The sequence below is a fragment of the Telmatherina bonti genome, assembly GCF_933228915.1.
Source record: "Telmatherina bonti genome assembly, chromosome: 16".
Classification (NCBI taxonomy): domain Eukaryota; kingdom Metazoa; phylum Chordata; class Actinopteri; order Atheriniformes; family Telmatherinidae; genus Telmatherina; species Telmatherina bonti.
The window spans coordinates 22,668,910-22,740,998 of NC_136614.1; the positions used below are offsets into that span (position 1 = coordinate 22,668,910).

A 72,089-nucleotide genomic window follows, 5' to 3' on the forward strand; every position below is an offset into this window, starting at 1 on the left:
GTCATACCTTTTTAATGTCGATGCACTGACAGCTAACTAATGCAGGCTTCTGGGAACAATTATGACTTTAATATTCATTCAAACCTGAGGCAGTGGTATGTGTTAATGTACATCATTTGACCAAAGTGACCCACACAACAACACTACACTACGTGAGGCTAAATAACTTTACTGAGAATATATTTGAACATCAAAATGCAACTAAAGGCTATAAAGAGATGCAAAGCAACCAAAAGGAAAGTAATATGAAATGCAAATTGGCCTCACAGAGACAGAATGTCTCCAACGGGAAGGGAAAGCGAACTAAAACAGAGCCAAACTACCACAACAGAACACTGAGCACTTTAATATGAAGACCCACAGAATGGCCGTAAAGAGAGCCACAATAACCTAAATTAAACGCAAAACAAACATAGCAAAGAGACTCAGTATGATGTAATGCATTTAAAGTGTGTGGCCCTGTGCAGAGGAAGCAGAGAGCATTTTATATGTTTCTGATCATTTGAGGAGACCAATGAGATCCCCTGCGATTGCTGACTACCACACAGACTTTCTGGTTCATATGTTTTTGTAATCAGAACTGGAAATAATGCTGAGTCAGCACATTCTGAAAGAATAAAGCTAAAGAAAAAATGTTTGTAGTATAAGATGTTCAGGAAAACATTGCTATACTTTTGATGAAAATAAATGTATTTAGATTTAATTTTGACTGAGCTGGTGTTGATATCTTCATCTATCTTTTTATCCAGCTTTGTAGTTTCCTACTTAGATATAGGGAGGGTTGTCACTTGAAAATACTATTATGATCAGTTAAATGAAGATTTACTATTAATAAACTAGTTTGACCTCTTTGTTAACAGCCTGTATAAGGTCACTAATATTGCCTTTAGCTCCTGCAACTGTAGCTGCAGCTGATGACACCTGACTGATTTGACTGATTTTTAATTAAGTTTTCACATTTGCCAGGATTTGTTTCTCTGTTGGAAAAAGTTATTGAAGTGGAGCCTCATGTCTTACTGCTAACTTGTAGTACCCTCAGCTACTAACTTCAGCATCATTTTAAAGTGGTTTAAATTTAATAAATTTTCTTTCTTTCTTTCTTCTCTTCTTAAAAAGTCTTCACATTTTTTAAATTTACAAATCTGCATTTAATATGTTAAAAAGTCCTTAAATTAGACTGTTCTACAATAAATTTGTTATGTCAGAAATGATATTATATGGCATATTGTGTTAAAATGTTTCTGGAAAATATCCAAACCTCAAAGTAAAGATAATGAACTAATTTTCTCCTGTTCCAACCCAACCATTATACCTGAAAGTGACTTGAGAGTTGCGTTTGGTGAGTAAAATGGGAAAATGCTGATTTAATATTACGTGTCTGGACAAAGGATTTTTTTCAGCCTGGCTGTTACATTTAAAGCTCAGAGCACCTTGTGTAAGAAGAACATCAAACTGGGATTGATGGGGTCAATGGTTTGGAGAGAGCCATTAGTTATAACCTCCTTAAAAGCCAAAATGAAAACTTCCTGTGTGTTCATGTCTGGGCTGTCAGATACCCAGCATGCAGTGAGACAAGTTCAGCAGTAACATCAAGTGAAGTCAGCCGAAGTGTTACGGATATTAAACACAGTTAACAAATTTTGTTGACATTGTAGAGGGATCTGTTTGTTTGTTTGTGTTTTTGTGATTTTTAAGTAAAGCAAACCACTGCACTTTACATACCTACGGTCAGTGTGATAATAATTCTCTGCAGTATTTACATATATTTTCCTAAATTCTAGGAGTTGTTCATTTTTGTGAAATGGTCATTAAATTCTATTGGTCTGTAAACCTGTAGGAGCTCCATTGGCTCGGGACAGAAAAACTTGTGTTTTCATTTAAATCCTACCGCTGCTTTTTGATTAAATTGTTTCTAAAGTAAATTTAATTATGATTGTCACTTGTACTTTACTAAAATAATGGTGGAACACCAGATTAACATTGCACACATAAGGTTTTCTTTTATATGCCATGTTAGGTTTTAATTACCTTTTGTTTCATTATTTCCTCTGAATTCTGATTGCATGCAGCAACATGGAAGTCGAGGAGGCAGACGCAGGTAAATAATGATGATGTTACATAACTTGTGCTCAGTGTTGCATATTCCTTGAGGAAATGCATACAAAATACTACACATCCATGTGGCTATAGACCTTTGTTTTTCTGCTTGTTCCTTGAAGTCATCAGAAGATTTTGACATAAATTTGGCCAACTTAATGAGAAAAAATGAATTTCTGGAAAAGTACTGACCTTGATATTTTTATGTCTCAAGACATGGGAATGTCTCATGAGTCAAAATTCTGACTACATCTGAACAGTGTTTCCTACTTGCCTTTTACTCTATTTCAGAAAAGGCATAATTTACCCCAAGCACACAGAATTTCTTTATGTGTAATTTTTTAAATTTGTGATTTGCAACAACCTCTTCTGATACATTATTACCAAATGTGCAGTTGATCAATTAAACTGTAGGGGTGGAAAATGATAGACTACTGTCCATATTTCATATTTTCAAAATTCTGAAGTTGATCACTTCCATCCTGATGTAAAGAATGTGATGTACTCCAATCAAAACAAGTCAGTCTAAAGCTGATTAAAGACTAAGTTTTTTGTATTGTAAAAATGATCAGACCTTACAGTTCAACGTACCTGCAGGGAAAACATGATATGGAAACTTTTGATCAGTGGAATTAACACTACTAAAACTATTGTGAAATTAATAGAAATTCTTTTCAGGATAAGACTCCCACCCCCAACCGTCAGGGCTGCATGCTGGGGTAGTGGTCATCAATGTTGCCTGACTGGTTTGAGCTGGGCCTTTGTGTGTGGAGTATGCATGCTCAGCCTGTTCATGTGTGAATTCTCTTCAAGGTTCTCACTCAAAAGATATGAATATTAATTTATGATTTTAAATTCCCCTTTAGAAATGAGTGTAAGTTGGTTGTTTGTCTCTCAATGGGGACTGGCAACCAGTTCAGAGTCTACCCAGCCTCTTGCCTGGTAATTTCTGGGATAGGCTCCATCCCCTTGCTGCAGAAAATAACACATTTCCTTCTCCTCTCTCACTTGTTTACTGCTATTTGAATCATTCAGACCAGCAATCACTTTGTATTTTCTGCATGTTATCACTCTCTTTTTAGTTTTTTTTAAACCTTTGATTCCTTTTTTGAATTTATACTTCGTGTTTTTGACCCATCTTGCAGTGTCATCTCTCTTTTGTCTCCCTGTCTCTGTCAGACTGGCCGAGTCCCGTACCGAACACTTCTCTGACGATGCAGCTCTGAGTCCCTTGGAGGTCTCCACTGAGAATCTATTGCATCTCTGCAACAATGACTTTGAATAACCCACGCTGGTGATAACTGCCCCTCATACAGCATTACAGAAACGAGACAGGAAGCATGCTTCAGTCTCTGAGACATGCAAAACAACAAGCTTCGCTTGATCGGACAGAATATCATATCCTGCACACACTGAGTCAGGAAGGCTGTGTTTGATCTTCTGCAAAGAAGCCAAAATAAACACTCTTATATTAAAAATGCTCATCTTGTGAATGCCTGCCAGTCTGCATACACTCCACTTAGTGTAAATATAAGCCATATTTGGATTTTTCAAACCTGCCAGATGAAATATTGTTCACACGTTGTGCAAAACGGCACATCAAGGAGAAAGAGAAAACATCTTTCAACAACGATAATCACAGAGCATCACAGGATGAAAACCAAATTTAAAATAAGTTTTCTTCCTTTAATTGCAATTTGTGAAGCGTTTTCACACATGGACTTGACTTGCTATTTATGATAAACATTGTTCAAAGATTAACTTTGCATCACAGTCCAAAGATGTGAGCACTCAAATCTTTCTGATGTGAAAGCTCTGATCTTGTTTGCTTGGCTGCCAGTCTCACTGGAAGAAGTCCAAAGTTTGAATCATCATCAGGCGCTGGTGTATTTTCTAAATGAGTTATGCAGTACATGTGCCGTTCACTCTGACACGTTGATCCAAAAACTTTGATAAATGAAACATCATGGGATATAGTAAAAAGACACAGAAACAAACATGCCTGTGGGATCTTTTATGTAATTATTAAATATTACTCAGAATAAAGCAAATGGGTCTCAAGAAGGCAAATCTGGCATGACCCAATGTAATAACATATTATAGTAATGAAAAAGAAAGTACACCCTCTGACAATCAAAGTTCCATGTATCATGGCATGATGGAAAAGTGCTTCTTGCCGGTTTTATTTTTAAGTGAATACAATCTCAGTTGAGCAAAATCACATCATATATTACACTGTGATTATTCATATGACTCTTGAAGGCAAACTGAGTGTATCAAAAGTAGTTTTTATCTGTGATTGCTGCAAGTAACAGTGTTGTGTTATGACATTATTAGTCCCTCATATTACTGAGGTTCATCAGCACCAGTTTATGACTCTGACTTTAGAATTCACAGGGGAGTTGACAATCGACTGCAAAATGTCCAGGTTCTGTGGGTGCAAAACAGAATATATCATCATATATCATGCTATTCTGTAACATGATATTCTGTCACATGTTGTGTAGTTTGTATTTTCCTCATTGTAAGACTTGTTGTAGACCATTATATCATATTTTATGATGACCTGGTAAGAACAATGTGATGATGATTATGTTTTGATACATAGAACCTTGTAGTTAATAAAGGGTTTATTGCCTTTTTCCTATGACTGTATACACTATATTACACTGTAAATGAGAGGATGTAGAGGAATTTGGCATCAAAGTTTTCAGTGTTTTTTTCTATTTAATCACACTTTGCATCACATTTTAGCAAGTTAAACAAGTCAATCAGAAGTTAAATTTGCTAGATAGTTGTGTTTTAGCAGAAGAGAGCTCATAAATAATAGATTATGTAAATAACTTTCAGAAATTTAATTTAACAACTTACATGTATTTGTTTCTCTGCCTGTCAGACAGATTCAAGGGTCTTCTTTTTAACAAATGGATTAATTTGCTGATTTAGGTCTTATTATAAAAATGAAAGTTGTGCATTCGCTCAACTAAAGCTTAGGTGTGGTAGGTGACACACATGAACACTGCAACAATTTAGAGTTGTGCCCATAAGACCCTAAAGAAGTGAATCTAGACCCAAATGGGTTCTGCTCCAAAAACCCTGGATGTTTCTCCATAACTCGTCACTTCCAGTTTGCAGGTCAGGCTTTATGTCAGGGATTTGTACTCAACCAAGGCTGAGAGCCTCTATAATCCTACATAAAATGGCACTTTTGGACAGATGAATCCTAAATTGGCTTTAATTATCAACTTTATGATAGTCATGGTGAATGAATCGGTAATCAGAATTAACAACACAGCCATTTCTTCTTCCTTTGTCTTCTTTTTTATCAGAAACCTGCATTTTCAAGGGTAAATACAGCAGCAAACCCTGATAGAAACCAGGTAGCCATTTAACAGCTGTTTTCCTGGTGTATTTGTAATGACCCTCTCTCTCATCACCCTGTTGCTGTCACTGTACATATAAAGATGGTGTCACTGTTAAAGCACAGTGATGATGCCAGATTAGCAACTCTATTTTCAGATGGAATCTCTCGGAGAAAACCTGCATATTTCCTTATGCTATCATAGTTAAATAAGTTTGTATTTACCACCGGTGTGCATATTGTATCATTGTAAATAAGTAGAATCAGGGCTTTAGTGTTTTTTAAAGTATCTTTCAGTCCTCTTGAGGTGAATGTAAATGCTTGTATGTTACCATAGATTAGACATTTTATACAGATTGAAGTGTGTGTGCTTTGCAACAGCAGGAGGTGCTTTATTTCTTTCTTTTTTTTTTTTTTTAAGAAGAACTACAAGTTAAACATACAGTAAATAGCTATTAAACATCTGTTTCTGTTGCCTGTCGCCCAAAGCCAGCTGGGATAGGCTCCAGGTTCCCCGTGACCCTGAATTGGATTAAGTGGTTCAGAAAATGAATGAATGAATGACATCTGTTTCTTTTGATTTGATATGTCGAACTATTCTATACATCTGCTGTACCAAAATACACTTTGCTCTCTGAAGCATCTCTCTTATGAATGGAAATGATTTGCCCTGAATCTTATTATAGACTTAGACACTGCAGTTTATTTTTATCCACCTGACAGACAACGTTTTATTGTCAAGAGGGTATTATATCGTGCTCCAGTCTGGCTTAAGTGGTCTTTCTTTCTGTATTCATGGCATTCTGGCTGAGAATAATTGTGACGATGGGAGGCTGGAGTTAGCAGAGGCTCTGTGTTGTTGTCATGACACCCGCTACGGAATAATTGGATGGCTTATCAGGTTACACCATGAAGCTTAATTGTGTTGTTTCATTCATGACTGGCTGAAATGCTGGCTTGACCGCTTAATAAAAAGCTGGATGTTTTGATTGAAAAAATAGCTCACATGTCAGTGAACAATATAAACATCACTTTTCCCTCTGCTCATTTGTTCTGCCAGTGATATTGACAGATATTTCACCAAATACTTTTTTCAGGAAGTCAAGTGGTTGAGATCCAGCAGCCACTCATTTTTTCCAACATGAGTTACTTTTTCATCATGTGGATAGGAACCGCGCACCATTAAGCATTGTTTTCGATCATTCTTTGTCGTCCTTTAGTGGCTTTTTAAAGAAAGAAACTTCTTTTTTTTCAATATAATTCAATTTTGCAGTGAAAGCCTGGATCCTTTCTGCATTGTTATTCAGAATTAAACAAGTCTTAAATAAATTACAGTGTCACAGATCAATCCAGCAGGCTCCCAGGAGCTGTGCTTCATGTAGCCAGTGTAATTTATACAGCACATCAATGTGGGCAGACTCCCAGCAAATCTTGAATGATTGCGGATTTTTTTTTTTTTTTTTTTGGCACAGCTAAAAGTTTTCTGCATAGGATGGGGAGAAATGAGCCATCTGAGGGATATAACATGCCAAACTAAGTCCAGAGAGAGCTGAATATAAATAAGCCTGTGAGGTTTAGAGTCCAGAAGATGTTCATAGGTTGTAAAAATGAGAAGAATTTTCCACTGGAAATGCTGAGGATTCCCATCTTAAGTACTATGATCGAAATAACCGGGGAAGTTTACAGTATGAGTTGACTTTAACAAGGTGCTTTTGTTCTATCTATGCAAGTTTTTAATTTCCAATAATGATGTGATATTATTATAATAATAGTAGTTTGTGTATAAACCACAAGTAGTCGTCCTTATGTGTGTAAAAATGTGTACAGAATTTGGAAACTGTTGGGGTTTGCTACATATTTATGCATAATAAAGGACTTTGTACAAATATTCTTTGACAATCCTGGAATTTTATTACATAATAGAGAACACCAGTGGAATAGAACAATTATATGGCTGTTTGATTTTAAGGTTATTTTGGAGTTCAGTGATGAGTTTTTGCAAATCTCTGACGGTTCAAACAAGCAAGCCAAAATGAAGCAACTGTGTGTGGTTTTGTCCTGCTCACGCGCCTGTCTGTAATGTTTCAATTCAAGCATGAGATTCAATCCATACTGCTCTTCTCTGCAGTCGATCAAAAGCAAGGACGTGTTGTTGTTTGGCTTTCTGACTGACAGTCAAATCAATAAGTCTGTTTATACAGCCCTCTGCTGCATCGAGGATTAGATAAGACAGCAGGTGCATGCAAGAGCATCTGGAGCATCTGGTCACCCCCACGCCCCCCTCTCTCCAAGAATGTGTAATTTCTTTAATATGCACAACATAGTAATATAACTAACCCAATTATTGTTGCCCTGCCGGTAGGCTAAATTTAAGCCCGACTTGGTCATTCAGTTAAGGAATAATTTACAGGTCAAGTTGGATTAAACAATATCTTAGAAGATTTTTCATCTTTCGGAGTCAGGCTGACTCCCCCCCATCCCTTGCCGGTGTCTGACATGTGTAATCACCTGTCAGAACAGAGAAATGCTGTGTAATGCACATCTGTGCATGGTGTATCTATAATTACCTTGAGGTGAGAATGATCTTGGTGGACACTGTACTACACTGATTAGTTCTGTACATCCTCCATTCTCCTTGATCAAAGTTTTTTTTTCAGAAACTGTCATGTCTTGACACGAGACTGTCCCCTTTTCCTGCTTTTTAGCTAATTTCTACCACAGTACTGTTAAGCAAAGTTATGTTACAATATGTGGCCTTAGGTAAAGTGTTTATCTTCTGTTTTTAGAAACAGCTTTGCACAAGGTTTAATTGCACACAAGGATGAAGTAGAAAAAGAAATTATTATAATCATAAATCTTTTTTTTACTCTTGTTTATTGGGACAAAGCTGAGCAACAAGCTGAGGAAATCAAACTAAATGTTATCTTTTTTTTTTTATCCTGCCAGAGCATTGATCCAAGCAGATCTGTGAAATTTACAAACCCAAATGTTAGAATGAAAAAGAAAGGAATGATATCTGCATTAATGAATTGTAAATACCCACGTGGAACATTTCAGAAGAATTCTGATTAGATCTGTTCAGGACCTTTTTCTGCCTATACTTTGGTTCCTCTCATAACAAACCCAGTTGGCTTTGTTTGCACATGCTTTTGTGAGCTGAGTGTAATCTAATGATTGTATAGATATGCAAATATTTTAATTTCCAAAGAGGCATCATGGCAAGAGGCCTCCAGATCTTATTGACAGATTAAGTATAGAAGGAAGAAAAAAAAAAAATCCGCTGTGACTTGCATTCAAAATGACCATTTGCAGTTTCACCTAGCTCTGAAAAGGATTTCAGGCAGAAGCTCAGCCTGTACAATCCCACCGAGTGTATGCACATACAGTCTTTTTTCATTAAGAGTCTGATGATATATGTGACAGGTTGCCATAACAGACTGTGACAGTCAGTTAAAAGTAATTGTGATAATGCAGTCTTTTATCAAAATCCATTTGACTGTAGAAGAACAAAGACTCTGAAGTCATCGGTGCATCTTAAAACAAGGGATCATACAGACAGAGATTCAAAGAAAAGCACTTTGATAATCGCAAACCCACTTGAGACTTAAGCAGCTACTTGGTGTTATTTAAAGAACTGCAGGAACAGCCACAGCACCGCATGGGGCTTATTCTCAAGCCAGCTTCTAGGTTGTCATACTTTATTTTCACAACAATTTGTAATTTTGGATTGATCATAGGCTTTGCGTTGAGGGGTTTACCATGTCAGTGGCAAGATTAAGTCTGCTTCAGTCTTCAGGAACTTTTGATTTTTGACAGATTGGAATCACTATAAACAGACAAGCTGCATATTGTGTCAGCAGTCTGCAGCCACATGTTGGATGTGAGCAGAACTTTTTTTTCTTATATTAATGATTTTTACTGTGCTTTTGTGCAGTTTTAGCTTTCTGGGATCACCACTTAAACCAGGGGCGTCCAGCTCCGGTCTTTGAGGGCCACAATCCTTCAGATTTTCCATGCACTCAAACAGAGATACACAGAAAACCTGCAGGACTACGACCCTTAGAGACCTACTTTGGACACTCAGACCATAATCTTAAATTTAGGTCAGAAGACTCCAAGACAAACATAAAAAAAGAATATTTCTCCACATTTTTAACACACAACACACAGTTACCAGATGCCTGTGGAATTATGATTTTATTTTGTGTGAGTATGACTGCTAACAGGGTCTTTAACACATTTTCACATGTTTAATTAGCAACTGATATGGTGTCGCACACTCATGATGAACTGCTAATGAAAGTAGAATTTAATAGTGACTTGTTGTTGCTACGGACTGTCAGAGGAAAGACATCCTGCAGCTACTGTAAGTGAGACTTTTGGCAACACTTTAAAACCACAGACTTTGCACGTTCATCTGAGTACATGTAGGGATTTGACCAAAAAGTGCAGATAAGTAGCACAGGTCCACAATAGATTGTTTTTTATTTATAAAACAAGCCTTTTACAATACAGCAATAGCTTTAAATAAGCCTTTTATGTCTGAATACTTAACACCACAAGGGCCTCATTAAAAGAATCAGCTTGAATTGGATTTTTAGGTCTTCCATCGGCACATTTTTCAAAGAAGAAAACTGATGTTGAATATATGGGGCAAGTGTGGTAACAGTAAGGGCAGGCTGTTGAAAACCCTACATTTGCAGAATTAAATGTATTTATTAATAGGAACACTGCAAACTTGGATCTCTGAATCTCATCAACAAAGTTGGCTCATAAATCACTGGAGCCACTTATAGAATCTGTCTGCTGCTGCACTGAGGCTAAGTTAACAGGGACACTACCTTTTCATTTATAAGACGCTGTAATCGCTTTCTATTTTAAGCGCAGCTGTATTCTTAGAATCTTCCATGTAATTACATTTTTGATAAGGAGCATTCCAGTTTAAAGACCGGATTAAATGCTTTATTGAATTTGTCCTGCGAAGTGCTGCAGCAGGCCGTTTTGTCTCATAACTTCTGGCCCATTGAAGACAAATGTGTGAGCTGTAGGTGAGATAAATAACTGCAATCAGCTCATACTGGCAACTTTCCAGGTGCTTTATCATCATCAGAACAACAAACAAAGATTAAGTTGTGTCATGTTTGTTTATGCCCAGCTGAATGTAGTGTAAATGTGGTGTACCACTGCAGGTCTCAGGGATTTCTACTAGGATTTCTCCATGTTGGGTTTTATTGTCTGTCTAGCTTAAACAAGAGTTAGCTCTTGAGCAAAATCTTTTGCGTAGGTATCTTACCCCCCTCCCCCCCAACCCCACTCACCACTCTCTTTTTTTCTTTTTTTTCAGAGACAAAATTCAGTAACAAAGTTAACAGACCCGAAGAAAGTGACTTACACAGGTTGTCTCTGCTTTGCCTCTACAGGTCACCTCCACACTGCATCTTCAACAGGTGGAGCTTTAAATTGTACGAATGTGCAGTGCCAGCAATCTGCACAGGTGCAGACTATCATCCTTAATACACAAACATGGAATTAAAGACAAGTTTACTCCCAGCTTAAGTCATGAGCATCAAAAGAGAAGTTGTCAAGCGTGGCTGAGGATCACTGCTGCAGAGCAAGACACAGACGATGCTCTGCTCGCTGTATTTTTGATAAGCTGAAAACAAAATGTTACAAAAAGATACAGCAGAAGTGAATATTCAAGGAAGTTAATCCTTAAAAACAGGTAAGTTGAAACATGATTTTTTTTTTTTTAAACTGTCCTTTTATATGTGAACAATTATCAGTTTTCTCTGATGAACTCCCCACTTCAACACAATCAGTCCTTTTAACATCATGTTTCCGCCTCCAAAGACTGCACAAATAATGCCTTTTAATAACTAAGATATCATCTTTAATTAAACCTATCTACACTTTTTTAAGTTTTATTAGTTTCAGATTACAAAGATTCACTCTATATGTAAAAATATTTAGCTTTTATTGCTAAAAGATTCAGTTTCTTTCTGCTTGTACAGTTTTTCTGAGACTCAGGGCAATAATTTGAATCACTATCATTTATAAACTAATTTATTGCTCTTTTAAGATTTGCTTACCTTAAACACTTATTAAGATGAAGCTTACCAAGCATTTTGTGCATTTAATGCCGTTTTCTTGAAAAATACCTGACTTGCATTTTAATGCACACATTCCTTGTATGTGAAATTTGTTGAGCATTATATGTGGAGGAATGCATTCAGTGATCACTTAAAGGGGTTTATGCCATTCAGTGACAAACTTTATTAGATTAGCTCCAGTTCTGTAATAGGACATTCAAAGAAGTTTTTTTTTGTTTGTTTTTGTTTTCCTATTGTTAAGGAGATACATCTACTGTCAGGAAATGACAGTAAATACAGATTACATTAATACAAGGCAGCATCTTTGTGAATGGAGATAAAAATAAATAAATAAATAAGAAAAATAAATAAATGTATCTACCTGGTCTTACAATTAGTTTTATTTCTCTGTTTTCAAGATTGAATTTAGAATCAACATCAAACACTATTCTATACGCAAATACTCTGCATGCAACCTTATTTAGTATAGAATGAACTGTGATTGGTATTTATGAAATTATACAGCGCTATTGTGAAAATGGCATTTCAGTTTCAACAATAGGAAAAGGATGAAAAACACCTATAATAAATTGAGTGGTTTCAGTCCTTTCAAATAAATTTTGGACACACATTCTCTCCTTATTAACAATCTACTCACAGAAATCAGATAATATTATACATTTATGACCAGGCAGTATATCAAGACTATCTGCACTTTCCCATTACAGGTGAATGTTGTATCTAACTGCACATGCCAATATAAAAAATACAGCTGAAAGTCACAAAGAGGCCCTCCCAGAGATGACATTGTGTGTTTTGTATTGCAATAATATACCAAGCACCGGGCAAAGACATCAGTGCTGACTGCACTATTAGTTAATATTAATTCATGTTCTATCAACCCACAGCAACGGTAGAGTGTCAGTGTGTACAGTAGCATGTCTGTTTCATAAGAGTTGCTGGATGGAGTGTGTGTGTGTGTGCCTGTAGGTTGGTGTTCCACCTACACATAGTTGGTGCATGCATGAGTGTCTCCTGTTGACACACACAGATGATGACCAACAGAAAGTTCACATTCTTCTCAGCCTTTTTCTGTGCAGTCGCTTCATCAGTGAGAAAAGTCAAAGACACATTAATGGTTGGAGATGGACGGGCTTAAGTTTGGCCTCCTTCTTCTTAAACTTCAATGATGTTGATCGATGGCACAGATGGATGAAACTGCAAAGAAAATTCACATCACTAATGTTATTGTCCTTGCAGACAACCGCACTGTTCCTGTTACAGAGTTAGATGTTAGATGCCTAAATCGTGCAAGTATAATTACAACATATGTCATTAAAATAAACGTGATAACTTTGAAGAATTTTCAAAAAAGTTCAAATGATTACATAATTTAAGACATTTCTCAAGTAACTTTACAGCACAATGCTATATTTCTTTTTGTTAAACAAACTTTTATTGTGATCAAGAGTTCCAGATACTACATTTATTTTTTTTTTGCTATTAAAGTAAAATTCAAGAAAACATGGTCGCAGTTTTTATTTCTGCACATCACATCTTGGTGTCTTTCAATAAACACATTAAGGATTGCTGCTGGCTTGAAAGGAAACTGGACCAACAGAAATCTAACCAGCTTCACACACGTTACTCTTTTTAGAGTATTAATATAAAACTAAAACCCCCACGTTCATACGTGAAGTTCTGTAAAAATATTCTGTTTGATTGTATTTTAAGGTATAACTCCTGAGACTGCAGCGGATGAATTCTTTGAGTACATCTGCATTTGGTGCTCTACTGACTGCTTCTGGTCAAATACTCTTAGAAGTAAATGGTTGCATTTAGGGTCACCTGGAAGTTCTACGATTTAGCAGAAAATGACTTGCCATTGTGTTATGAAAAAGGTGAAGCGTAACAAATAAACTCCACTAGCAAGATGTTTTTCTAGAAACAGCTATATGTGCAAAGTGTAAATTTCGCCATCACCTTGAAGAGTAAAGGAAAATTGTAGCATGATAGAAACTTTAGAGAACAGCAACTATGGAAAATCAAGATAGTGCAGCACAGGAGCTCCCATACAGGCTGACTTATACTCAGGCTTTATTTATCGGTCCATGCAGCTGCCTGTTGTCTTGTATGGGGTACACTTGAATGAGACTGATGTGCATGTTTTCAATATTTGACTGGAAATCTTTTATGATCATTTCTAAAAATTACATCATGGAGATGTTTACCTTGCTCCTCAACAGTCCTCCGCTGTGGTGCTCCGGTGTGCTCCTTTCTGATGACGGCTTGACCTTCTCCTTATTGTTACTGGAGTCGTTGTCCTTTATGATGTCATACTGCCGGCAGAATAGGGCAATTACAGCTGCCAGGAGGAGAAATGACTACATGTGAAACCCTTGCATACACAACAGATTGGAGTTCAGTCATGAGGAAGAGACTGTCACTCACATGACACCAATTCCTGTAACTGAGCACACTGAAATGCCATGTGGATAATGGAATCTTACTCCCCAGGGAGTGTGATGTCTGTGCCTCCTTTAAAAAACTTGGAAGATGATGGGGTGTGCTTTGCTGCATTTTGTTACCTATTAGATGCAGCTCTGCCCTCAATTTGTATAATACGGTAAACTTACAATTAACTTCCTGGCATCGGTTTAACTGTGAATATATATGAGGGAGCTGTCATCAAATATTCAAAAGAGATATGCAGTTCCAGTAATGAGTTCTGCAAAACTCTGAGAAGCTTTCATTTGATTAGCATTTCATTATCCATGCTTAAGTGTTCTCCAAAAGATACAGATCCAATGACGCTGTCATCTAATTAGCAGAATAATATTAACTGTCTTTGCAATAACAAGCAGACATGCATAAAAAGCACTTTTGTAAAGATCCGTCAGTGTACATTGAACGATTTTGTGCCTTTATTTGGCTGCATTCTATGATTTTGTCACCAGCTGTCTCCAAGTATGTTATTTTTGTTTATTTGACTTTTTTCGGTATAAAAGAAATGTTGAGAATGTTTACATACGAAACACATGAAAGATGGCTTGAAAGTAAGTTTAATCCTAAGTTTAACTATCTAGCAGTGTAAACAAAACCACTTAAAATGATTAAAAACTTTAAATATCAAGATTTTCTTTAGAAGCTAAGGCAGCTTTGACTGCATTTTCATGGCAGTATTTTAATAATCAAGCTGGCTATTGATCAAAACAAACAAATAAACAAACAAAAAACATACAAGAATGGACCATATCATCTGCGTCAGCTATGCGAACTCAACCGGATGCTGATGTCACTAAAAACCAGCCTTTGCTGTTTGCGCTTGCTTCATGAGTGCCAGTATTATGTGGATGCATATCTCTCAAAGGAATTTGGTTTTAAAGATTCTCATCATTACTTATTTATATATGTGACATTTCCATCCCAGTTTTACTGAAAAAGGGACTTTCAGAAGATAGTATTGGTTTTTTTTGTTCATTTAAAAGACATGTTCCCCTCTCTATTGTGGCTATTTCGTGCATTTTAGACAGCACATGTTGACAGCTGAGAGCCATCTACCATGTTACTCATAAAGCAGATGAGATGGGGTCATGTTAAAGTAAGTACCCTATGTTATTCTATAATTTCACTTTTTTCAGACATGCACCATGCAGAAGCCAGCAACACAGACTCAGGATAAAAAAAAAAAGTAAAGAATTTCTTGTCATCGTTTTAAAATGACAAAATAAAATGGAGTGATGATGTAACTCTGAAAATGTGGCATCCATTGTGATTATGCCACATGGAGTGACTCTATTCTCTCACTCCCACGCTTCACAGCCCTTGTGTTACTTTGGTGCCTCTCATTAGTATTACTTAACATCTCACTCCGGCCCTCGTGGGTGGGAAACCCTGCTCCTGGCAGCCTGTCAGATATGCCACATCTCATTGTGCCTCAACACTTCATTAATCAGCCTACAATCACAAAGGAGTAGAAGCTCATAGCTGGATAGAGACCACATATGATAAAAAATATTACAATAGTTTAACATCATTCCCATGAAACACCCTAAAAAGGCTGATCTAAAGAATTTTGTTTTCCAGCTCAGACTTGCCCCGAACCCCCCCGACCTACTTTCAACTTCATTATAGTCATCACCTTGGTCATCTTGTTGTGAAAGGTTCTCCACCGATAAGTGGTTATTGATTAGTGATCCATCACATTACATTCATTTAGAAGATGCCGTTATCCAAAGTGACTTGCATATGAGGAACACGTTTAAATGTAATTTGGGGTACTGTCTCTTGAATGAGAGCACTGTTATCTATAGTCCTTGGAAGTTGAGGATAAAACAAGTAACTTGCAAATGAAAGAAGAGAAAAATATATTAACAAAATTCATTTATTGTCATTTGCTGGGAAATGATAGGAAAATATACAAACTCTGTCTTTGAATTCTTTTCAATAGAAATAAATCTTTTGGGTTATATTAGTGAATGACATCAACTGTAAGGTACATACGTCAATGTCATTGATAAAGCCATCAATCTATTTATGTTCATTTTCCATCAAGCTACCAAAAATCTGTAAAAAAAAAAAAAAAAAAAAAAAAAAAAGCTACTTTATACATCATGTATAACAAAATGTACAACCCTTCTTTCCTAAATGCTCCACTTTCAAACAATAAAAGAAGCCAGAAATCTCACATGAATAAATAACTGCACACATACACGGTGCAAACCTACCTGCCCACATGAGCAAGACCACCACAATTATGATCATTTCTCCAGTTTGCAGATGCCGAGACTTATCCAGGCCCTGCACAGTGGGGTCATCTAGGAAAGAGGACAGACAGCAGTTATAGAGGCAAATGCAGGACAATCCTGAACACTTAACAATGAATACAATCTGCTGAATATTTTGTCCTTGCACTTTCATTTATATAAAAAAAGTCAAAGTCTGAACTACATTGGAAATTAAAATGCAGTTCATGCAAACACTACTGAGCTGAAATCGTTTGCTTGACAGAATTTCTTAGTAATGTCATTTTAACTCACATTGTGTCTGCATTGATTGGCAAAAGTGGATTCTGTCTCCATAACTCAGAGATATTAGTCAGAAAATGTGGGGAGCATTACCCCATTAGTCTTGTAATATTAATCCTCCTTTAAGTGAACTGACTATGGGCCGATTTCCACCCTCCCAACTATCTTTTAACTTGGCTGAATGGAAGTCTTCCAGAGCACCACTCTTCCTAATCGCCTTCTTTAGCGAATCAACTTGTCAAGGAGCTACTTTCAGAGTGCCAGTCTGTCAGCTCTTCTGGCATGATGGCATTTATAGAGTGCAGTCAATACTTCTGCAGTATGATCCCGAGCCTGTGTGTGTGGAGAGAGGTAAAGGGTCACGGTATATCATGAAATGAGTACAAGCCTGTGTTAAATGATCTAAAGTAAACCAGAGAGGAATACATTTTTCCTGTACATCAGCAGGATTAGGCTAAATTTGATTAAAGTCGCCAGAGAGATGGCAAAAGGAAAAATTCATAAAATGTCAGTGACTGCAGCTGAAGTGCTTTAGTGTTACCAAGGATTTGAAGTTTAAGGAATGTTTAAATGTCTTATATTCAGATGTCACATTTTGTAGGATTCCTTTTTATCAACCATCACAGTAATATAAAAGCCTGTTTTTGGAAATTGTCCATCAATGCCAAAGAGATGTGGTCATATCTCATTTCATATACCAAACCTGCATCATTCCCTGAAGATCTTATTTGGAGGATCTGCAGGATATTTAGTTCAGTTTGATCATTAGGGAGTTACTGTAAAATGGAAAATTGTAACCCTTTGCAAACTGTCCCTCAAAGTCAATAATGCTACACCCTTGTAACGCCACGCAGTTCTGTAGGCTGGGGAAGCTGAATCAGGGGTCACAGTTGATATTCCTGAGTCAGCAACAGCGACGTCACATAGCTAAACTAATGTGTGTGTGTGTGAGCCAGCACCCTGAAGTCCAGACCTTAACATCATTGTCATTTCTTTAATTCCGATATGGTTCAGCTGCAGCTGAAACCCCACACTGATAGAGCTCTTCCTTTCCATTTGGTCAGGATAAAAGAGCCAAACAAACCATCATCTTGGTGGCAAGCTGTCTGATGAATGCTTTTAAGATGCTTGATATTAAATTGTGTCGTGATATAAAACCGTATATGACTGTTTATGTGGTGAAAGGTCCCACTGTCAACTTATCAATTCAACACAAGACTTCTAGCCTTGACGGAGGACTGTGCTTCGTATGATAAAATAATAAAGACCCTGTCAGACACACAGTCCCTCCCATAAATCTGACAGCAACAGAACATGTCAACATGATGTCCAAGTGAGCACACTTGTCACTTTTCCATGAAAAGTTTGACATGAATTTTACTATACAGGTCAGACAGAAGAGCCTGAACTGCTGTTGTCACTTTAATGGAGCAATAGTTGGGATATGTTGGAATTTTTTTACCTTATGATTGCTTTTTTTTTTTAAACAGCATTTTCGTCTTCACTGTCTGAGGTAAACAAAGAGGAAAAATCTAAATGTTTTCTCTCACTCCTACCTGACAGACACACAATGTGGCAGTGAAGAGGTGACAGTGGAGACTGTAAACTCAGGTGAGGTAAAAAAAAAAAAAAGTGTCTATATAGTGCTGACCATAAATATATTTATCATTGTAAATGGATTCATCCCTCATTTCTTTAGTTTGCTCTTTAAGTCTCGTCTACACACAACACAAAATATGACTTGTGATATCTTAGTGGTGTGATAGGTAGACCTATATTTATACTGCACTTTTCCAGTCATGTTGACCACTCCTTGTTTTACACTATGTGTCACACTCACCCATTCACACACACTAATATCCTCATAGGCACATCGGGGCAATCCAAGTGTTTTGCCTAAGGACACTTGGGCGTGTATTCAGGGGAAGCCTGAAATTGATCCACCGACCCTCTGGTTGGAAGAAGTCTTTGAAATGTCTTAGAAAGGTTGAAGTGGACAAAAGAAGGAAGTACTAAAAGGGAAGTAGCATAACTTAAAAGATAATCTGAAAGCTTTGTTCTTAGAAAAAAAGGAAATCTTCCTCTGACTCACTTGCTGTTGGCCAAAACCTCATCATAAATAGTGTGTTATTTTTTTGATCCGGTGTGACTTTGCTGTTAGCTGCTTTTTACTGGAGCTGCTGGAAAGATATTACTAAACAGTAGTCTTGGAGCACTCAAGCTACATTGAAAAATAAAGGTGGTCATACATAATATTGACTTTCAAGCTGATTAGAATTACACGCACTGTTTCGGCTCAGAATGTGTATTTCTATTCACAAATACTGCCGGTTTTAGTTAACTGCTGCCACAGATCACACTGAGGCTGCTGCAGCTCTAATACTGGTCTGCAGAAGCTCCTGCCTTATGGTGGAGGGGCATCAGATAAGGCACATGTTGAGTGCAGTGAACCACAGTACGGTCACTGGACCAGATGGAGTGATCGACAGGATCCCTATGCAGTGTGCAAACACTGGGCCCTTAACAAGGACCTTCAATTCATCACTGTCCTACCTGGACCTTCATCCCCACAGCACCTGAAGTCATCCCGTCACACTGCCCAAAAAGACCACCATCAGCAGCCTCAACAACTACAGACCAGTTGCTCTGACACCTGTCATGATAAAGTGTTGTGAGAAAATGGTCTGACAGCACATCATATGCTGCCTCCAACCCACACTCGACCTCTTCAGTTCCTAAGGTAACGGTTCCCCTGAAGACAGCATTGTCAACTCCACACCCACCAGATCTAATAGGTGCTAGAGCAGGGGTGCCCAAGTCCAGTCCTCCAGTTCTACTATCCAGCAACTTCTAGATACATCCCTTTTCCAACATACCTGAATCACATGGCTAAAGTCTCTCATCCTCCTGTCTTCCAGCTCTGCAGAGGTCTTGGAATGAGCCATTCAGTTGAAGAGGCACATAGAAGAAGATGGTACACATGTTGTAAACTGTTCAGCAGTGATTACTGCACCTGAGGCCAGTGGATCGACCAACTTCAACTTTCTCAAATGGAAGAAAACCACTGACAAACAATGAGTCATTGGATTAACTCAAGAAAAGTAAGATGAAAACTCACTCACAACTAATGACAAGATACACACCGCAAGTCTAACTCGAATGTGACCAATCCCAGTTGCATAGCTTTAATTTTATCCAGTCAAAACAGTTCAGCTCAGGTCTTCATGCCTGCCACAGTCTGCTCATCTACCTCATAGTAGTCATAAGGACTTGGACGATTAGTACATGCTACTGCGGACATATTTGCAGATATATGATACAAGACGAGTCATACCACAGCGTATGAGAGCAGAATTTCCAGATGACCTGAATAACACATCCCACTACTGTTTCATACATATTTCATGTTGCCTTCACTCCTGAATTTGCTGTGTGATCATTTGCTGAAATCTGAGTGAATTGCTGTTCGTCTGGTAAACCAAAGCGTTTGTGCAGAGATAATTACTTGACCTTCCTCCTGTTCAACCAGAATCCCATGTTGTTGACTGTGGCTGAAACGGTGTCAGTATACTGTTTAACAACACACTAGTGATTATATACTGGTGTCACAGCAAAGCTTTGTTTGATCCATTATTTCATTGTGTTTTCTTGCAGTTGTGTGTGTGTTGCTTTTACTTCTTTCCACATTTTGAAATTTGTCCCGTTCATATTGTGACAGACTGAGTAGCATAGCATGATGTAAACAACTATGTAGAAATACTTTTATTTAATAAGTATATTAAATATCGTATACAGATTGCACTGATTTAAAAAAATTTATTTGATAGAGTGCTGCATGCATTCATCTCAGTACGTTTGTTTTCAAGGGAGAATAAAGGTATAACTTCTGTCTCAGTTGAAAAAGTGTAGCATCTCTTTGAAGCATCATGCAGTAATTGCATCTATAGGGAATGCCTGTGTTGTTATAGTTGACTGCTTAATAGATCTCCTGCTTTCCTCCGTGAAACGTATTAGCAGGAGGTAGGAGTAGCTAATACTGTCAACAGTTCAGTTCCTTGATATTATCATTTTAAATCAACTTTACAAACAATATTGTTTCATATTTCTTTTTTATTTCCTGCTTATTTTAGCAAATAGTATCAGAGAATGTGATCTGGCTGATAACCAGCCTGCTTATGCACCACACTGTTAACAGATATTCAGTAGATAAGATCAAGTAGTTACACATCACTCACAGTGTAATAACACAAAAATCCAGTGACTGACCATCTTGAATCTTTGTTATAAACTCAGTGTGGTGATATGAACTCAGCATCTCTAATTGTTCCTAAATTCTTCAGGATTATGCAAATGCAAATGTAACATGTAACACATGATTTAAAACTCCACTGTGGAATATGTAGGTGTATATTGATGGAATTACACACAGTCACCCCAAGAAAAATGTGAAAGACTGACTTTACAGTCAAGCCAGGGTTCGGTTCGCCCAGTAAAACATGTTTGAAAAAAAAAAAATCATAGAAATTAAATTAGGTTTGAAAGACAAAGATTTTCCTCCAATTCTTCGAACAACTTACTGAAATTTGACTCAGTAAGTTTTAACTGCTTACAGACAGTCAAACTGTGTGAAAACTTCCTTTTATGTATAATCTATTTTTACTATATCTTATATAGTTATTCTCTACACACAGAAACACCTGAACATTCATTTAGAATGAGAAGGTTTGTCCGGGCCTTTACATGGTACTATGTAACATGTTTAATTGTACCTATGAAAGTTGGGAAAGCACAACGTTAGCAAGATAATCATAAACTGTAGTTGTATCATAATTTCCCACAGGATTCATTAAACTGAAAATGAGGAAAGGCAAGACAAGACAAAAACTAAACATAAAAATATTCAATAATGTAAATCTAATCTGCAAACATTTAGCCTGGAAATACTATATAAAAAGATGGATTTTAGTATTAGGGGACATATGCTCTATATGTAATCACATTATTACATGAAACTGTGTTAAAAAAAGAAGGAAAAATCAATGCGTGGTTATTGTGGTGTTAGTTGTAGGGAATATCTAGTACTGCACTCAAGAAATCAATTTTATTTCCATAGGAAGTATGGCTTCCTGTACATAACTCACCAATGTCAGTGTTGGCAAGATTTTATTACAAAAGCTTTTGAGGGGAAAACATGGGGGAAAAAACTAAAAATGAAACATCATGTAGAATTAATATGCAATAAAGTTAATTGGAAATGTGTGATATGTACTGTGTCAATATTAGCTCCAAATTTTGCAGCACCCTTATAGAGCAGCAAGCTTTGCTGACTTTTGTTGCTTTAAAGTTGAGAATTTCTAGGCAATTATAAACATACAAGATGTCATTCCCTGCAACTATGGGTGTTGTTGATGTTGTATTACACAGAACAGTCTGCAGGTTGAGCTCTTCAGAAATCCCTAACAGTGTGGCCAATCTCTAAAACTGGAAAGGCCAAACATGAAAAAAGTGGTAGGAACATCACTTGTGAGCAGTCAGTCCTTTGCACCATGAATACAGCTATCACCTCCCTGAACACAAGGACAGGACTGGTGTCATCAGGCTGAGATTGGGACTAAATAAAACAGCAGTACCATCATGTAGTTTTTAAAGTAGAATTGTAGATGTAATATGTAGTATTTATGCAATCATTGGGTGTGGCATACTGTTTCATGTGTGCCACACACAATGCCAGGCATGAAAAAAGGTGCTGTGCAATAAACTTCATAAGAGCTACATGGGAAAAACTTGATGTGATTGGATTTTGAAAAGTGGGGCATGAAGAGTCAGCAGCATCGGACTTAGATTTATGGAAAGCTGACACTGATTGCAACAACCCACCAAAAGAAACTCCTACAAATGAAGCTCATCCACTGAGTGGGCTGTTTTTCTGACCCAGTTGGATGTGTTGGGGTGGAGGGCTACAAATCCTGATTAATGTTGCAGAGTGAATTTTGCCAAGAGTCGGCGTTGGCTGTTAGTCTTTTCATACACAGCACTTTATAGAGATATATTGATGTTTGCTTATTTCTTTTACGTCAAGGAATACGTGACAAAGATGATTTCCTGGATATTTATTAAGAAGCTACAGACATAAGCGTGCCGTAAGTGTCTGTCTTAGCTTAATGGATCGCATGTAGGCTGTTTGTTGAGCTTGAATTTGCACTTTCACTTACTTAGGACAGTCTTGCCAGCCTAACGATATCCTACCTGAGTCAGCTAAAGAAAAACATTTATGATTCTCTTGCATCAGCACTTCCAATACTCACAACCTCAAACAGACTATAAAATCACAAAGTAAAAAATGATATGACATGTCAGGTCTGTCTCTAGATGGGTGTTAACATGCTTCGCCATTAATTTCAGATGGAATACATTTGGCTCATTACATAATTATGGCTGAGAAAATGCAAATATGATCACTGTAAGCTTTGCCTCTGTACAGCTGATGTTTCTACTTCTCATAATAGAAAAATCATGATTTTCTCCTCATTTGAGCTGAAGGAAATTGAGAGCTGCTCAATCTATTTATTCTATATCTCTTATAGTCTTCATGTTTCCATCATTTTCTGAGCCGAGTCCACACAATGAATTTAAAGTGTTTTAGAGCCTTCAGAGAGTCGCCATGGGTGACATAAAGTTGCATAAATTCAAAGAGGCTCGCCACGCTTGAAGAGCCTGTCCATAATGCATCGGTGTCTGGGAGGAAAACTCTTCACCCCAACCCCATGACTGTGTGAGAGGAGGCTTCCTGGTGCTTCCACATATCAGCACTTGCTTTTAACGTGTTTCATTTGCAATGTAAGGGTGCTTTAAAAGGAATGAAGAGTGAGAATATGCTTAAATATAGCAGCAGGGAACATTTCGGTAATGGTTTGCTCCTGTACTTGCCTTAGGAAAAAGAAGAGCGGTAGCTCATGCCAAATTGGAAAAAAAAAAGCTAAATCATGTCTTATATGATTAGAAAGAATTAAAAGAAAACTGCTGCAGTGACTTTTTATAGCCATAACCATCTCTTGTGGAAAAGGAAATAAAAACAAACAAATAATTTACTGTGCTTGAGATCAGATGTTTGTTGATGGCAGTTCTGGCTCCTTCTAGGTCTGTTTTTGTTTGCTTCTTTGTTTTTTACTTGTAGTTTTTCCATACTTTTGTGCTTTGGGCTTGTCAGATGTCCTCCATAAGAGTCCAGCTCATCTGTTTTTGTAGAGGCATGTACAACCCAGACTTATTTTAACCAAACTTTTACTGATGGGAATCTTGTTTTTTTCTTATGGAAAGTTTTTGATGGCGTTGTTTTTCTATCTTTCATTGAACAATGCTTGTTGCCTTCTGATAGTGTGCTTGTTTGTTGTCTGCTTTATTCTGCTATGGTAACTGTTTGGCTTTTATGGCACTTTTTCCACAGTCACAATCAATCTTATAAGCAAGTTGATGCATGTAACAGGTAAACGAAGGCATCAGACTGGTTTATTGTCCTCCAAACACCATGTTAGTCAACAGTTACAACTCAAGGAATTGTTCATTAAATTATGCATTTTCTAATATATTTTGTATTAATTTGACATATCAAAGTGTTTCTAAACCCTTGATTGTTGAACTTTTAGATTATTTCCATGTTTTTGCAAAGATATTACAGCTGTATAAAGAATGCAATATACATACAAATGGCTCATATGATTCCTTTCTATTTAAAAATTCTTCCTTTGCATGTTTTTAAATGATACTGTGGGACAACTCTGGGGCTTTCCTTTGTGCAAACAATATGGCTCGCTTTTTTAAATAGCAGCTACTATTCAATGCTACCATTTGTATTTTACAGGGCCAAGTTCATCATCTGTAACTCAAAGATTTGCAGCAATGATCCTATGTGTTTCTTGTAGTTATATAAATTGCACAATTCATTGGAATAGCAAAATAAAGCATGAAACAATCACATTTTGCTGTTACAAAATGGCTCTTGATGCACTACTGACATTGTTTTCATTCTTGCCGCAATGTGATGATGACAGAAAAGTGATGATGTCAATACCTGACACTGCTGACAAGTAGAAAAATGCTATATAACAGCGTAAGGGTGTTAATCCCCCGGAGACTTTAAGGTCCTGCAATATAATTTCCACAGCCCTTTCACTGCTCACATATTTCTGTTTAGCCTTGAGATGGTAAAGTTATTATCCATTTGGAGAAATCAAATGCAGCAAAGAGGACATTTACCATCCAAGAGATTTTCTCTAATGAAGCATTGCAGCACATCAAAATGGATTTTAGAAAACTTCAGTTTCCTTTTTTAATGTGTGGCTCCCCCTGTTTAATTGAGGATAAATTTACATAGTTTGATTACAATCCGGTGGATTTTAAAAGTGCATATTATGTTTTCAGCTTTGGCCACATTGGCACAAAGCTGTACAGACAAGCTGATGGTAGTTGTTTTCTCTACAGCAGTGCCACACGTCAGTCTACCAACATCCACAGAAGTGCCAGGGATCATTACTGATAAAGATTCAGCATGTTCAGCTGACATCTATTAGCATTCCTGGATCCAAATGGTGATCCTCTTCATAAAACATATTTAAGAATTCAAAAACAAAATTACATTTTGAAAATTTTGAAAAACAAATGTAAACAACAACAACAACAACAACAAAAAAACAAAAAAACAAAATTCCTTTTTAGGACACAAATATACATTTTTAGAAAATTTATATTTCAAGAAACATTTTTATATTTTTAGGAAACAAATATATATTTTAGAAAAAAAAACAAACAATAAAAAACTAAGAAAACAAATTCCTTTTTGAGGAAAAAATGTTATATTTCAGGAAACACTTTTAAAAAGCCGAGACAATGTACAATCGGCAGAACACTTTTACAAAGTATATTTATTTCCTAAAAATTTAAACATGTTTCTTGGAATATAAATTTGTTTTTAAAAATGTGTTTCCTGAAAAGCGAATTTGGTTTTTTTTTGTTTTTTTTTTTAATTTAAACTTGTTTTTCAAACTTTAAACTTAGTTTTTGAAATTTGTTTTTTATATTGTGAATTGGTTTTCAAAATCTAATTTTGTTTTTTAATTTTGAAATATGTTTTTTGACATTTTAATTTGTTTTGCACTTCCCAGCCACCATATGGTCACAACCAAAATTAAATCAGTAATTCTTTTTCACATTTCCAACAACTCCTGAAAATTTCATGAAAACCCACCCATAACCTTTTGAGCTATCTTGATTACAGACAAACAAACAAACAAACAGATAAAAACTGGAAAAACTTAACCTCCTTGGCGGAGGTAATGAAAGTATTTATAACTGATATCATGAACTTATTATTAATCTCAAAATCAAGTTATTAAATAAAGTAAAATTATTTATTCTGAAAGTGGCTTATACACTGATTGTCAACATGCTTACAGGAAAGGTCACACTACAGCCACATGTATGAATTACATGCAAAGAAACTAGCTAATTTTGTTCTGTCAGAAAGAAAGAAAGATGGGAAAAGAAAGACTTTGCATTGATTGCAACAACCTACCTTGGTTGGAGCTGTTAGAAGGGAAGCGATCCGTCTTTTTCAGGGTGCGAAAATGGACTTTCTTGCTGGCTTGGCTTTCCCCATAAAGGCCAATTGACTGGACCTGTATGATGTAGTCTGTCTCTTCCTCCAGGTCCCAAAGAACACAAGAACGACTGGTGGTGTTGACTTCCCGAATGAATCGCTGCATGTGTCCGTCCTGCCGCTAGATATTGGAAAAGAGATGGTGAGTAACAGGAGAGATTGATCTATTGAGCGCTTCCAGAAGAGATCAATACAAAGGGCAATGAGGTGATCAGGGTGACCACACAGAATTACCAGCCCTGCAAAACATAGATCCTGTGGAAAGACATCGTCTTCCTTAGTAAGTGTCGTGATTTTGCTTCATTAATTTTGTCAGAGCAATGCTAAAATCAATAATGTGGCCCATAACTCTCCAATCTGGTGAAAACGCTGGAAACAGTCAGACACCTGCACAGAGTGCGAGCTGAAGAGACATCGTGCTGACCACGCAGAAAACATTCAAGCCTCTGAAGGACCGCATGCTGACTTCTTCATCATATTAACAGTTGGGATTTTATTTTCACCATATGGGGTCTTGACAAGGAATTGTGGTTGTGGAGTCGATTTTCTGATTAAATAAGACTGCAAGTACTTTTGAAAAACTCCCAAAATGTGTTTGTCCTTTAGCAAGGTTGTTGGAGCAGGGAAGACCCAAAACTGTGAGAAGTCTCTCTCCGTTTGCAACCAGAGCTCCCAAGTCCATCTGCACTTAGGGTGGCTCTGGGCCAGATGTCTCGTTACATGTTTTTATGGCTTTACTTGACTAAGAGGATAGAGGGAAAAAAGGGGGAAAATGTCTGTAAACAATGAATAATGCAAAAATTAAACTGAAAGCAGTCATAAGAGGTGTTCAAATGCAGTTACTTAACATGATGAAGCACCTCAGGGAAAGAGGTTGTTCAGTCTCTCTGAAAGAAAAGCAAAGCTAAATGGCTGCATAATGTTTAGAATTGCATGGCAAAGCATTAAAAATGATTACAGTGCAGAAGCATATTGCACTCAATCATTCAGTGGTAGCATCATTGCTTTCCCGATTTCAGGCCTTTTAAATTTTTTCATCTAATAAAATCCAGCTTAGGAGGCTCACAAACTATGAACATTCATGCCGCAACCTTCTTTTCTCTTGACTAATCATCCATGAAAAGTTTTATTCTGAGTCCAGGTGTCAGTGAGCCCTTCTCCATATTAATCAAAACCTTCAGGGTACACATTCACATTTTAACAAGTCAATTAATGTGGTCCACTGGCTATCAAAAACCACTACAAGGCAGAATAAAGATCGCAGGTATGTGCATGCCAAAAAGCTTGTATCAAATCCAAACCCACAAGAACAAAGATGATGCTGTAATTTCCTAAATTCAGGGGGGTGTGTGTTGTTGCTCTTTCCATCATGATCCTAGCTGGCTTCAGAAGGAAAGGATTTACCTGTTGTGAGATGGAGAAGCCAATTATAATATCTCCCTCCGGAACCTCCCAGGATACAGTTGCAGAGTCTGCTCTCAGGTGCATGACAGACACGTTGACAGGCGCTGGTGGCCGATCTGGCAAACAATAAACAGCAAGAGAGATCACTGATAAAGCTAGCAGCTCATCCAGCAATGGAAATAATAGAAAGAATGTGGATTGTATGTAAAAGGTGTGGAATTCTTTGTTTTGAGAAATGTTTTTTTGTTTTTTTTTAAGTATTACAATTCATATTGTGTGAAATCCCCTTGGGTTTTATTTTATCTGTCTAATTTAATGGATGAAACTGTTGGAGGAAGTGACAGATATTTGATGAAAATACTGTAAGTAACTTGTAAAAATTATATTTAGGGGAAGAGTTTAAAAACAAAGAGTCGGACTGGTGGAAAAAACAAAAGATAGAGTAAAGATAAACAAGAAAACTTAAAATTCATTCAATTTTCATTGGAAACATTTGAATATAACAATAAAGTTATTCACCTGAAATAAATTGAACGTTCCAAATAATGTTGGCTGTTAACGCCGCACCCACAGTGTGTGTGAGCTGGTTATCTTGAGCTGATTCTGAGCTCACCACAGATCTTAGTTTAAAAAGTGAAAAAAATACTGATTTTACCTTTAAGCTTGATGCAAATGTTTCCAACATATGAACTGTAGGCAGTGGCACGTAGTACAGCAACAGTATAGGACTCCGAACCTTAATATTTCATCTTCGTGAACCACAAGATGTTGAGTGACCAGAGAAAGATTAAACTCTGCTGTTTTGTAGATCTTGTGTGAAGTGGATTTGAATTTATCTTAGTTTTATAAGATCTCTGTGCTTTCTGCCATCTACAGATCCATGATCATCTGTAAGATAATCACAGTCTATAGGCTAACATCAGAACAGTCTCACCCTCAGTGTTTTCTGTCTTCATGTCAATGAAGGTTTATCACAGAACTGCAGTAAAGCCACTATCATTACTTCTGTAGAGTTGAAACTGGAAATTAGTGCTTGCCCTCAGTGGTACAATAATGCACACAGACAAAAGGTCAGGACCACAAGCATCCAGACTCAGTAAAAGAAAAACTAAATCTTAGGGACTTTGTAACTGATGGGCTACACTGGCCAAGATGTTATTTCAGTGTTTCACTTTTTACAACCTAATTTCTAGAACTTTGAAGTGCTTTGTCAAATGGAAACAAACCAAAATCCAATCATTTATTTTATATAATGCATCTAAAAAAAAGCTTGGAACAAACCATGTTTACCACTGTGTACAATCTCTTCTTATTGTAAATGTTTGGTTCCTGGACCTTTTATCCCATTTGTAGCTGTTAGCAGGACTCTGACTGCTCGGTCGTTTGGAGTTTTCTTAGTTACATATTAGGTTTCAGTATGTGTCAAATGTTCTGTTTCTGTAAATGTCTGGTTTGCAAGAAAAATTCTTCTACTATCAAGCCATGGTGTGGTTTAGCATTGTCTTGAGATGTCAGGTCCAGCAAAAAAATTATCTGCATGTGAGCATATGATGCTCTAAAACCTGCTTTATTCATGTCAGTATGAATGGAGCCTTTTCCAGATGTTGAGATTTCCATTCTGAAAGGCTCTGATTCAGCCCAGAAAAAGCATCATGTTCACACATGCTTTCTCTTTGCATGACGGTGTTTAGCATGCATTTGTAAATCACCACATATGTGATGATTGTAATGAATGACTGTATTGTACGTACAGACCGCTTGATGAATCCAGCCAGTTATTGACTGGTATAAGAAGCATGTTCTTCCATCTTACTGTGAACTTGCAGAATTTACAGATTTTCATTGATTTTTATTAACTTTGGCCTTCAATCATCCCTCTTTGTTTGCCTGAAAGGCCGGTCATTGATGTTTCTTTCATAATATTTTCCTCCAGACAAGGTGACACTCCTTCAACCTAAACCACTTTTAGCTATTTATCATAGTTTGGATAACTGCAAACATGGTTGTTACAACATGAGAATAACAGCAGGCGAACCAGAAGGCAAGAGTGGCAGTGAGAGATAGCTGTAATAGAAGAGCCTGTACAATCTTACTGTCTCCATACTATCGCTTGGGTCAGATGGACAAGCAATATGGGGTTGTCTGAAACCTAGAGACCTTCCTCATGGCTCATGTTGTAATTGCATGTTTATTGGAGTTTATGTAGAGATGGAGAAAGTAGCTGATACAATATGGAGTGGACAATATGGAGCAGAAATGCCACGCATGGGAAACAATGACACAAAAGACATATTTCTTAAGGGGTATAAATAAAAAAAAAGACTACACAGAGCTGGAATTATCTTTCTGGAATTAATGTAATTTATCAATTTACCCATAACACAGTTGAGATAAGACTAAAGAAAAAAATAAAAGTGCCATCCCCTTTAAAAAAAAAAAAAAAAAAAAAATTGAGGATATAATTATGAAATTAAAAGCTGCTTTAAATTATTTGCAGCTTCCATCAGGAGAAAACACTTTCTGCTCCTCTCCCCTTCGTATCCCTCTTTCTACATTATCTACATTTCTACACTTCTGGTTATCTAGAAGAGACAATCAGTGATGATCTCTGTGGTGAGTCCACAAAGTGTCAGCGATGCTGATTTAAAGACCTTCATGCCAGACAGTGGTATCAGTATCCATGTATAATGTGAGGCATAGGTCAGGGTTCAGTCAAGGAAGACGCCCTGGATAATGACGCATTCAGATTGGTTTGTGGAGAGGAGTGAATGAGCCAAACAAGAGAGCAGCCTAATTCTCAGCCTGTGATAGGAAAACCTAAGAGAGAATTAGTGTCCTCTGGAGATAATTGGGAGAAATGTAGGCCAGGCTGGTGGTAAAAATGTTATCATGAGGTTGAGAGGTTGTGTCTCATTTTGTTTGTTTAATGAGAAGCAAGAAGTTGGTTTAATGTGGTGAGGTAAATTATTGTGGGGATAAATAAGAACAAGTTAAATCTAGCATTAGCTGTGCTCAAACATTATGGTGAATGTGCAAATTGTATGACTATAGTTATCACCATCTAAACCAGCTTTTGAATACCTTATTTTCATGAAATCATACATACCATTATTGCCTGAGTGTGGTAACTCTTCCACTGACACTGGGATTGTAGATTAATATGGCACTAGGCAAAGATATGGGGCAGACTTATGGTTTTGTGATTGTTGGTTCCAGCTGTTAGGAGCATAAAAACTAAATAAAAATTATTTATCTAATCTTAACTCTCAGCATTAAAAGCAAACTGGACCCAGATGATCTTAGAAGTCTCAATGGCTCCCATGTTGTCAGCATGTCAGATATATTATTTTGGCTCTGAGACATTCATTGCTTTGAACACAAGCAGCATAAATTTAAAATGAATTATTCAATGCCGGTGAGAAAACGTAAGCCTCGGGTCGCAACCTTTGGTCAAACCCTGCTCGTCAGGCGTCAGCTGCAATGAGTTTGGATTATCTCCTAAAAGTGAAAGTTGCATCCCAACTTGCAACTGCAGACTAGATGTCCACAAGGTGTAAGACTTGGCTGAGAAGGACTGAATCCCATTTAACAGCAGGTCATTTGTTTATTAGGAAAAATATATTTTGACTTTTGACAATACTTGAAATTTAAGTCAGCTTCCAGTCAGAGGGATGCCATCAACTGTGAAAGCACAATGACATGAACCACCCTCCCTAGCAGCAATCAGCCCAAAGAGATTACTGCCACACCAAAGCGAGACGTGTGAGATTAAAATAACTTAGTCACTTCCTCATATACTAATGTGAGTGTTCATGTAGATACCTGTGAGATGAAAATACAACACTTTTGTTTAAATAAGAGGTGTTTTGTTTGATGACAGCAACATCACCTCATAAAAAGCTTATTCTGTTAACTAACAGTTAGTGATAGCTTCATGGTTTTAGGGTTCAGTTTTCTGTTTCAGATCCAGAATCATTGCATCCAGATTTTTTCTATAATTGGTAAAACAATGACTTCTGAATTATTAAAAAGAGCTTCGATGGGTAATGTCATTGTATCTGTCTAAAAACCGAATCTATAGAGAAAGTGGTTTATTTAGCAAGATAACATGTTGCTAAAGACAAATACAGAGATTGAGATATGCAAGCCAGAGGAAGAACTTTAAATATGTTTATATTTGTACTTTTCAGGATTTGTCTAATAATGTATGTAATTATGTTTTATAGTGTATTTCTTTAAAAAAAAAAAAAAAAAAAGGAAACCAATCAGTCAAAGTCTGTATAGTAACCTTACGTTTTGCAGCCACATTATTAGCATTACATAATTTCCACTTTCACAGTCATTTGTTCAGTAATGATACTTTAAGTCTCTGTTGTGAACAAGCATGCAGCTTCAAGCCTTAATTGCCATCAGCGCTTGTCCTAAATTAAGCCCTCCTCTGAAACAGGATAACATTTGTCTAAGATAAGACACAATCATTTCTCTTGACGCTCGTTGTCCTTTAGGTAATGAGGGTTGCAGACAGCCACGCATGGGCACAAGCACAAGCACAACCACTATTCATGATGCATTGCCTGCGGATCATTTACTGCTGATGGAGGAAGTGACAGCTCAGTCGAAACCAGTCATGAATCATTCGTAATGTGTAAGTGCCCTCTTCCTATATGCTGCTGTTTCCATTACAGGCTGTTAAGTAAGACATATTTTCAACTTGAAGTGTTTTTGTAAGGTGACTGTCAAAAACAGAATAAAGTGCTCTTTTTTTATGTACACTCTGATCTTATTTTGCACATTAGTTTATGATTTTAGTGCCTCATAAGTAAAGATGCAGTGCTATGTTTTCCATAATCATTAACAAAGGTATTAAATTCAAAGAACTATGTTAGCTAAAGTGTAAATCTTTCTCCTGCCAAATGTTTCCCTCTGTAATGTTAAGTTGATATTCCCCTGGGCACTACTAATTGTCAATGCAGATACTCAAATTCTTTGTGCCACTGGCTGCGCCCCACTCCACATAACATGTTATGTAAGATCTGAAATTAAACAGCAATAGGTCACAGAGAAAGAGGTGTGTGTCAGTGCAAATAAATGGTTAGACTGTCTTGGTCTGTGGGAGCACTGCCAGGATGAATCATAGCATATAGCTAAAGCTCTGCGCATTAGTGAGAGTGCACACAGAGAAATAGTGCTGCTGGATCTCTGAATGGCTGGGATGCCTTGTGGAAAAGAGCGCAGGCTAAATTTATCAGAGCCACGTTTAAGGTCGAAGCATCTTGCACTGTGACTTCGACATTCGGTTACACAGCGCAGTTTCCTAATAGTTCATTGGCTGCAAACACATTCACACCAGCAGAGACGGGAAATGTTTATGTGGTCACACAGCAAAAGTTTTAATTTTAATGCATCAACAAAGCCTGGGTATTTAAAAGAAAGGATTAAAGTATTTTTTTAGAAACTTCAAAGTGAGGCATGAGTTAATCAAATTTGGAGCTTATATAACATGGTACATTTGTTAGGAGCACCATAAGACAACTGACATGGCATCAGCATTTTATCATTTTTATACTTAACAGTTGTGGCCAGAACCAAATAAATAAATGATCTCATGTGAATCTATGGATTTCTGTTTATGTCAAATTTCTATATTCCTTAAACCACAGGCGTCAAACTCCAGTCCTCGAGGGCCGGTATCCTGCAGGTTTTTGTTGTCTCCATGCTTCAACACACCTCACAAGTTCATAATTAGGTTGACAAGAAGCTGCTGGGTCCATTTGATTTGAATCAGCTGTGTTGAAAGAGGGAAACAACAAAAACCTGCCGGACACCGGCCCTCGAGGACTGGAGTTTGACACCTCTGCCTTAAACTGTAACATACTGGTGAACTGTTAATTTGCATTTTGTGTTTTGATTAATTTAAAAACCGTTTCAAATGCTTAAGCTAAGGAAATTTTAACTTGATGGAAAATATTTTTTTTAAAGTCTAAAACAGTGGCATGTTTACTGGCATGACTCTTCTTTTAACAACTCGCTGAAGCTTGTCCTGCACATACTGCAAAGTCTTCCCTTCATAATCTACAACCTTTTAATATCTCACAAAATTAAATCTGCAATTTATACAAGCAAAAATTAAAAATGTAGATTAAACTTTAACTAACGCATACGGAAGATGAGACTGACTATGTCTGCAGTTAATTCATCTCTACATCTGGAGAATTGTACTGCTTTCTTGAGATGACAGTCAATTATAAATAATTACAATATAATAAGCTTTCTCTTGTCAAGAGATCAATGTGAACTTAATATGTTGTTTGTGTAAAACAACTAACTGATCATACATTATCACAACCTGAACGAATACATAATAATAAGTTAGAACATACATGTGTTATTCAATGCAATAGTTTCCTTGAGTTTTTTTTTGTTTTGTTTTGTGGTGTTTGAAAATAATAAATTTGCTTTTTCAGAAAAACAAAACCGATATTTCCAGAACAACAATATAAATATCCATGTTTACTGAGATAACAATTTAACTCGGCTTCCATGAAAGAGAGGATCGGCCATCCCAGCATTTGGATGCTGTAATCTTGAGATCACAATTTGTTGTTTATTAGTTGCCTTTTTTTTGGTATCTCAGGATTTTTTTTCTCAAGATTTTAAGGTGATCATGGTAACCTCAACAAAATGTGTTTTCTGTGTTGACACCTAATTCTTTCATTTACTCTTGGTGTAATATTATTTGGACTTATCTATAAAATGAAGACACACGTGTAATTCTACTTTCTGTACTGAGTTTAGTAAATGTTGAAGGACAGACAGTCTGTAAGGACAGATGAGGCTTTCACCACCTTTGTTTCAGCCAGTCGCTGCTCCTCAGACCTTCTGTCTTTACTTTACAATCCTTACATCACACTATTTGAGGTCATCAGAAAACAAGCTTTATCACAGAAAAGCAACAAAATATTTTGATCTGGAATCAGTACAATACAAGGCTTATCATCAAAGAATAACATAAAATTGTTTAGTATTACAATAAAACTAATTTTCTTGAAGCAGTGACACGAGTAATTGCTGACATCAAATTCAAAGTGATTTTTCATTTTCTTCTCAAGTTTAACACCTGTTTTTATTTGTACACTCTTCAAATTTAGGGTTTAATTAATGTGCAATTAATTTTTATTCTTTCTTTTATCTTAGTTTTTAAAGTTCTTTTTTCTTATTTGATAAGTTAGTCGTACCTTATATATTGATTTTTAACTTCGTTCATATCTAGACACATTATGTGCTCCAAAATATCTTCACTCCCATATGCTGTTGTTCCTTTACAGCTGGTCCATTTTGTGATTCTTGTGTGATTTTTTTAACATCTAAACATGTTCATAAAACAGATCTGATGGCAGGTATATTCCCACAGGCAGTGCAGCAGCTTGAATTGAGTTCTTTTTAACTTAACATTTTAAAAGCTTGTGTAATTATTTCCCATTTATAATGTGAGAAAGGTCATTGTTAATCTATTATTGTGTAAATGTAGAAGATAAAGGTAAAAGCTGGTAGTTTAAAAACCAAATCAAATCTGACATGAATCAGGGCTCAGCTCATTACGGAGTGTTTATAAATGGTCAGTTCAATAACAACATAATAAAACTCTCAAAGGTACATAATTCATTGTACTTCAAACACATTTAAACAGCAAAACAGTAGTTTACCACTCATGCTCCCCTATGTCCCTGCACAATTAATCAAATTGCAATTGCCTGTAAGCTCGAGACAATTTAAAGGGCTACTTGAAATGCAATCCCTTTTAAATCATTACTGTTTAATGTCTAATTGGCTTATGAAATAAAGCATTCACTGACATCTTCATAAAAGCAGTAACTTGCAAGTTGCCTCATGTTTTTGATGTGTTGCCCAGTCAGTCTGGCAAAGAGCTTCAACTGGATGCTTCTCAGACTGGTGGGTAGTTCTCCTCTACTCTGCAGGAGGTTGTCTAACAGCTGCTCAAAGGCCCCGGTGTTGCAAATGACCTAATAGTTGGACTCTTTAGCAATATCATGCTGGTTTTCATCATAGCCACAGCTCAGTCTGCCTCTTTACTACATTTGGATATGATTTTTATTTCATCTTTGATCTGTTGGGTTCAGAGATATTGCCTTTGTTTCACACATGAGAACTTGCGATCTTAACTGGTTTCCTGGAGAATAATCACATTTTTGAAGAAATTCTGCTGTATGGAGTTGCGATACAGATGACATCGTCAAATTCACAGCATTTCAAAGCCTCTGAATATAAGTATTTACTGTCACTTCATTTATGTTGAACAACTAGGACATGAAACAGCAGCGAGATCAGTGCTTTTCTGAGGTTAACATATTCACCCTTTGAGCAACAATTCAGCAGCGAGCCAACAACTTCATCATCCCAGAACAGTAAAGTCCACCCTGCAGTGAGGTACCAGAGCTGATTTATGGGCAAGCTTATTACAATAAGGGGTTTTGTAATCTTACTGTAGCCACAGACAGCTGGTATTTACCCACTAGTCAGACAGCCAACAAGGAGACCAACAAGTATGAGTCACTCTGTGGTGCTATCATTGCTGTAAAATCTGAAATCTGTTTTGTTTTTTTTTTCAGCCCACATTGTGTCACGTATGTATGTATGTGTGTTCAAAATATATGCCATGTGACAGCAGATAAAATTAGAACACCATCAGCAAATGTTGGCTATCATTCAAATGGATGCAGCTCTCATACAGAACCACTATTTGTCAAGAACGTGTCAGCAGCTTTATGAACAGCAGATTGCCAATTTGATTTGAGCCTGGCCATCCACTAAATCCAATAAATCTTAATTCGCATTTGTTTCATGTCTGAAGCTCTGGTTAAGCCTCATGTAGAATTCATTTTCTGGTGTGCTTGTTTTTAGATTGTGTCTGGATAAATATACACGAGGGCACAAATATTAAAGCGTGCCTTGTTAAATTGTGCACAACATAAAATAAAACCTTGTGTGGAGTGTTTTGTTATCTTAATAATTATCTTAAATCATAAGTAAATCTGGAGCAAATGCCACGTATGCATGCTTTTGTAAATATGCAGTTCTTACAACTGCAATTGCTTTACAGATTTCTCTGTGATTGTGAATTGTGTGGAAAAAAATCAATAAATGAATGAGAACCTCAGCAAATTTCAAGGGGTGAGATTTAAGAAAACAGCTTTAATAAGTGTTACGTTTATTCATCTTTGCATAATTTTAGTGGCACTTTGAAATTATTCATGCAATTCCCACTTAAAGCCTTAAATAAAATTCTCCCTTTTTTATGCTGAAAATTTAAAGAACAACCTTCCCATGACTCAAAGAGCAAGACGGGTAATTTAGACTTCCATCTAAATTTCCTGCCACTGTGGAACCCATAGTCTCCTGGCATGCAAAAGCCTGCTAGTAACCATTCAACATTTATTTTCATTTACTTTGAAGTTTGTTGCAGCATCCAGATTGATATTTCTGAGGGTTATTATTTACATAACAGCTTTCCCCCATACCAGCCAAATCAGAGATGCTCCTGACAAATCACATGTCAGCACAGATCATGAGAAAATCGGAATATTTTCCTGAGACAGACAGCACACACACGCACAGAAAGAAAGAAGTGCCAATCTTATTCTCTCAAGCGCTATCACATGTAGGACTCAGTTCCTTTGAGAGGCTAAAGAGGAAGTGATAGAGGGAGCGAGCGAGATACAGAGAAGGAGACACTCTCGATGCATGAACACAGAGGCAGAGGAGATTTCTGTGACAAATTGTCAAGCCTCTTAAATAGCAGTTCTGATACAAATCTTGCAGTAAGATGGATGCAAAAGCAACACAGCTTAATCTATATTAAATAATTGGTAAATGGTTTAAGCTGGGTGATCTGTCTCTTGCTGCAAATAACAAATTCCAGTGCTGGCTCTGCAACTGGTGTCTCTACGGCACATTCATTCAGAAAGCTGAACGGTCTAACCTCACTTAAAAGCTGTAAGGTGCACCTTTACTCTGATAAGATAGAAAGCACAAGTTCATACACAAAGGATCATGCTTGATGATGACGACTGTGGCGCAAATCTTCTGATGAATTATACCTGTTGCTAGCTTTATTTTTTCTTTCAGTTTTGCAGTCTAGTTAAAAGAGGGCATGTCAGAATACAACTGATGATCTCCTAAAAGAAAGTAATTGAAATGATCATTATAGAGGCATAAGGTTCATCTTGTGCACACACATATCTTCAGTCTTCACTAAATTTGGTTACAAAAGTATTACTTAATGAGATTTATTTAATGCTTGTGGAAGCCCGAGGTTAATCTATATAAATGAGACAAAAATCTTAATATTTAGATATTATTCTCTATATATGAGTGGGTAATGGCATTAGGCATCATTAGACATATAAAAAAAACACTGATATTTATGTAATGGTGCATTTTACAAAGCTACAACAGGATAAGTAAGTGGACTCTTCTCATACTTACTTGCTCCAACTAAGAACACGTCGCTGGTGAAGAGCAACAGGATCACGGAGTTGACCACAACAAGCAGACGAGCCATGCCTTGGAGGATGCAGATGCTCTTATTAGATTACAACAAAGGGCAAATCTTCTGTTACTGAAGGCGAACTAAAATACAGCAGATCATTTTTTTTTTTTTTTTTTTTTTTGGTAAATAACGAGCTGGGATTCCTTGTGAATGAGTAACTGGAGGGTTACTGGTTGATTATGGCTCGAGCTGGTCAGTAAACAGATAACCTTTGAAAGTACGTGACAACAAATGATGCCTTCGCAAACATTTTGTCGCCCCGACTGTTCACTCAGCCTTTAATTCCACGAGTCCTTCATCCATGATCTCACGCAAACTGAGACAGTCCGAGCGCTGACTAAATCTGCAGACTGACACTGTGGACCCCCATCGTCTGTGGGATCGATCACCCGTAAGCTCAGGTGCGAACAGGTCGCGGGAAAAGATGGTGCCGGTCCCCGCTCAGATACAGGCAGACGCCGAGGGGCGATCCAGCACCATGGAGAGCGCCTAAGTTTCTGATCTGCCCCTCTTGCCTCGCAGCACGCGCGCAGTGTGTTGTCGTCCTGCGGTCCTTGTCGTTAAAACCCCAACAAGCCAATTAAACCAGCAGCTTCCTAACTGAAGTGCAGACGAAGAATACATTGATTCATCATCCACGTGTGGATACGCCCACCCTAGCTCCGGCCACCACTCACACTGCAGCGTGACCCCCCCCCCCCCCCCCCAAACTGCTTTAGTATTTTTTATTTACCCTTAAAGGTCGTGAATGTGATGTGTTGTTAGGCTCGTGTGTGTAAATTCCTATGTGCATAATTATACACTCTCTTGTACTATTGCATTGCTCCATTCACAGAAGTGGGGGTGATAAATGAATAATAACCATGGAGAGTTTTTTTTTCTTTTCCTACTATTGGCTCTGTACTCTGTGCACAAACAGCAGCAGGTCGATGCACCTCTCACTCATCATACACTGCATAGCTCTAGGACACAGCATGTAATCAGGAAGATGAATCACGCTGATAACTGAACGCATTGCCTCATGGGACAAACGTTTCAAAGCAGATTGCTTGTCTGAAGAATCTGCCTGCACAAGGAAGGAGTAATTAAAGGTTTCGATGACTTCCGTTAGATCTTACAGATTTTTTTTTATTTTTTTTGCAAAATAAACAAAAGTCATACATACAGTCAGACAGACATACTGTCAAGAAATTGTTGCTTTTTTTTGTCTGTTGCTTGTATGCTCCTGGGTTTTGTCTGCTTCATATGCCACAGCAGCAGATATATGCATTTAATGCAGATTTCTTTTTCTTTTCTTTTTTTTTGTAGGAAAAAACAAACTTTTAAGCTTGATTTTTTATATAGTGTGGTTGCCATGACAGCTCATCACTGTTTGCTGACATTTCTGTGGCATTTATCTCAGAGCATTTCTGCTGCAATGAAACTGAAATGTGAGTCTATTGTATGCTGATATAACTGTATTTATGTTTTTTTTAATGTTGTCCTTCATGGAATGAGCAAATCTGGAGGGTTTTGTTTTTGACTTGTGCACTGAGTTGCATTTTATTTCCTCTTCCTCATCAACTGCAAACCCAAAGACAGCTGGCTGATCTGTTATCTAATACTTAAGTAGCTTTCAGCTTTCTTATCTGCATGTTTTATTTGTGAAACACGCAGCAGTTAATTGTGATATTGCAAAGTGAGAGTCTCAATCAAGGACACGAAAAAAATTTGCACAGTACCAGTGAACCACAGCTGCACAGAGCTGCACATGTAGCAAGAGAATAAAGAAGATCCATGATTAAGAGGAAGACAAAACAGAGCAAACATCCTTAAGCTACTTACTTTTCACCTTCAACCACTCTTTCTGTTGTGATCAGTCTTAAACAAAATTCAGACAATCTGTAGCCAAATGCAACACCTGCTGTCAGCCTGGATATGTAGAGGTGAATTCATATTAGAGTTTATATTAATTTTGACAGCTTGGAGGCAAAAATGTAATCTTTCAATGTTAAAACATATACCATAAACCTTGATGGCATTAGAACATTTACCACAAGGAATCACATAAAAATCAGCAAATATACATTGATGAGCCACAGCATACACCCACAAGCAGTATTGTGATAAACACTGCACATTTTGGTACAACATGTTTTGCTTTGGTAAAAAAAAAAAAAAAAAAACACCTCCTGGCATTCACAGATATTTAGCACATATGTTGATATTCTGCAGATCAATCACCATTGCTGTGTGAGCAAACTCCTTCAGGGATGCTACAATAACAAAGCAAATAGTCCGAGCTGTCCACTGCAACTCACTGAACCTGAAAAATCATTTATTAATGTCCTGGTACCAGCAGCTGCATAGTGAGGACCTGTTTAGTAACAGGCAGGTAGTCACAATATCATGGCTTATCAGTCTAACCTATTCATGTTCTGCTCCAACCAGTGGATTAAAGTGGATTAAAGATTAAAGCATGTTTTTTGTTTGACTTTGTGTGATTATTATTTTTTTCCAGAAATTTACCAGGTACAATATTTGTACAGCATTTTGTCAACTGAGGTTGTTTTTAAAATGGTTTTATAAGTAAATTTGACATGACTTGATTATTATTTTTGGCAGTGTAGTTTTTTTTTTCTTCATGGTAACCCAAAGTGCAGGTAACACCTGTTTTTCAACTGTTTATTCTGTAACAATGAGGGTTGTTTGATATGTTGTGTAATAAACTCTTAAAAAGAAAATTTATCACTGGAGCTCAAATGCGCATGAATTTCACTCTGTGTGGGAGCAATGTTTGTTGTACCACCAGTGACACATACACTCTAGATTGTGGAGTATTACAACACCCAAATTAAGCACCTTATATTCCACATGAACACAATATTCTGATACAGTGTTTCTGTTTTGTTTGGCTTTCATGTCACATAGACATTTTTTAAAGATGTCAGTCAGGTTGTTGGCTGGAAAATATTACTTAAGTTATCGTAGTTTATAACAGCTTGAATGCTGATATGAAGATTATTGTTTTTTTCTTTTCTTATCTTTTTTGTTTGGTTTGTTTTTTCTTCAGACAGTTAAGTGATGATTAGTTAAATATGTGAAAATGTATATTTTTTATCATTGGAGGCTGCTCCCCCTTTATGTTTCCACACAACTCAATATATATATATATATATATATATATATATATATATATATATATATATATATATATATATATATATATATATATATATATATATATATATATATATATATATATATATATATATATATATATATATATATATATATAGCTTGAATGGAGAACCAAGGTGAAAAGTTTCCAGAATTGATTCACCAAGCAGGACAAAGATTAGAAATGTTAATTGCTCTGGGTGGACTGCCCAGTAATAGAACTTTATAAGTAATGAGAAGGGAAAGTAACAGCAAGGATTTAACAAGTGAAACAGACTCTTTGTGGTTAATTTTATCCATCTCCTTGATGATTCAAATACCTACAGTGTGAATTTGCAAGTGCTATTTTGGATGACACTTTCTAAGGTCCAGAGGTTTTCTGGCACAAGATATAGCAGTTATGTAATGTATTAATCACCATTCAGTGAAATTACAGTAAGCACTCTGCAGTAGAGTGTGTAAAGTGAGACTGTGGACTTCCATTCAGACTGGGGGAGTGCCTCCATTTCACTTGCTGTTTATACCCTTCCATCTCCCAAGGTCAAAACCACACATAGGACATGGTAATTTACATTAAATACACAAACCCCCGGGAGAACACATATAAGGACAGCAGGGATTTGAAACTGGTTAGAGTTACTACACTGCATACTAATGAGTCAAGACGAGCTGTTAGCAGGATGAACTAACGTAAAATCTATAGTATATATGCACAAGGCAGGATATGTGTTACATAAGTTTGGAGCTGTGTACATGATTAACTGCTAAATTAAAGGGTTATATTTATATTTAATTTCCACTGCATTTACCAGAGACAAAGATCTTCCAACTCATATCAGTATTTATCATTCTTATTTTTATAAGCAATTGTTTTCAAAGGTAACCATCCTGTAAAGATTAACAACACAGAAAGACTGTGAGAACATTAAATGGTCATATTTCAGCCCACTCTCCACTACTTTTTGCTGCACCAAGAACCATATGATTAAATTTCCCTGTAGTCACTAGTGCCCTTGACTCATCATTGAGCATAGCCATTGTGGTCAGTTCCCACAATCAATTAGAGGCAATGTGGGGGTTCGTGCTGAAGGCCTTTTCTTACAGTACAGCAAAATGACATACAACCATAAATCACGAGAAAGTAAAGATCTAGCAGATGGTTCCCCAAATTCCTGACAATCAATTCAAAGGGAGGAAGCAAACATTCATAAATTTCTTTTGTATTGGCTTCATCACTGCAAATTCCATTAACTTTAGTGGCCCCTGGATAAAATTTAATTTTGGTTAAAATGAAAAGTAGCCGGCTGTTGTAAAATCTTACATACTCCGCTTAAACATAAGCCAAGTAAAATTGCTCAGTTCTCTAATCTTTTTCAGTTTAAAGTGCCCAGTACTGACTTGCGACTTCTGTCAGGAAACATGAATATACTGCAGAGTCCTTCTCAAACATGGTGATGACATCTGATGTACAACATTTGCATTTTTCTTTTTTATCTAAATTGGCCTCATGGACCTCTCCCTGAGCCGTCACCTTATCGTGGTGGAGGGGTTTGTGCGTCCCGAAGATCCTAGCAGCTATGTTGTCGGGGGCTTTATGCCCCTGGTAGGGTCACCCATGGCAAACAGGTGTCTAGGGGAGGGACCAGACCAAGCACGGCTCATGGACCCCTATGACGATGACAAACCTGGGCATAAATGTTCCCTTGCCCAGACGCGGGTTACCGGGACCCCCCTCTGGAGCCAGGCCTGGAGGCGGGGTACGAGAGCAAGCGTCTGGTGGCCGGGCCTTCGCCCATGGGGCCCGGTCGGGCTCAGCCCGAAAGGGTTACATGGGCCCCACCTCCCGTGGGCTCACCATCTGCGGGAGGAGCCGTAGGGGTCGGGTGCAATGTGAGCTGGGTGGCAGCAAGGGGCGGGGACCCTGGCGGTCCAATCCCCGGCTGCAGAAGCTGGCTCTAGGGACGTGGAACGTCACCTCTCTGGTGGGGAAGGAGCCTGAGCTTGTGCGCGAGGTTGAGCGGTTCCGACTAGATATAGTTGGACTCACCTCGACGTATGGCCTGGGCTCTGGAACCAGTACCCTCGAGAGGGGCTGGACCTTCTTCCACTCTGGAGTTGCTCATGGTGAGAGGCGCCGAGCAGGTGTGGGCATTCTCATCAGCCCCCAGCTTGGTGCCTGCACATTGGGGTTTACCCCGGTGGATGAAAGGGTAGTTTCCCTCCGCCTCCGGGTGGGGGGACGGGTCCTGACTGTTGTCTGTGCTTATGCGCCGAACAGCAGTTCAGAGTACCCACCCTTTCTGGGGTCCTTGGAGGGAGTGCTGGAGGGTGCTCCTTCTGGGGACTCCATTGTTCTGCTGGGGGACTTCAATGCTCACGTGGGCAATGACAGTGAGACCTGGAGGGGAGTGATTGGGAGGCATGGTCCCCCCCCCTCTGAACCCAAATGGTGTTTTGTTGTTGGACTTCTGTGCTCGTCATGGATTGTCTATAACGAACACCATGTTCCAGTATAAGAGTGTCCATATCTACACCTGGCATCAGGATTCCCTGGGCCGCAGTTCAATGATCGACTTTGTAGTCGTATCGTCGGACCTGCGGCCACATGCCTTGGACACTCGGGTGAAGAGGGGGGCGGAGCTGTCAACTGATCACCACCTGGTGGTGAGTTGGCTCAGATGGTGGGGGAGGAAGCCGGTCAGAGCTGGCAGGCCCAAACGTGTTGTGAGGGTCTGCTGGGAACGTCTGGCTGAGTCCGCTGTCAGAGCGAGCTTCAACTCCCACCTTCAGCAGTGCTTCGAACATGTCCCGGGTGAGGCGGGGGACATTGAGTCCGAATGGGCTGTGTTCCGTGCCTCTATTGCTGAGGCGGCCAGCCGGAGCTGTGGCTGCAAGGTCGTTGGTGCCTGTCGTGGCGGTAATCCCAGGACTTGTTGGTGGACACCAGCAGTGAGGGATGCCGTCAAGCTGAAGAAGGAGTCCTATCGGGCCTTCTTGGCTTGTGGGACTCTGGAGGCAGCTGATGGGTACCGACGGGCTAAGCGGCATGCGGCTTCGGCCGTTGCCGAGGCAAAAACTCGGGCATGGGAGGAGTTCGGCGAGGCCATGGAGAAAGACTTCCGGACGGCTTCGAGGAGATTCTGGTCCACCATCCGGCGGCTCAGGAGGGGGAAGCAGTGCTCCATCAATACTGTGTACAGTGGAGATGGGGAGCTGCTGACCTCAACTCGGGACGTTGTGGGTCGGTGGAGGGAATACTTCGAAGACCTCCTCAATCCTACCAACACGGCTTCCCATGAGGGAGCAGAGCTGGTGGACTCAGGGGTGGACTCTCCTATCTCTGGGGCTGAAGTCGCTGAGGTGGTCAAAAAGCTCCTTGGCGGCAAGGCCCCGGGGGTGGATGAGATCCGCCCGGAGTTCCTTAAGGCTCTGGATGCTGTGGGGCTGTCCCGGCTGACACGCCTCTGCAGCATCGCGTGGACATTGGGGGCAGTACCGCTGGATTGGCAGACTGGGGTGGTGGTCCCTCTTTTTAAGAAGGGGGACCGGAGGGTGTGTTCCAATTACAGGGGAATCACACTCCTCAGCCTCCCTGGTAAGGTCTATTCAGGGGTCCTGGAGAGGAGGGTCCACCGGATAGTCGAATCCCGGATTGAGGAGGAGCAGTGTGGTTTTCATCCTGGTCGCGGAACAGTGGACCAGCTCTATACCCTCTCTGGGGTCCTGGGGGGGGGCATGGGAGTTTGCCCAACCAGTCTACATGTGCTTTGTGGACCTGGAGAAGGCATTTGACTGTGTCCCCCGGGGGCTCCTGTGGGGGGTACTCCGGGAGTATGGGGTACCGGACCCCCTTGTGCGAGCTGTCCGGTCCCTGTACGACAGGTGTCAGAGCTTGGTCCGCATAGTAAGTCGGATTCGTTTCCGGTGAGAGTTGGACTCCGCCAAGGCTGCCCTTTATCACCGATTCTGTTCATAACTTATATGGACAGAATTTCTAGGCGCAGCCGAGGGGTTGAGGGGATCCGACTTGGTGGCCTCAGGATTGGGTCCCTGCTTTTTGTGGATGACGTGGTCCTGTTGGCTTCATCTGGTCGTGATCTCCAGCTCTCGCTTGAGCGATTCGCGGCCGAGTGTGAAGCGGCTGGGATGAGAATCAGCACCTCAAAATCTGAGACCATGGTCCTCAGCCGGAATAGGGTGGATTGTCCTCTCCAGGTCGGGAGTCAGGTCCTTCCTCAAGTGGAGGAGTTTAAATATCTCGGGGTCTTGTTCACGAGTGAGGGAAGGATGGAGCGTGAGATCGACAGACGGATCGGTGCGGCGTCTGCAGTAATGCGGGCTCTGCGCCGGTCTGTCGTGGTGAAGAAGGAGCTGAGCCAGAAGGCGAAGCTCTCGATTTACCAGTCGATCTACGTTCCTACCCTCACCTATGGTCATGAGCTGTGGGTCGTGACCGAAAGAACGAGATCTCGTATACAGGCGGCTGAAATGAGTTTCCTCCGCAGGGTGGCCGGGCTCTCCCTTAGAGATAGGGTGAGGAGCTCAGTCATCCGGGAGGGGCTCAGAGTAGAGCCGCTGCTCCTTCGCATCGAGAGGAACCAGTTGAGGTGGCTCGGGCATCTGGTCAGGATGCCTCCTGGACGCCTCCCTGGTGAGGTGTTCCAGGCACGTCCCTCGGGGAGGAGACCCCGGGGAAGACCCAGGACACGCTGGAGGGATTACATCTCTCGGCTGGCCTGGGAACGCCTCGGGATCCCCCCCGCAGAGTTGGCAAATGTGGCTGGGGAGAGGGAAGTCTGGGCTTCCCTGCTTAGGCTGCTGCCCCCGTGACCCGACCCCGGATAAGCGGCAGAAGATGGATGGATGGATGGATGGATGGCCTCATGGATTTTCAGCGGAGCTCAGAAGATATCTTTCACATTTTTAAGGAAGTTCACGAAAAGTGCACGAAGACTGCCCTTGCAACTGGATGATAGATATAATAAATATCTATCAGTATAATATATACAATAATAGATGTGATAGACATGATGAGTATTCACCTAAAACACTCATACACACACACACATATACTGTATATATATATATATATATATATATATATATATATATATATATATATATATATATATATATATATATATATATATATATATACATATATATATATACATATATATATATATATATATATATATATATATATATATATATATATATATATATATATATATATATATATATAAATATATATATATATATATATATATATACTAAATGCCTGTTAACTAAATGCACACTTACTGTTTGATATATTCTGCTGTAATTGTTGAATTGTTTCAAGAGCCCTCACAACAACTAGAGTACACAATACTGACTGATGGACTTCATTATCTGACTGACATCAAAGCTAGGAGAAAAGGCATTTTTATGAGGAGTATAATGCTAAATGAATACAATTGAAAACATTAGAAGATGAAAGCCATCTCTTTTTCATCTGTGGTGATGTGCTGGTTTTTGTACTGGAGTACAAAGCTGGGTTAAACTCAACAAATGCTAATGATATGTTGTAGTCTGCTGGGACAGCCATTAATCAGTGTACAAGTCATTATTCTTCTAAGGCAGCAGCCATGCACAGCAGGAAGGGAGAGGATTGGCTGGTTTTGCAATCTTTGCCTCAGCTTCTGGTCAATTAATCCACACTTTGGAGACTTTTTTTAATGGTTGGCCAGCTGACAGGCTGATTTGGCATTATACCCAAGGTGTGAAAGTAATAAGTTTGATTGAATATTTCCACTGAAAAAAAAAAACGTGATGAGAAAATGACATCACAGGAGGTGTAGTATTGGAGGTCATTATTGCCATATTTGACATTGAAGTCATAAGCTGAAAAACACAAACCCTGGCAGTGTGTGACAAAGTTGGTGGCCACCATGAGGAGAAAGAACCAGGCTTGTTATGACTTCATATTCCTCGTGGTACCCTGTTTGTTAAATGAATAATTGGCTAAATTGCCACAATGTCTTCAAATTTCATGCAACTATCCAACCCAACAACTGATACCAAACAAGAGTCAATAGCAGAGTAAGCTCTTTGGTATTGGTGGAGAAGGCTTGGAGAGTTTATCATGGGTGCTGCTCATCCCACAAATCCTTTTCTATATACTTGTAAATATGAAAAAAACTATCTGAGGCATACACAAGTTTTCTATGAGATTTTGTTTTCTAAGAAGTATTTTTGCAACAAAGAAATGATTAGTTAAGACAAATTCCTTTCTTGGGTTTGTCTTTACAAAGTTTACCAATTTTCCATTATACTTTAGTGACAGACAATGTTGATATCAATGTATTCTGAAAGAGAGATTGAAGCTCATGTAAAATTCCTGTCCTTTGCTGTTAATATCAAATATAATCAGTATTAAAAAATATTTAAAAACTTCTACTTATTACAAGTTAGACGTTATATTTATAGAACAAATACTGGTAAAAAAAAAAAAAAAAAAAAAAAATGTTTTCATTAGCAAAAGTTAGCTAATGAAAACACAATGTTCCCACACATGCATCACAAGTCTATCAACGTACCTGTACTGACCCCTTGTGGCAACCTGTGAAACTTTAGAAAACACCACTAAAATACTGATTCATAGTCAATCACCAGTCACTGAGCCAACTCCCAAACGAGGGGGGGAAAAAACAAACATTTTAGAATAAACATGACAGTCAATTATGCTTTTCATCTATGTCTTGTGTGCTGCCTGGCTGCCTGAGCTCTCAGACTCAGTCAAATGTATAGCTCTGACTCAAACAAAGAATGGAAAATTTGTAATTATGTAACATTATGATCAAATTACATTACACACACACACACACACACAAACACACACACATGCACACATTTATATATATATATATATATATATATATATATATATATATATATATAACTTCAAATTTAAACAATTGATTCATTTATTTAAAACATAAAGAGTAAAAAGTGTGTAATTCTAGGCTGATTAATGTGGATCCCACGTGAGATTGAAGATATTTCCCTTTTTGTCTAATTTCCCTTCTGCTGCGTCATCAAGAAATAAAGTAAAGTTGAATGGATATTTTCAAAGAAACCTGCAGCCTTTCAGTAGTTTTTCCATGTTACTTTGAAGGCTGAACTGGATTGTTGGTTACAGTTTTATTAAAATAAATCTACATAAATGATCTCATACTTTTGCTACACATAGACTCATAATGGTTTAAGATGTTCTTAGTCAACATTATATTGAGTAACACTTAAAAAAAAAGTTTGACCCATTTATTTACAAGAAGTGATACATTTAGCAGAAGAAAAAAAGTCAAAACTTCAACCACTTTGGTATGTGAGTCTTTTCTCTCTGTGTGGCATTTAAAGAATGCTGACTCACACTTCCTGTTTCCTGTCCATTCAGGAAATGGCAGGGTTTAACCCCTGGCTGCCATGGCCATTCCACTCTCTTATCTTCAAGATACCGTCTGGGACCCCCTGGGTGGGTTTAGTTGAAGGATCAAATCTGCTGCAGTTTATGACAATTAGTTACTATGAAAGGTTTCTGGTAGATCACAACAGCAGTCTGTCATGTGCAGCAATGAAGTACGTTTTCATGAAATCATTCTGGTGTTGCCATGGCTTGTTTATTATTCGACCTTTTGGGATTTTCCAGTTATTATTTTTTATCATAACATAGTTTAAACTGAAATTACTAAAAATAACCTCACTTAGGAGCATGCATGTCAGGCCTGCATCATTCTGCGCAGCATGGTGTGTGTGTACATCCTTTCTGTTTGATACTTTTTGACTATAAATCTATCAGGCAGAGACTGCTCAAAGTAATTTCATTTCTTTCAGAACCAACTGAGCCTCAGTGACAATTTTGACATGAAATTAAAGAATCGGCCAAATTTTAAAATAATCTGATAATTCATAATAATAATTCATACGTGTGTTCAGCGAGAGGCTTCTTCAGGTCCGATGCAAGACTGAAATATACAGAAGATCATTCCTGCCAGCAGCCATCAGCCTCCGGAACAAGACCTCCTCAAATTAATTATTATTTACTACAATATTTAATTTCCCTTTGGGGATAAATAAAGTATTTTTCATTTCATTTCATTAATTTAATTTCATTTCATACTTTAATTTTTTTTTTTACAAAAGTACACGACTTTAACAAGTCTCTTTCTGTCAACATAAACCTGCTGAATGAGCGATGATATAAAAAGTGCCAAGTATTGTGCATGTAATCTCAGGATTTCTGTACCATACTGTGGATAAATGTCCATCTTCACATGTGCTGACTTCCCCCAGTTCAAAGACTGCTCTACATTGAGTGTGGGATAAATTTGTTTTTCCATCGTCCTTTCAGCCATGACATATCAGTCCAAGTGAGGCCTCCTTATAATTCCCAGCTTCAGTCAAGAACAGGAGGCAACATTAGCCAAAGCACAGTCAGTGTATGACTACAATATATTTCAGATGCGTATTTCCGCCATGGACACACAAAACCTTAAATAGTTTAGAGGGGGGATAAAACAGAGGGTGCTTAATTCCACCTCAATAGTTCAAAAGAAGCTTTTGAATCTGTCATCAAGACTTTTACTTGATGTATCAGTTCAAGTCTGATATTTCTCTTTACATTTGATGCCTTGCTGCCTTCAGATGATCGACAACCAGCATTTCTCTTTTGTTTAATAACTTATGGCTGCATCTCGTATTGCCCCTCCGTAGCGATGAAGAAGTCATTGAGAGTGTTATGGAGAAATTCAAACGTTGGCCGATCATCTGGCTTTTGTTTCCAGCACATCATCATGATGTTGTAAAGCTCCTCAGGGCAGCCGTCAGGCGGTGGCATCCTGTATGACTTGTCTAGGCTCCTGATCACCTCTGGATTGGTCATTCCTGATCAGGAAAAAGAAAAGATTAATAAGACTTTTTAAAAACATTATCAATGGGAGTTCTTTCATCATTTTCTGAGATAAAAAACAGCAATTGAACATTGTGCAGTGGTTTTAATGCAATGCAGAGAGTATGTGTTATTCCTCACTATCTGTACCTGGGTAAGGTATTCTTCCGTAGGTGACTATTTCCGTCAGTAGGATTCCAAAGGACCAGACATCTGATTTAATGTTGAATGTACCAAAATTGATGGCTTCAGGAGCGGTCCATTTAATGGGGAATTTAGCGCCTGGTTATCAGAAAGACGATGAGAAGAAGTGGAAGGAAACTTGAATGCTGATTGCAATCACACACAGTCGTTCCATAAGTTCACATGCACACACCAACAGCTCATATTCAACATCTTTGTGCCGAACAAAATTTACTCAGTGAACAGATAAAAGAAATAACTTTTCAGATAAAAGAGATATCAGATATCATATATGAAATGTCTGTATTAGTATAATATCTGGTCACACTGTGAGCCTTTGTCAGGAACTTATATGGTTATCAGTGACCAAAATGTGACTGAAAATATTGTTAAATAAAAAAAAAAAACAGAGTAAAAAAAAAAGTAGTTTTTGAGGCTTTTATTTATTTGTGCTTATTTATCCATATAATAATTTATTATTTTATTTTGTTGCAATATTTATTTTTTTTTTATTATTGTCATTATTTTGAACTTCTTTATTAAAGATATAAATATTATTATAGCAAAAGACTTTACCTTCATGAGCTGTGTATTCAGACTCAATGATTCTGGCCAGGCCAAAGTCTGCTATCTTACAGTGCAGCGTCTCGTTAACCAGTATGTTGGCGGCACGCAGGTCACGGTGGATGTAATTCTTCTTTTCAATGTAGGCCATGCCTTCAGCTATCTGTCACAAAGAGAGGAATAGTGGACATAACGTGTGGGCAGTTAGCTCCAATGCAAATTTTATTTATTAATGTATAACAAGACAAGATGCACTTAAACGTTGCAGCGGGCTCAAAGCTGCACTTAAATTATATTTTGTACACTAAGAGTCTGTTTTTTCCTAGTAATGCTGCTGCAACGTGAGTGTAAACATAAGTATGACTGCTTGTGTTAGCATGAAGGGTAGTGACTGAGGGGGGGGGGGGGGGGGGGGGGGGGGGGGGGTAAACAGGATGTGCCAACTACCAGGAAGTTGAAAGTATTTCAGAGGAGCAAAAAAGTTCTGGGGGAGCTCAGTGTGGATGGAAAAATAGCACGGCTTCCTGTCCGGATGTTAATAATTGACGCAGGGTAAGGCTTTCAAGCCAGATGAGCAAAACCCCTGCCACAGAAACCACACAGCTTCTGCTAGCAGTTTCCATGTGTACTCACATTATGTCTGACGCTACATTGCATACTATGAGAATATTTCAGTGTTACTGTATATCACTTGTGTATATATAAATTCTGACTGCATGAACTCTACTATATTTGTTTTTTAAAAAGATATTTTAAAAGTCTGCAAATGTGCTAAATGCAAATATCACAGAATCAAAGGCAAAAAGAGTTGCAGTTAAAAGACAAAATAAAGAAGCAAGAAGCAGCTAAACTTCTGCTATCCAGCTAAATATCTTATATCAGTCTTTTTCAGTAGGCATGGCTTATCATTGTGATGAAAAGGTCATGTACAAGCAGCGTAGCGTGTCTGAGATCATGCTATAAAAATGGTTTTCCACCTGAGCTGACATGTCAATCAGTTTATTCATCTTGAGCTTTTTTCCTTCATCTGTTTTTAAAAAATCAAGAAGACATCCTGTAAGAAAAAGAAGAGACAAAAAAATCTGTTAGAAGAAGAATCAGAAGGCGGCATGTTGAAGGTCGAACTATCATTATGGCATTTTATTACTGCATAACGAAAGCTTTTGTGTCTGGTATGTCGATTAAAAACTAAGGTTGTAGTCATTGCTTTCAACATCCTTTTTCTAGTATATAAAGTGGTTATTCATATTTAAAACGGTGGGGGTTTTTTTTGTTGTTGTTTTTATGGGACACACTATAATGCCTGGATAAGTTTGACCCCACTGTAGACAATCTCATTCCATATGGTCATGTAATACAACTAGTTAATAGCACTTTTAATAAGCCCACAAATAACCTCTGGTTCAAGTCTCTGACATAGCTTCATAAAAAATATGACAAGCTTGACATATGAGGGTAATTCACAGAACTCTGCTAATTACAGCTTCCTTCTTCTTTATATTGTGTCATGTGTCGTCCATGAATATCCTATTTTGTTGTTGTCATCACGAACAAGAAGCATAACCAAACTGAGCTAAAATGGTGTGTGTAATTGGTTTAGAACTAATACTAGTTAATCAATAATCTAATCAACAATTTATCTGAATTCTGAGTTCATATTCTCAAACATGAGGATTTTTTTTTTTTTTTTTTTGCTTGTTATGATAAATTGTATATCTTTATGTTAGAATTATAAGTTAAATGACACATTTGAAGGTGCTGTATTATCCATAATAAATATTGTTGTTGTTTATGGCCACTTTTGGAAATGTACACATAACTACACTCACAAAAGGTTAGGGATAATAAACTTTGAGGTGGCAAACACAGAAAATGTATAAGTCTGATGCTACCCTGATGTTATTTCATGAATGTATGAATAGAATCATGTTAATATAATTCCTTCATCTCAGACAATTATTGAAACAACTAAAAGCAGCGGTGAGTGTACCACAAGGTAAAAATATCAACGTCTCAGTAACTTGTCATGTGTTAGGTTGGTCTTGGTCCAAGCACATCGAAATGTGAACAATATGAAGGAGAACAGTGTTTATAAAAAAGCTGTATGCGAAACACGATGTGGTCAGAATGAGTTCAGACACATATTTAAGGGGAATTTTTTTGCAGTTAATTACCAGTTAAAACAGCGTGTTCTTCAATTACCACCTTTTCTTAAAACAGTTGTGCACTTACATTTAAAACTATTAAAAAAAGTTAAGCTAAGTCATCCTGTGAAGGTTATAGTACATTTTAGGTTCATAGTGACATCATTCAGGCCAAAACATCCCTAAATAAATAAATAAATAAATAAATCCCTGAGTAGTGTATTTTCCTAGATGATGATGTTGATGATAACAGTGATAGCGATTATGTATTTTCTATTGATGTCTGTTCGCAGACATAAAAGTCATTGTCTCTATTCTGGCACCGTTTCCCCTGCTTACGTACAGTATTTTGGGTATAAATACACTGGCGTTACCTTATGTTGCACAAAGAAATTACTAAATTTATTTAAAGTGAGTGAATAAGTTATTGAACTAAAAATATTAATAAAAATTCAAGATGTTTATATATATATATATATTTATATATATATACATACATACATATATACATGTGTGTGTGTATGTTTATTATATAAGTTAAATCGCTGACTTTGTTTTTTCAACCTCTTTTAGCACATTTGTTGGCCACGTGTACGTGGGCCAGAACTGTGATAGAACCGTGGAACACATTTAAGTACAGCACCTGTAGATGGTACTTGGCTAGGTGAGAGTTGTTTAAATATGTCAGTCCTCCTTCTACATATTATCCGTGACCGCTAGAATGGCTCTTCTCATTTGAGGATAGGCCCTCAAATTGTGGCCACTGCTTCCTCTGTCCTTTAAATCCCACATCTAGAAGCAACATGAGTCTTTGCTGTGTTTACAACCAGTACAACATGCCAAAGCAGGGGTTCACTTAGACAAGAATAACTTGCTGTGTTGCATATATAACAGCTGAAATCAGAAATGAGTTGCCGTATAAGACCTTCAGGAAAAATGCTGCCGGTTTGTTTAACATAAAATCATTAATCATTAAAGGATAATACTTCTGATTCCTCCGAGTTTTTATATCAAAGACATGATTTCACAGTTTGGTTGATTTGGTATGGAGGACCAGGGGAGGGTCTTTGGAAAAGGATTGCAGCATTTTTATAAGAAGTAATTAATTGTGAAATAAAAATATAGAATTCATATTTCAGCTTGCAATTCCTTTTTAACCTATAAGAACCCAGGGTGACATATATGATGCATAAAGCTTCAGAGACATTTGTCATCACTTTTACAGTACAAACTTTGCTAAAAATCCTGTTGAACACAATCTGATTCTTGTTTTCTGCCCCTTAATAGACACCAGAAAGCAGAAGATTACACTATAAAACACATCACATGGTAATAAATCATAAATATCCCTAAAAGATTTGGTACTATATTTATTTTACATTTTGCTACTGGGACAAATAAAGACCTCATATAAAAAAATTTACTCCTCTGATAATTTTTTCAGGTCTTAGGTCTTTATTGGTTTATTTAATAAAATTAAATATGTGTATTTACAAAAAAATTTGCAAACTGTTTCTTTTTTTTTTATTGTTTGAACGAATTACTGAATTTGAAATTATATGAAGCCATCTATATTTCTATTTCACAATCTATTACTTCTTCTGAAAATCCAGAGATCCTGCTGGTCCTCCATAACTTGGTTGCTTTCCAGTAGACTTCATACATCAAATCAGATCACCATTCAGTAAAATAACTTGCTAACTGACCTGCATAGAGCTGCGTCCCTATTGGGATCTAAATACTTGCGATTTGTTTGGCATTTGTACTTTAATTAAATGATAGTTTTGAAAGTAATCACAATTGGTTTCATTTGGGCTTCTGGGATTTTTTAGTTTCACTGCTAAATTTAAAACATGTTAGATTAATTTGATGTCATAATTTGCATTTTGGATGCTACATGGGCATTTCATTAACCTTCAGTGGTTGGGATTAAGTCATCCACTAACAACGTCCTTCCTTGCTTTTGCTTACCATTGATCATGAACTCAGTCACAATGAGAATGGGCTCCTTCGTGACCACAGCATGGAGTCGTACCAGTCGATCATGCTGCAACTGCTTCATCAGGTTTGCTTCCTGAAGGAAGGCCTCAGGCTCCATTGTTCCCTCTTTTAAGGTCTTAATAGCAACCTTCTGGGTGTTTTTGTAGTAACCTGTGGTAGGAATTAAACAATATATTTGATTTACTATATTATCCTTATTTACACAATGTCTATAAGTGCTAGAGGTAGCTTTCTCTTACCCATCCACACCTCTCCAAACTGCCCAGCCCCAAGTTTCTTTGTCATCTTCAGTGTCTCTCTAGGAATCTCCCATTCATCATGAGCCCATGGCTGCTGAGGCGCCTTTGGCTTACAAGGAGCATACAACCGCTGACACAACCCGTCTGCCGTACCTACACCCAAACACAGTGCATTGAAGCGAAACAACTGTTTTCCCTTTTTGTCTTTGAAAGTGTAATAAATTTAGCATCTGAAACAGAACAGTTCTTGTTTCCATTAATAATTTTAAAAGCACATTTGTGTATGTGCAGGTACGCCTTAGATTTGGTCTTTTTTATCTTGTGGTTTCATCACAACAGTGGAACAACTCACTCTTCTCACACAGGAAATCAATAAATATCACAAGGGTCGAACGTCCCCATTTTGTTCATACTTAGTACTTAATTATATATACTTAGTATATCTCGAGACTGACACCAGGGAACCAAGCCAGACTCCAAATCAGCTAATTAAGTATGATTAAAATATATTGATCCCAAAGACATTGAACCTTCTAGATTTGCTCATATTTTGAATGACTTTAAAATGAAAACAAAAAAGTATGTATTTCATTGTGTTTAATACTTACGGGTGTAGTATTTGACCAGTTCCTGCAGGTTTGGGAATGTGTTGGAGGGGGAGATGTAATAGCCACCTTTGTCGAGACAGCGAATCTTGTAGTGTTTAACTACATCTCCATGCTCACGATCATTATCTCTAATTGACAGTGAGTAGGACCCTAAGAGAGGATGTATGGTTATGCATATTTATCACTAAATTTCTAAAATTGGACGCATATTTCTGAGTATGTTGCTCAATTTTTGACTCATGAGAGGAGTCCTTTACCTTTACATGTCTCACTTTCTCTGACAAGGAATGTGCCTGGTTTATTTCCCGGTGCTAAAAGCAGTCGTTCAGTCTCCCTCCTACTCATTTCTTTGAAAAACCATCTGCAGAAGAAAGGACCACAAGATATTGCATGTACAGAGAACACAATATTTAAAGTTAATAAACAAACAGATTAGGTTGTGAGTAAAATAAATTTGTGCTTCTTACTTCTCCACTTCCAGTGTATCAGCTCTGGCTACATAATTAGAAGGTATGAAGCCCTCATTTCCAGAGACGAGCGATGTGGCTAGCCACCATTCTCCTCTTCTGAAAGTCAAGAAAAACATCTCACATCATTTTACTCACATCAGAAAAAAGCCTTTTCACTACTTTTTCAATCAGGATGGTGCTTACTCTTGCAATACTTTGAGTTTCTCTCCTTTTTTGAAAGACAGATCGCTGTCGTTGGTTGCTTTGAAGTCATGTTGTGCCACAAATATGGAGTCATCTGAGAAAATGTCAAGAACAAATTTGTTATAAAAGAATTAAATAACGAGAGTGCGCTAATTAAAGATTGCCAACAATGTGTTATAACCAGCTTATGGCCTGCTTTTAATCTTGTTACACTTTATTTCTCATTAATATCCATCCTTAAGGTGGAATTTTCCCACATTTCCTCTCTGAGTAATTAGCATCCTACTCTGACGGAGTTGCTACATTAAAATGACTTTGTGTATTTGCAAGCTTATCTTATCCCCTGAAGAGAACAGAGGAAATTCAGCTGAGATTTCAATCACAAAAATCTAGCTTGTCCTACTGCTAATGTCTTGTTGACTGCATAATATAGGCGGCTATTTTCCAGTTGAAAGTCAGTCTCTTGCAAAGTTTCTTAGTTACCGTTAGCTGAAGTGGTATTTCCGCTTCGTCCCTGAAATGCAAGCAAGTTTTTCATCAGTGTCTGATTAGATTCATATTATAAAGACAAAATAACTAATTTCTCTTTTTATTTGAGTAAACTTACTATATGGTTTGATGAGTTGGATGCTTCTGAGTTGTGTTTTCCTTTGTGGAAACCTTCATCTTTTCCTATTTTCTGGCCACTGCAGATGCAGCCCATCCTGCTTGTTCAAATCATGACATTAAATGTTATTATATATACGTAAAATGGCATAAAACATTTTAATGACGGAGCCACAACTCATGTTATGTTAATGTTAGGATTCTTTGCTGTTACCTGACAAAGACGATAACTTTCCACAGTTTTCATTCACCACTCCTCCCACTGCAGGTCCTGGTCTCTGACTTCATGCCTGAAAAATGGGATCAAACATATTTTTGAAGATACTTGAGTGAGTTCGGCATGGTGTTTTGTGGCAAGTAACCCCAAGAAAACAAAATGAGGAAGTGGAAACCATGTTGCTTTTCGTGATAGTACCTGCATGTTTCAGTCTTATTGACTTATCAGTTAAAAATAAAGAAGTACTTTATTTTTATTTTATAAGAAGAAGAAGTACTAAAATGGAAATCATGCAAAAATGAGCAAAGCAGTATTTGCATACTGGGATCAGCGTTATCAGTTTAGATGCTGCTCGTGATGCTTTCTTGAAATGCTTTGCTTACACGTTTTTATCCAAACATTTGATACATTTGATTGAAGAATTTTAAAAATCTTGCCTTGAAAATGAGCACGTAAAGCAGTTACATAGTAGTTGTGGGAACTGAGCTCAACTTCCTAGTACTGGCCAGTCTGGTAGCTGAAAAGGATCACTGTTTGTCATGGAAATTAGAGTTTATTGGTTTTCCATGCAAATAAGCGTAAATGGTAACATTTGGGTCAAAACCCAGTCGGAGTCTTCATTTATTTGTAGTGTCCATTTAGTAACTTTTAGAGCCAGCATGTTGCGCATGTGTAGATGCTGTAATGGAAAATTTGAAAGTTATCATCTCTCAGTTACACCATCAACTCATGCGTGAATCAGTAAGAGAGGGTTTTTTTTGTGGTTTTTTTTCAGTTTGAAATTACACCTCATAAAACTCTGGCGGGGGGATTATGACATCACGTTTAAACAAATATACATCTAAATAAAACATGCAAAGAAGCAAACGCAATGTCTTTATCAGGAAAAAAAAAAGTTAGAGAAAGAACTATTAATACTTTTCCTCTCTTGATGGGCGCTTAGGGTTTTTTCTCGCACTGACAGAGATTGTATCTTTCTTATCTACATTTTCAGTTTTACTGATCGATTATTTGTGTCTAATTTAGCCATCAGCACCGTTTTACCATTTTTATCTGGCTGAACTGTTGTTGTACATGAATTTTCTGCTTTAATAATGTTTCTTTATGGCTAGTTTGGGAATATCTTATAAACTTCATCAGTTTCTCTCATAAGAGCTGGCTGCATCTGACTACTGAAGTCATTTTGTTTGCTATTTTGATAGGTAACATTATTTATGTCATATTATAATGTAATAATGATATTCAGAATATTATACAGAGCATAAATACCTTGAGTTTTCTCCCTGCTTGTGTCTTCAGAAAGCAGCCCTGATGTAAAATGTCTTTAGCTTCCTCTGTGAAAACAGACAGTGTGTCTGTCTGTGTGTCACTCACATGCTCGCTCTGGTTTGGAAAGTTTCTCTCACACCACTGATGTCGCTTTTTTTTTTTTCTCTCTCTCTTTCTCACACACACTGAAGCGTCCCCTCAGGGACCATGGCATGCACACGTTTACTGGAAACAAGTGACAAGTGTGTGTTTATTTTGTACTGGTTTTACTCTTACTAACCTTTGTCGCTGATCATTTTACCAAAGATAATCTCCTCCCAAACAACAAATGCAATAAGTACATTTTGTCCTCCATTACAAGCCTCCCAAATGTATTGCTGATCAACATTTTGGGTCAAATAAATTTTTGCCTTTTTTTATGTCATTATATCTAAATAGAAAGGTGATTATACTGTATTGTGCTGCGTTTATGTAAGTTTCAAGTGTTGACGGCAAGAGTGAAAGAGTAAAGTAATATGGTTTCTATGGCTTTCTTCTAAGTTCCTGTAGTGGTCTGTGCTTTTTATTTCTGAATACATCTTTGCAACTCAGCAAAACATGACACATGCTTACACTCTACTGTAAACCAACAAACTCTCACCACAAGAGGGACTGGACACAAAGTTGAAATCATCAGTGTTACTACGGTAACTGAGCAACAGTGTTTAGACTGTAAGCTGTTAAGCCACATAGAAGCTACAGACCTGTACAAAAGATTTTAAATGGATTTATTTTGTTATTTGGACAAAAATACATATCAGAAATGCTATATAGTCTCTCAAAAACTAAACTTGGTAAATAGGTATATCACAAACAGCTGCACTCTATAGGAATCTATTTTATTTATAATCTTTACTTAGTTTATTAGTATTTACTGACTTTACTACTTCCTACTAATGGGACAACATCTGTCAGTGAATGATTCCTTGTATGCATCGACATACTCGGAAAATTAAGCTAATTCTGATTCTGAGAAATCAAAAACAATTCATGAATGAAAACAGTTACTGTATTGGGGTGATAGCATACTGTCACCTTGGCAATATATCGACGGTCAAAGATCTGATGTCTCAGCAGGAGCTGGAAAATGTAGTCCATACTTTCATCTTTAGTTTTAACTGTGTCTTTACAGCTCTAAATAAAAAATCAACAAGGCAACTGTGACTTGTTCAGGACTCTGCTGCTCGAATCTTCACTAAAACCAAGAGAGTGGACCATATCAGTCCAGTTGTGAGGTCTTCACACTGGCTGCCTGCCTGTCAGAGAACAGACATTAAAGTTCAGAATAGTTCAGGACAAAAATATATCAGTGACCTATTGACCCAGTGTGAACCTACCAGACCCCTGAGGTCATCTGGATCCAGTCTTTCATCAGTTCCCAGAGTAAGAGCCAGACATGGACAAGCCACATTGTGTCATCACTGCTGTAAGTCATGCTGAATGCAGGTTACCTATTATTATTTTGTCTTTTTATACATGTATCTATCACATTTTTTGTCATACTTGCTCTTCTACAGTCAGTACATTGAATTTACATGGACTAAATGAAATAGACTGTCTTTGGAAAGTACTGGTGCATTAAAGTTTTTGCTAATAAAGAGTTTCTACAGTAGTATTTATTGCTTCCTGGTGTTCCTCAGTTCTGACACCAGAGGGTGTAAACATTCATGTTTTCATTCATGACCATCCTAAAGGTTCATCCGTTTCAAGTTCCCTTTATCAAGTTTCCCTAAATCTCTCCCCTTTCTGTTAATAAATAACCCTCACCATGACCTCATACATGGAGGTGACTCAGTGTGTGTTGGAATTTTAGGGATTTTCATTGTGTTTAGCTTTAGAGCCTGTTTGTGGTGCAGAGGCCAGATGTTACTACAGATGCAGATGTCACATTTTTTGGGGGAGGGCAGGATTGAAAGCTGGTTTGTGTTCAGTCTATCAAAGTATAACAATGCTTTGGTTTTCCACACCATTCAACACAGTTAACCAGCTCTTTCCTTTTTCTCACTGCACAAAGCACCGAGGCAGGAATTCACCTCTCTTCTTCAGCAAGAGAGACAATAAAAACCAAACAGAATGTCCTTGAGTTACCTGGCAGTAATTGTGACCATTTCATTTCTGCTTCTCTTTGCTAAATTACTGCAGAATGTTGTAAAAAAAAAAAAAAAGAATCAAAGAACCTTGCAAGGAAGATATCATTCACTGTATACTGTAACCTGTAAGTGCAGGGAACAATAAATCTTGCAGCACCGGAAGTGTTTGTTTCCTATGGGGGGGCTTTCTACAACACACAGCGTGGGGATATTACTCTCTGGGCAACACTTCACAGGTTTTTGTTTGGACCACCTGTGCTGTGTGTGGGGACTGTGCTATGATGTAGTTCTCTGATGGAACAACCTCACTTCGCCATACACACATTTACACACAAACACACACAGACTGCAGGTGCATGGGTTGTGTGTTATTGAGTGCGTCCTGGTCGCTAACTGCTGTTCCTCTTTACACTCCTTTCTTCTGGATTTCCATCAGCCCTTGTTTTCTTCCCAGGGCTTGGCGGATGCTTGTGTACAGCTCTGCTGGGGTCCCCAGACATTGCATCCTGCCTGCAGAAGGGTCATAAGTGGCCCCACAGGATAACCTGAACAACAGTGGGAAAGAAAGGGAGCGTGGGTCTCCTTTGGTTATGTAGTTCTGACCACCTCTGTGCCAACAGCATACATGCTGCCAATTGCTGCTTTCAATTCCCATTATTAATGCGAGTGTGCTCTGGATGGGACTGAAAATGTCTGTATGTGTGCTCATATGTGTTTTATATTTGTGTTTTTTATGCATGACGCTGTGTGGATATAAATGTATTTGAAGGAAGCTGTGCTGTCAGTTTGTTTTAAAGTTTATCAAAGCTTTGATTTATACACTCTCTACTAATACACACACAAACACACACACACACACACACACACACACACACACACAAACACTTTCCTCAATTTTGATCTCCCTCTGCATCACAAGAGGCCCCTTTTCGACTTCCTGTCTGTGTGGGAACCATTTCTATCCTCTGTCACACATGAAGTTGCAGAAGGTCTCGCTCCTATATTTGCCATAAAAAGACAAAGTGATTGTCAATAAGTGAGGAACAATTGAGCTCCCCGATGTATCGAACACACACTGCTGCTGTTCTTCCAGGAAGAGCGCTCATTTTAGAAGAGCTTTGCTTGCTATTTTACTGTATTAGACTGTCAGCACTGAAGAAAACAAGCCTAAGTTTTCCTAAAAGCTTGTCTATAAGCAGTTTGGCTTCTTTCCTTGCTTCTAGAAAATATTTTCTCTCTTTTCCAAAAGGTTTTTTCAAACAAACAAACGAAAAACTAGTTTAAGTACCAGTTGAGCAGCTGTTTTGTGGTGTAGATGGAATTTCCTGTTTCTTGCATTCTAAACGCAACTTAGTGTGTACGTAGAGAATCAGAAAAGATGTCACATTTTCTTCAATTAAAGAGAACAAGTTATCTGCTGTCAGATTGTGCAGAGTTGGAAGCAGGTTCTGCAGCTGTTCCAGAGGCAGCTCTGAGGTAAACATGACTGAGGGAAAGCCCCTTATTATTGTGCTCCGGATGATGTTCCTCAGTCTTCCAGTGTTTACTGTGGAAATTACTGCCAACAGCCTGCGAGCAGGTGCTTCCTTAAAAACTTTGCTTTTCCACAAGATTTGAGTATTAAATTCATCTCAACCAGTTTAATGGCCCTGCAGGAGTTTTTGTAAATGTTTTGCCAAAACCTTTATTAGTTGTACGTTTATGTATTTCATTAATAAGCTGATGCAGATTGTTTGAGTTTTGTTATTCGATACAGCTGATCAGATTTCTGCCTCCGATAGGAAAGATGTTTTATGTTTACAACAGAAAGACTTTCACGTTGATGTGGGAGACTCAGCTGCTAACATAACTAACCTTTACTGATTTGACAGTATTGTGAAAGGAAAAGAAAGCATGACTATACCTTGCAATGAAATAACAAATCGTTTCTTAAAGTTGCCACATGTTCATACTGATCTTATCATGGCTTTACAGATCATAAGTATGAGCAGAGATCAATTTAGAAGACATAGATATAAAACTGCAATGGTGGAAAAGATTTTTGTTCGGGGTGGCAAATGAGTGGCATGAAGGGGGCACTGAATGCCAGTAGTATAGTATGTAAAAAATCCCTTACATGTACAGTATCAGTACCAATAAGAAAGTGTGTCCTAACTTTTGACTGGTTGTTTAAATGTTGTTTAATATATATGTATAATACATCAATCACAAAAACACTTTAAAACTATTTACTGTATCTTTCTTGGATATTTTTAGGTATTTTGGTTTTAAAAACTGTCCTCAAAAATAAGTGGACAACAACATTGTTCAGATGATTATCTTTACATTATGACTTTTCTGAATATATATTGAATGCATATTAGAATGATCTAATGGAGTTTTTTGTGTGTTTCATTATTATAGGATTTGCATCATATTTAGTTCCTTCATAATGTCTGATTAAAAAAGATTTCTACACCTCCTCATCACCACCACCACCACCAACAAAAACTTAAATAGTCAAATTTAAGTTTTTCTTGTGGCCTGCAGCTTACACGCATCAAGACTGTTAAAGTACTACACAGAACCATTGGCTATAACTAAATGGAATTGGAAACAATTTATCACAAGCACATAATACACACAAGAGATTTCAGTGAGATAATTCATTTAATTAAAGCCTATTAGTTATTTAGCCAGCATGTGGTGGTGTAGCTAATTTGCTATTTTTGTGTGATAATAATCACTTTGAGTCTACAAACATGACTTTTTTTTTTTTTTTAATCTAAATGCTTAATAGACTGCTCTTGTTTTTACCATAATCACAATGAGCAAATCTAAGTTCAATTGTGTGTTTTCATCACTAGTAGTAAATGACTTCACATGGAGAGAGTTTGGCCTCTCAGTTGCACCACTCTGCCATTTTGCAGACATAGCTGTGAAACACCAGCACGTGCAGCCATAGAGCAGGAAGTTCAGTGTTTCAGCATGGCCATAATCCACTTTCAATAATATTAATAATGGATCAAACTTATATAGCACTTTTCAAGGCAGCAAAAGCACTTTACAATAAATTCACCCCATTCATACTTTGAGGTGGTTAATGTACATGTACATAGCTGCACTGGGGCAGACTGATGGAAATGTGGCAGTCAAACGCTCTGCAACTATTAACAAACAGTTATACATATTTCTCCAACAGCAAAACCGACACTAGTGACAAGAAGAGTGAAATGTCATAGCCAAGGACACAGCAAAAGATTGACTGGGGGAGCAGGATTTCAAACCACCAAAGACTAGTGTGGCCAAATATTATCTTTATAAATTCAAAATCCTTATTTTTACATAGTTTGAGGACATTTTCAGCCCTTTACCCTGTTTTATTCACCCATGTGACAATGAGGCCTTTAAATACAATCCAAATCAAATGGATGGATTTTTATTTTATGTTTGGCCAATGGGGGGCAAAACCTTTTTGACAAGTTGACAAAATATGGATAATATTTAAGCCATAATGAATGTCTACAGATTGATAAACCAGCAGCAAATTCACCAGATAACCACAAAGAGACATAGTCTGTCTGTTTTCTTGCTTCCTAATAGGATATAAATAAGTTTGAAAGATACCTTAAGTCAAAACAGCCTCCCCTTATTCTGTGTTGTTCTAAATGAATTATTTGAACAAACTGTAAAATAGGAAATAAGCGTACTCCTGTACACACACTTCAGTGAAAGACAGAGGGGACCACTGCATGCAGGCAGCTTGAGCCGTGAAAGACACTGCAGAGGCTGCATGCTGGGAATCCTGGGAACAGCAGCCTGCCTTTGAACACTGTCAGAGTGGCACCAATTATGCATGTCACATGACCACAGGAGACAGTAAAGGGAATGTCTGAGAGGGGAACATCCATCAGCATTGCCTAATGGGGCTCTGGTAGGGCTTGGACCCCATGCAACACCTTCCTAACAATGTTGAATAATAAACTATGGAGCTGTGACAATATTTTACGAATTTCTCCATGTAAAGTTGTCATTGCAGTCCATCAATAGATTTTTTTAATATATATATTTCTTTTTAACTATATTATATTTTGAGTTGTTTTATATCATAACTGGAAATATTTATGGTTATAACTGTTAATAAAAGATCTCTCAGACCATAAAAGCAGTAAATATTGTGTAACAGTTTTCTTTTTTTTTTAAAGCTTTATATTCATGATGAGAACACTATGCTAAATGTATTTCTTCTTATTATATATTAAACACATTTTTGTGCAAATGTTATGCAACAAGTAAAACTTTTTTCCCATGAATTAATCATGGCATCAAGGTGCATTAAAAGTGCGCTAGAAAATCACATTTTGCTTTTATGACCAGATACATCAAACTCAGTTTACAGTGTGAAATCCCACATGATAGTGCTCAGGTTTTTATTCAATTACAAAAAAAGGATCAAAAGGATGACTTTAGATATATTTTATTTATATCGACAACATGTGCAGTACATTCAGCAAAAAAGCATTAAACTATGTTCCACAGAGAATAATTTTCTGCCTGGGAAACACAGCTGAATGATCTAAAACACAGAACAAAATTACAGTATGTCATGATACATAACAACCAGCACTGATTTCTACAATTTTTCAGAGATGTTTGTATGCTGCAATGTGGTTTACCGATGGTTTTGAGAAGACCCTCCGCCCACACTGAAGTGAATCACCATCCAGTTATGTTCTTTAGGACAATAAAAAGTACTGTTATCAACAGCACTGATCCTGATCAATGGTACGACAAACATTCAAATGAACATTAACAGTGTTACATATCAGACATATCATACATATCATCTAGAAAAATATATAACTTTGTATTATATAATTATACAACCAAAAGCCTTTGTAATAACAGAAATTTTGTCTGATATATTCTTAATGCTATAATAAAGAAAAAAAAGTTGAGCAGCAACAATAATGTAAATGAATGGCAGCAATTTGAGGAAAAACTATAACGTATGTGCTTGTGTGCCATTTCTTAGTCATACAGTCACAGTATACATAGAAACTATTGATAGTTTAATAATGCCTTGGTCTGTCCATGGCTTTGACTTATTGTAATGTGCATCAAATACTCCATGTGACTACGTACAGTATATACATTCAAGTATTGAAGTATCTTTTCTCACAAAGTTGTGTGAGCAGTTGTGCAGGTTTACAGTCTTAGCATAAATAACTGGAACAAAGTGCATGCTATTTTTTTACTCCATATTTAGCTTAAACTAATAATACAGTACATATAGAGTAATAAGAGTAATCTAGATCAATCTGAGTGCTCTCCTCATTGTGCAGGTGTTAAAAGGCTTCTTCTGAAAGGTTTCATATTGTTTTGGTTCATCACAGTCTCATGCATTCTTTAAGTCTTTGACGGCTTTTCAAATTCTTTGACTCAAGGTTTGTTAACTTCATCTTGGGTGCTGATTTCAGTCTCAGAATCTTCAACATCTGCATAAGCTCCATCCTCAGATTCAGCACTGGCTTTTATCAAAGTATCTACAGGTATCAGCAGCGTTTCCTTGGCTGCGCTGCCACATGTGCCTTGGCTTTCAGCCTTGCTTGTAACGAAAGGCTTCGGACCATCATCACTTTCTTCTTCTGGTTCATCTGAGTCTTCCTCTGCTTCGTCTTCTCCGTCAGCTGAATCCCCCTGGTTTCCACCCCAGTCTTCGTTGAGCGTCTCAGTTTCTTCACCGTCTTTTTCAGAAACTTCTGGATTGTCTTTATCTTTGTTGCAGCTTTCATTTGGGATCACATTGTTCTCTTCTTGGTTCTCTTCAGGCAAGTCAGATACATTATCAGGATTTTTCTCAGAGTCACACACATCATGCATTGTTTTCTTTTCTTTTCTAAGTTGCTGTACCTCATCTTGTGTAGATTCATCGCCTGCAGTTTCTGTAGATTCTTCCCTTTCAGTGTGAACTCCGGCCTCTGTGTGACTCTCTGCACCACATTCACTTTTACCATCGCTTTTCGTGATCTCACTGTCTGCCATTTTAGTTTCTGATGACTCTTCCTCAGCAGTTTCATGACATTCAGTGTCATCTCCTCTCAGGGCATCGTCTGCGCAATCTTCACATTTCGATTCAGATTCCTTTGCACTTCCATTTTCAGCAGATTCTTCCCCTTCAGATTCCTCTGCAGGTGTTTCGTCCTCTCCTAGTTCCTGATTTTGAGATGCATCATCTCCACTTTGCTCTTCTTCAGCTGAAATGCTTCCTGCTTTATTTTCCGATGGTTCTGTCTCATCAGGCTCTTCGGCTGAAACCACGTCAACGTGTTCAGCCACGCTCAAAGTCTCATTTTCATCTGTAGCATCTGGTGCAGTCTCACCTGCAGTCTCATTTTCAGGCTTGACTTCTGAATCTTCTTCTGACTCTTCATCATTGGTAACTTTTGACGTGTCTTCTTGTCCTGTAGAGTCATCTGCATTTGTTCCTGCATTGTTTGTTGATTCGTTCTCATCTATTTCGGAGTTCTTTTCTTCCTCTGATTCATTCTCAGTCACAGGTTTAGAGCTTTCTTCTCTTGCAGATCCAGGATCATCTTCAGTATCATCGCAGTTATCGGGCTCTTCTCCATCTGTTGTTTCCCCCAGCTCCTTTTCATTGGATTCATGATTTACTTTGGTGATCTCCTCTTCCTTTTCTGTAGCTGACATTTCATCATTTGTGGAGGCATCCATGCCTTCTGTAGAGTCATCTTCACTGCTTGCAGTATCTCCATTCACATCCTCAGTTGTCCCATCTTCCTCTTCTCCACCAGCTTTGCTATCAGCGGTTCCATCTTCGGAGTCAGACTCTCTTTCCGATGTAGCTGCATCAGTTTTTTCTTTGTCACTGTGCTCTTCACCTTCACTGATCACAGAAAGATTCTCTTTGTTTCTCGCCACTACAAGCTGCCCTGCGCTGTCAACCCCTTCTTCCACATCCTCATCGTTGTCAGATTCCTGTTCACTTGTGGTTGCCATGGTGGTTTCCTCTACTTGTTCATTTTCACCTGTGGTTGAGTTAGCTTCCTTGTCTGTAGCCAGCTCATCTTCTGTATCTTCCTCAGCTTTTTCATTTGACGGCGTGCTGATCAGGTCATGTATCTCTTCTGTAGATGCATCTGCATTTGTGGTGGGAACCATATTTTGCAGAGAGCCATTTTCACTGGTAGCACCAGTTTCTTCTGCAGTTTCCTCATTTTCAGTCTCCTCTCCTGCAGTTTCATCTTCAGCAGCCTCATCCTTTGATTCAACTTCTCCTGTGACACTGATCTCCTTATTCACAACTGTCTCATCATCAGTTGTCGCTGCTTCATCGGCTTCCTCCAACGATTCACCAGCTGTGGGCGCGTCACTGTTTTCTTCTGCTGACTCATCTGCACTGATGGCAGGAGGTCTCTCCTCATCATCAACGTCTTCACCTTCCCCATCTTTCTCAGATTCTTGATCACTATTGGTCGTCATGGTGCTCTCTGCTGGTGCAGTTTCATCATCTTCAGCAGCCTCATCCTTTGATTCATCTTCCCCTGTGACAGTGATCTCCTTATCCACAGCTGTCTCATCTTCAGTTGTCGCTGCTTCGTCTGCATCTTCTGATGATTCCTCGGCTGTAGGTGTATCACTGTTTTCTTCTTCAGCTTCCTCTGCACTAATGGCATGAAGTTTCTCTTCGTAGTCATTTTCGTCTTTGGCATCATCGTCTTTTTCGGAATCCTGTTCACTAAAGGGTGCAGTGGTGGTCTTTGCTGCCTGCCCTGTTTCCACAGCTGAATCTTCGGCAGCGGTTTCATCATTAACTGTATCATTCTTTGATTCATCTTCAGTAAATGTTTGCTTTTCTACTCCAACCTCATCTTCGGTTGTTGCCATTTCAGCATGTTCTCCTGATGATTCATCAACGGTGGCCGTGTTGTTCTCATCTAAGGACTCATCTTCGCTACTAGGAGTAATTGCCTCATCATCACTTGCTATTTGTTCTTCACCAACCACTTCTTTGTCAGACGCATCTTCACTCGTGTCTGCCACAGTGCTTTCTTTTGCTTTTTCATCTTCAGCATCTTTATTAAGTTCGTTCTCACTAGCAACATCGGTCTCTTTCTCCACAGAGAGTTCATCTTCAGTCGCTTCTTCAGCTACTTCGCTTGATTGCTGAACACTTGCGGCATCTTTTTCATCTGCAGTTTCATCTTCATTGGTGGTGGCGTCTAAATCTTCTGCAGAATCCTCTTCACTGGCAGTACTGGTCTCATCTCTATCATCGGCTCGCCCTGATTCTCCGGCTGCCTCACTTTCTGTTTCATGATCAGTTAGGGCTACAACAGCAGCCTTCTCGAGAACCTTGTCGTCCTCAGATACATATTCACTTGTGGGTGCTGTGGTGGTCTCTACTGCTGATTTTTCATCATGTTCAAAGCCTGCTTTAGAAGCCACCTCAAAGAATTCATCTTCATTTGAGATGCTATCAGTCATTTCAGCTTCATCTGCCTCTTCTTTATCAGATTCCTCTACAGTTGCAGTTGCCTGACACGTCTCCACCGCAGCATCTTCATCTTCGGCAGCACTGCTTTCAGCTTCCTCCTCTTCAGATTTATCCTCTCTTGTGACTTCATTTTTGTCAACTACAGCAGAGTCAACATGATCTGCTGCAGCTGTGTCATTCAGGGTATCTCTTACTTGTTCTGTATCATCTGTACTGCGGACAAGTACCTCTTCGTTTTCATCAGCGTCTTCAAGTTCCACAACCTCTTCTTCATCTGACTGCTGATCATCTGATGCAATAATAGCCGTCTTTCCTGCTTCTTTTTCATCTTCAGACTCTGTTTCTTGTGAATTTCCAGACTTGTCTTCTTTGTCCATGTCCACTTTGGATTTAACCTGTTCACCAGGTGTGACTACATCCTCAGTGTCTTCTTCCAAAGCGGTTTCTGCTGTCTTTTCTTCAGCTGCATCTGTGGCAACGCTTTCACTTTCTGCTCTCTCTACTTCAGCTTTACTTATTTCTTCATTGTTGTCTGCAGGAAAGACTTTTACTGTCTCCACAGTAGCCTCTTGGTCAACTTCCTTAACCACATCTCCACACACGTCCTCTTCCTTTTCATCAGCAGCAAATGCAAACACATCTTCAGTGCCTTGGTGCACTTTAGCACCTTCAACTTCTTTTACTGCTGTAAAGATGACTTTTTCAACAAGTGTTTCTGCGGCTTTTCTTTCATTATCATTTTCAGAGCGAGATCCACAGTTAGCCACTGATTCTGCAAGAGCACACACACCTGTATTCATCAGCAGAATGCTCTTTAGGTCATAGTCCATAAGAACTGGAGCTGTATTACTAACTCCTCCATGAAGATGCGGCTCGAGAGTCATTCTTTTCTTTAAACATGTTTCACATGGACAGTATTCATCTATGTTTTCACTACGCTGGTCACTGAAAGATGTCTCTGTTGCTGAATCGTCGCTTTTTTCTGCTTGTGAATCAACTGACTCCTGTAGCACGACCTTCACTCTCCGTCTTCTCCCTCCTGCTTGTGTTGTTGAGGCTTGGGGCATTGCTTCTTTAGGAGGTCTTGGTAGACCTGTTTGACCTTGGATTTTTCTGAGCTCTCTCTCTATACTTGCTTGGATCCTTTTATGTACCTCAGCTCGAAGTTCATTTATCATCTTGTCGAGCTGATCATTATCTCCAAAGTTCCATCGAACTTTGAACTCTCTCATTGCACTGATGTAATGTGTCATGAACTGTTTTTCTATTTTGGTTAATAAGGTTAAGATCCAGACAGGATCGGGATTCTGAGATATTGTTTTGGCTAACTGTGCTGTTTGATCGAGGACAGGGATCTGAGAAGCTGTGTCTTCTTGGAATTCTGTTTCAGCTTCCTCTGGAAGTTTTTGGCCATTGCAGCTGGAATCTCCTGAACTCTTGTCTGAGGATGATGGTGTTTCTGGTGGTTCTCTTGGACTATCATTGCTTCTCACTGTTTCATCTGTTTCTGGATTGTCTTCTTCTTGTTTGGCTTCTTCTTTCTTAGATTGCCATTGAGCATCTACTTCAGTTTCTGTGTGTACTGTCATTAACACATCTGCATTGTTTGAAGGTAGAGACACATCACCATTGACACCAGTACTACATTTGACCCCATCACTACTCTTCCCAGAGCCTGTGGAGCCACTGTTGACATCCACACCAGAAGATGAGGTGTGATTGTACTCCTCATCGACAGAATGGGTATCATTCGTCTTTTGCACATTTTTGTTGTCCGGAGGATCATAAAGCCAAAGAGACTGAAGAATGCTCATTAATTCTTGGTATCTTGCATCCCTTTCATCTGCATTTTTAGGATCACGGTCGATTAACTGCAACTTCACAAGACAATCTAAAAGACCTTGAGCTGAAGTGCTTAGCTTGCGTCCATACACAGGAGAGATTTCGGGTAAACTGTTGCATCTGTCAAGCTTTGGATTTAAAAGAACTCTCATCACTTGTATGGAGGAGTTAAACATTCTTGAGCCATCATCCCTCTGAGTACAGGTATTATCTTCATTTGGTGCTTCTTCATTCATTTGGCATTCATCATTGGCATCACCATGCATCCCATCTCCTTCAGTTGAGTCTTTCAAATTCTTATCTGCAGACTCGTCATTTTTGTGATCCTTGACTTTATCAGCTTCCTCGGCTGCTGGACAACTTGTCTGTTCATTGCAGTTTTCATTTAGTTCCTCCATGTCATATGTATTACCATCTGCTGGAATAGTTTTCAACCACTCATTTACAACCTCAGTAGGAGAGGCATTGGGGAGGATAGATGGGACCAGTTCTAAGTCATGAGGATCCTTGTTCTTAAGTCTGATTTTACTGCTTTTATCACTTTTATCACAGGCACATACGCCATTTTCTGTGGCTTCCAGCTGACCATTTGCTAAGTTTCTTGACTCATTTGATTTTGCTTCTCCACATTCTGGAAACTCACAAATTTCATTGATGTCTGAATTGGACAGATTTTGTGACAATTCACTTTCATTTGACTCTGCACGACTGGTGACTGGATGCTTTTTTGCTTTTGATTGTTTTGCACTGTGAGAGTTTGCAGAATTTGCAACAATAATGTCTGCTCCTGTATCTCCTGTGGCCTTCCCTCTTGACTTGTGGGTCTTACAACTCTTATCGCTTGTACTATGT

General features: G+C 38.2%; 3 protein-coding genes across 3 annotated transcripts in view; 1 reads left to right on the forward strand and 2 right to left on the reverse strand.

Moving 5' to 3' along the window:
• The window catches only part of LOC306767672 (low density lipoprotein receptor adapter protein 1), a gene marked incomplete at both ends in the record, with an annotated part of 39,480 nt that extends 36,157 nt beyond the window's left edge, over positions 1 to 3,323 (forward strand). The window contains 2 exons of the mRNA XM_079255752.1: positions 2,070 to 2,098; positions 3,277 to 3,323. Coding sequence (XP_079111878.1) covers positions 2,070 to 2,098; positions 3,277 to 3,323 — 76 coding nt within the window. The remainder of the gene's footprint in view (positions 1 to 2,069; positions 2,099 to 3,276) is intronic.
• Positions 3,324 to 12,723: 9,400 nt separating this feature from the next.
• fndc4a (fibronectin type III domain containing 4a) lies at positions 12,724 to 38,209 on the reverse strand (the record flags this gene model as incomplete). The annotated part of the gene is made up of 6 exons (XM_079255763.1): positions 12,724 to 12,765; positions 13,779 to 13,912; positions 16,275 to 16,364; positions 26,143 to 26,347; positions 27,631 to 27,746; positions 38,134 to 38,209. The coding sequence occupies 6 exons, from the start codon at positions 38,207 to 38,209 to the stop codon at positions 12,724 to 12,726; spliced, it is 663 nt and encodes a 220-aa protein (XP_079111889.1).
• Positions 38,210 to 50,078: 11,869 nt separating this feature from the next.
• blk (BLK proto-oncogene, Src family tyrosine kinase) lies at positions 50,079 to 58,818 on the reverse strand (the record flags this gene model as incomplete). Its single annotated transcript, XM_079256032.1, has 14 exons — positions 58,770 to 58,818; positions 57,498 to 57,573; positions 57,285 to 57,381; positions 57,161 to 57,191; positions 56,678 to 56,771; positions 56,492 to 56,590; positions 56,282 to 56,385; positions 56,025 to 56,174; positions 55,417 to 55,569; positions 55,148 to 55,327; positions 52,010 to 52,086; positions 51,045 to 51,195; positions 50,436 to 50,567; positions 50,079 to 50,281 (listed from the first exon to the last, which is right to left on the reverse strand). The coding sequence occupies exons 3-14, from the start codon at positions 57,378 to 57,380 to the stop codon at positions 50,079 to 50,081; spliced, it is 1,470 nt and encodes a 489-aa protein (XP_079112158.1). The 5' UTR covers position 57,381; positions 57,498 to 57,573; positions 58,770 to 58,818.
• Between the last annotated feature and the right edge of the window lie 13,271 nt (positions 58,819 to 72,089).